Raw genomic sequence first — 60,948 nt, 5'->3', positions numbered from 1 at the left:
CTAGATTATTTAGTAAAGATTAAGGTTGGAAAAAAAAGACTATAATGCCTCTTAATAAATAGAAAATGGATAGAAGTGAGAAGGTATGTGAGGATAAAACGAAAAGAATTTTAAATAGGAAATAATTGATAGGGCAAGTAGTATTATGAATAATATAAAAAATACTTATATCTTGGAATAAAATTCAAAAATCCAGAAATGGGTATATATTTTGGAATAGAGGAAGTATGTTATGTGGTATACTATTCCCTCTATTTCATATTATAAGTCACTTCGAGTTTGTCTTAAGCCAAACTTATTCAAGTCTAAAAGTTTATAGAAAACATAGCAACATTTCTAACAAAAATAAATATACTATAAAAATGCATTCAATGAAGGACATAATTTGGTGTTGTGGATGTTAGTAAATTTCCTATAATTTTGACCAAACTTAAAGAGATCTGATTTAGGCAAATCCAAAATGACTATAATATGAAATGGAGTGAGTGCAACTCAAATTAGATGACAAAATTTTGGCCCAAATTAGGAGTTTCCGGTTATTTAAATCCATTTTACCCCACCCCACACTAATCCAAGTGGTCTGAAGTAAGCTATTGTTACAAGGCGAATGGAACAGGACCGAGAAACAAAGGTAGGCAAAGTTGGAGATGATGATTTAAGATGTGTTCTTTGGTCAGTTGGTGTGGCATGGAAAAATCCTACGAAGGGGCTTTAACCGATGGATCTTCAAACCATGGCTATTTTGTATGTTCCTATGTTACTTGGAGATGACAGATGGTGGATGGCAGGATGGGAGTGAGGAAAAGAGACATGAGAGACATGTGTTGTGGCCATGTGGGCTTGTGGCCAGACACGCCACTGGGAATGAGGATGGGTGTAGGCGGACTAATTCCTTTTGTTCTTAACGTTTCATATTGTTCAGTTCACTTTTGTCAATTGTCATACACAGTCATATATTCATGTTTCATATGGACACTACAACTACTATGTAGTAACCTTTCAGAATATACATTTTCTTATCATTTCATCCGTGCATCTCCCTAATTGTTTCTCCTGCAATGAAAGCTAAGTGAGAATAATGCAAAAAATAAAACAGGGATGACATAGAGGCATGATGGATCTATGGACATAACCAAGTTGCATGATATATTACATTTAGACACACAACTTGTTTCTACAGTTTTTCACATGTAAAGAATACTAAGTTTTTTTACAGATAAAAGAATATAGAACTTTACTACAAATCATGCAAGTGAGGCTTTATGAGCAATGACTTTACCTTTCTATGATGCTCTGGAAGCTCCAATGCTAAGTGTCTCACATGTTGCAGAAATATGTTGTAGACTGTGAACACTACTACTCCAGTGTGAAGTTGTCTAACCATATCAGCACCTCGTTCCTCTTTTTACAAGGAAGAATATAATATACTTTCAGAATAAAAGATTGAATGTAAAACTGAAAATAAAAACTGGATTTTTGGGAAAGGGAGAACGGTGATAAAATATGAAATTCCAACACTAATCATAAAAAAAACCTCATTAGTTGTCTTAGGATTACTACAGTCAAGTATATCCAAAATTCCACATGTCAACTAAAAATAATAAGGGATGGCCCAAAAGGAAACATACCATTATAAAGCTCTGTGTTCTAGGATCATTGTAGCGTGCAAGCAAACAACCATGTTGAGGCTTCAGCCCATCTTTGAGTAATTGGGAGCGCAGCTCCTTCTCTTTCTGGATCACAATTTCCTCTTTTGGTCTACCACTGAATTTTTTCACTGCAGCAATGCCACCTTCTACCTTTCGCAAGTTAACAGCTTCCGTGTTTGGAGCTGGTAAGCTGATTGAACAGGAGTACTACTATTAGTAATAGAAGTAAATACATAAACTAATTTTAATTTAACTTTACACAGATGTCCAAAGTCAGCTTAAAACCACACCACCATCAGTAAATGAAATCATGCATTGTACAAGATAGACCTTTCCATGTCTTTGTTCATCGGCAAAACTATCTGGATGGATACATCTGAGAGTTTGTCATCAGAAGCCTGAGTGAAGACAGGCGTAGTCATTGGAATCTTTTCAGCAGAAGCATTCTTGCCAAAAATATACCTACATTTACCATCGTTTACAGATCAGTATTAGGATATCAGGTTAACGTCCTACTGAAACAGACAAAACAACTCACCCAGTTACATTATTAAAACCTGATGATCCGGTTAGCTTATCTCCTTTTGCTTCAACTATTAAGAACGGTGGGTAGCTCCTAATCTGCATAAAGTATTTATGCTCATAATTTTACCTTAAAAAGAAGTAACAGCCAATAAATTGGATGTTCTGACTGCTGCAGAGAGTGCACAGAAAGAATATACACTGGTGACAATAAATTATTAACTTTGTGGCACATTATAAGATATTTTGACCCTCCTTAGATTTATATGGATGCTAATGAATCTCAACACAAATATAAAACATATACATTGATCCATGAATGAATCTAGATAGGGCCAAAATGTCTTATAATATGACGGAGGGAACAATTGGGGATATTTATCAGTATGGTTAAATCATATGAAGCAGAGATCATGAGAACATGGAAGTGTTGTTACTTCACTACAGATATAACATGAATCACTAAAATTAATACCTCATAGTTTGAAGTCCTTTTCAGAATAAGGTACTTTGGTGTTTCTCTATCAGGGGTCTTGTAAATCCGTAGCTGTGTAGAATCAGAAGCTCCAATTCAAACATTTTGTTCACCCATTAAAAAAAGGGGTAGAGTCATGATAAACTACCTGCTTGAAGACATCCCCCAGTCCTTCAAAAGAAAAATATTCATTGTTCTGTATTGAATCCCAAATATCCTGCATATCAGGAAGTTATAAAATACTATTTAATGATGACTTGGGTAAACTTATGGAGTTAGCTATATGCGCTAAATATCTACAACATTCTGCCAAGAAGCGTAGTATTCTTAATCCTCTGTTTACAAAAAATGTAGACTGAACAGAAAAAAGTAAGAAACAGGAACTCTGTGGCACATCACAGCAACTTCAACTATAAAGAGTATTTGTACAATTTATCAAGTGTGGACTGTGGAAGCGAAGTACAGACCTTTGTCAGCCTATCAATAAATAGTATCACGAGCACCCCAAAAAGCTAAAATTTGTACCAAATTGAATTAGGATGACTATGAAGTACTAAATATTAATAGGAAGTATATACGGTGATGCATCACAACAGTAAACAGTTATTTGACATAGTTAAACATAAGTATGCAACACAAGCTTGTCTGAATGCTTTGTCAGGGAGCTCTCTGATCTCATTTCTAGAAATCTTACTCCCAAATCCCAATGGACTGCTAACTAATTTTCATGATTAAGAAAAAACCTCAGTACTCTTTAATACTTTAACTTCTAAGCTGTGTATGCTTTATATGCTTCGTCTCAAAGGTCTTGAATACCTCAAAAAGGACCACTAAGATTGATCCATTATCGATATGATTCAGTCGATTAAAGAACTACTAATTCATTTCCAACTATAAATTCTCAATGAGCATTACTTTGAAGAAACATGCGCTCCAAGCTGCAGTGTCAAACAAGGATGCTAACCACATGGCTGCAGAATTTGAGATTCTGAGGGTTGACGCCCATGATGGACAGCCCGGTGAAGATCAGTTCTGGCTTCCACGGCAAGAGGACGAACTTCATGACCATTGTCCACCTCGTGGTGATCTCATACGGCCCTGTCTAAAACCACCATCGAATTCAGTTACGAACTCATCAGAACGCGCACGCACGCTTTCTCGCTGCAAAGGAACTGAGCAATGCAGCGCGGGGCGGCTCAACCTGCTTGGCGTGGTGCAGGTAGAAGTCGGGGCGGAAGAGGAGCTTGAGGAAGCGGATGTTGGCGAGGTAGCCGTCGATGTCGTCGTGGCGGGTGATGGGGTCGCGGAAGCGGACGCGGTCGTCGTACGCGGAGCGGTCGATGCCGATGTCGTCGAACAGGTGCGGGAGGTCCTCCCGCAGGAACTCCACCAGCCTCTCCGCCTCGGCCGCCGGCAGCCCGCCCTTCCCCTCCTCCTCCTCCTCCGCCGCCGCCGACTCCGGGGAGGGGGCTACCGCCCGTGCCGCGAGGCGCCGCCTCCGCCCCCTGGCCGACAGGGAGAGCGCTGCTGAGGCCTTCCGTTGCCGGACCGAGATGGCCGCGGCGGCCGGCGCCGTTGGTGGGAGGATGAGGAGGCGGCGGGAGACGAGGTGTGTGGCCGCCATTGGTGCCGTTTGTTTTCTCTCTCTCCCTCCTCCGCGTCGCCCTTTTCCCGTTGGATTTTTCTTTTTTGGGATTTTCTATTGTTTTTGAATTTTCGTAAATTCAGTTTGCGTGTTAAAATTTGAGCCAGGAGATTCGTTTTGTCGTTTAAATACGACTGGGGCTTTGAAAATATCTGGCCATAGGATCGGAAGGCAATGTTTGTTCCAGAAGCAGAGCTATGCCTTGTATAAGAAAGTATTCATACTTCTTTTAAACAGAATAGCGGTGGTTCTTATCTCTAACCATAAGGAGTGATTGTTTAGCTCATTCATTCGGGGAAAATTTCAAACGACATATTTATAAATAAAAATTTTATATATGTGTTCTTATCGTTGTAAAAGCTAAGGCTGAAAAATTATTTTCGATAAACAAACCTCAAAATCTATTCTGAATTTATATATGAAAATTCAAATTTTAGCTTATAAGCGAAGTAAAAGCGAAAAGACGGGAATTCCGTAGAACCACTTTACTGTAGAATAGTACTATAAGTTATAGTCTCGACCTTGGAGCTCTCAAGTATGATCATTCTTGCACGCTAGTAATTATTAGAGTTTTTTCTTTACAGCAGTGAAAATACAGCAAACAAAGATCAAATATACTTCATCTCTGCCATGTGTCACTGTGATTTTTAATTGTCGAATAAATTCCTGTAAATTCATTATAAAAAATTACAACTTCCAAATATGTCTATGTATTTGTCAAGAAACTTGTATTAAGAAATTCGGCCAGTATATTGGCTATGATGGAATTATATAAAAATAGTACAGGGTGTTTTAGGCTTATTATAAGTTAACTTTTTTCAAGTTGGACGAAGTTCATTAAAAATACATATAAACACATAGGGTCCAAATAAGTCTCATTAGATATACTATTGAACGTCGCGTGAAACGCCTCTTCCGTGAAGAAACCAGTAAAAACCAACCCATCGAAAATGTTGGTTGAATCCAGTTCCATTTATCGATATTTCCAACCTGTCCCCAATCATATATGTCTCTAATCTCTAATTACATGGTTTTTTTTATCATGTTTGAAAAGTATATCAAGATACTCAGAATTTTAATAAAAAATTTTAATACCTCAAGATATAATATACCTTAAGTTAACATACTTTTTACATACATTAAAAAGTGGTACGTAGGTACTTTTTAAAAGGACGGTAAAAAACTCGAATGTTGTAATGCAAAATTAACAGATACATATACACGGTTGATCATATTTTAAAAAGTTTAACTTTAAGAGAAACCTAAAACATCTTTTATAATACAAGAGGGTAGAGGAATCTTTACCACTAAAACTTATGGGAAATTCTTCCTCTAAATTTGTATTATGTACTTGTGTCAGAATTTTAAAATTTTGACTGTATCTTGTCCCAAGCGTTAAACACTTACTTTCTCTATTTCAAAATATAAATATTTTTATAATTTAAATTTTATATCACAACATAAATATTTTTTACTAATCTTATAATTTTAATTATTCTAATGATTCCAAAGTGAATCAGATGCTTAGACAGGGCTAATTAATTTAAAATTCGAAAAATAGCCACTAAAGTACTAAAAGATATTTTTTTATATCTTAGTTATTTTTAGAAAAGAGGCATAATGTTTATTTTCTTGGAACGGAGGTATAATGTTTACATTTTTGGAACAGAGGTAGCAGGCTTCACCGAGGGAGTACCACTTTTTGAGTTGGGATATCATGAGCAGCAGCAGCATGTACGCAGGCACAAAGCCAAAAAATACAAGCTGACTCCCAGAATTGGTGCGTCAGACCAAAAGATACACACCCATACACTATGGACAGATAAGAGTACGATGGTACATTGGTTGTTTCGTACTAGTACTACACGAACGGTTAAAGTTAAACATGTTGATTGGCCACTGGCATGTCAAGATGGCAAGCCTGCAGGTAGGCTCATCAAAATTACACCTCATTTCTCCCTTTGGTAAAGATATTCGAAAGTCTCCCAAATTGCTTCACAAAATAACCACTATTATCTATTGTCAACCTGCTGCAGGTCATCGGTGGTCAGTTTCTCTCCAAGACATTTGATTTCCATCAAGGCCTTCCGCAGTACTTCCTTTGCAACTCTGAAGGAACCTGCTGATACAGCTCCTTTCTCTGCACATTTCATAGCATAACTAATGAGATCATTATACCTTGAAGTTGCAGAGTCCGTGTGGCAATTTCCATTTTCAAGATTATGCCCAATCAATTCTGGCCCTGTCTTTGCTCTCTTTGTCCATCGCTTCATGATGCATGGCTCAGGAAGCATGACGATGCCAGCTGAGATGAAAACTCCAAGCACGTGCCTGCACAATATTGCTGAGAAAGCATACCTGCAGCAATCGCACCAAGCCTTCTTATCGGCAACATTATAGAAAACAGTGTGCCTGGTTGGAGGATTATCTCTGTCAACATAGTACTTGGCGTAAGGTCCATCTTGCTGAACCTTAACAGCATAATGCAGCAATGCTTCAATCAACTCCATTTGGAATATTTCAAATGCAGCATTGGTGAAGATGCCCCTTGCTTGTTTTTCTAAAACTATAGTGGTTTTCAGGAGCCGTTCATGATGAAATGAATCAAGATCTTTCTGGGTTTCATTTACATACAAACTGTCTATGTGTTGGTCAAATCTAGTGATAAATGTATCAAGGGGAACTCGTGTACTAAAGTTATTCCTAAAGAACCTACTGACTGTTTCTCCTCGATGGGTCAATGTCAATTCTGCAAAGAAGGAGCTTGTCAGATATGCAGGAACCCATTTGTGTCTTGTGTCAAATATTGATTGCAGCCAACTGTTCTCCCTCAGGTCATATTTGTCAATTATAGTGCCCCAGAACATATCAAAAGCAGCCTCAGTATCACACTCGTTGATGCATCTTCTAAGCTCGTCATGGAGACTGGGAAATCTCATGTAGACATCAGACAACTTCTTCTTGCATCTAGACAAAATTCGCCATCTACAAAGACGATGGAAACACTGAGGAAATACTTTTGCAACTGCTGCTGAAATTGCTTTGCCTTCATCAGTTGTAAAGGAAAATGGCAATCGTTTATCCATTGCTGTCAGCCATGTCTCAAACAGCCATGCATATGAAGATTCTGTCCTATCCAAAACAAGTGCACAACCAAAAAGAATCATATCACCATGGTGATTCACACCCGTGAAAGCTGCAAAGGGCAACATATCCTCATTTTGACTATAAGTAGTGTCAAAATAAACAGCATCCCCAAAGTATGTGTATGACATTCTCGCCCTAGCATCAGCCCAAACTGCATTGGTTACACAGTTCTTACTGTCAACCTGTATGGAGTAGAAGAAACCCGAGTTCTCCGACTGCATTCTCTTCAAGTAGTTGAAAAGGCCTTGTGCATCTGTATCTCCAAACACATTCCTGCGCAGCTCCTGCAATTGATTCTCATGCTCTGCACACTTCCCAGAGGCGCGACGGAGCTGGACCTCGCGCACCCTGTCTGGACTAAGAATCACATGAGTATGCTCAAGGACCAACTTTGTGATGACCCATTTATCTGGACCCCTCCTCACCACTTCCATCATCGCTGGGCAGCCATCCCTTATAGAGAGCCGCTTCCTCTTTTTCTTGTCATTAGATTCAGCATCCTTCTTCTTGTGATGTCCCTCTTTCAGGCACACAAAGCGCTTCATAATAAGTACTTCAATACCCTTCCTCCTCTCACTGCGTGATCGGGCAACGCGAATGCCAAACCCAAGGCACAGTGCATACGCATTGTAGAATTCCCGTGCAGCACCATCAGACTCAAACTCCATGCCTAGGCATGGCTCATCATTATTGCCCAACCCATCAGCAGCCATCAGCTGACCATTGTCAACAGACAGCATGGACCCCTCAGAAGGACCGATGCCATGTATCTCAGAAGGCATCATACCTGTTCCTTGATCAATATTGCTGGTGCCTGTATCGTCCTCAACATCCATGTAACTTTCAACCAGTTCATCGCCTTCACTTGATGAATATTCCATTCAAAAGTTCTAGGACTCAAAACAAAATGATAACTGCAGACTTTGTTTTGCAAAGAACGGCTGGTAATAAAGAGTACACAGCAATGAGCAAACTAAGGTTAACATATAAACTTCTTCGAATTCAGAAGAGCACTGCAGGTGTGAAAAAATATATTTAAAAAGGATACTAATGCGGTGGGAATTTGACATGTTAATCCCTCAACATATGAATTTTAAATAAATTATTAAAAAAACTCAACCTAATTTCCTTATTTTCTAACCGAGGGCATTGCGCACCCATACTGGCAACTTACACCGACCCGACCTATTTGAAGGTTGAAGCATAGAAATCAAGCGGTTAAAACAGAACAACTAAAGTGCAGAAATCAAATTTCTGCAGCTATATTACTCAACCAAACAAATCACTCATAGGTAAATAGCTCACATGTACACAAGGCACATTTTGCCCTAAACACTACCACGCCGTTGTACGGTTACTGCTGCAGACTACTCCTCACTAGCCTCAGGAAGCGAGAGCAGGGGAAGAGTGAACATACCAAGGCGCGGGGGGGAACATGGGGGGACACGGAGCTGGGAGAGGAGCACTCTGGCCGTCGGCCGGGGCCGCGAGGGCCCGCCCCGCCCAACCGGGCGGCGCACCTTGGAACGGAGGGGGGAAAGCTACAGAAACTCGCGGAGGTGTGTGTGGGGGGGGGGGGCAGAGTCAGGACACGACCCCCCTTTCCTCCCGGTGGGGCGACGCGGCGGCGTCGACGAGGGCGAAGAGGCGGAGGCAGGCGGCGCGAGGGAGGGAGGGAAGGTTTCGGCTTGCCGGGGAGTAGAATCGATGATTCGATGTGGAGATGGAGCCGGATGCGGAAGGGAAGACGAGGGGAAGGGCGGGGGAGATCCAACGGTGGATCGAGCGGCCGCGTGGGTGGAAGCCCAGATCGAACGGCTCATGGTGCCGCCAGCGGGATGAGTTCCCAGTGGGTTTCTGCTGCGGGCGGACAGACAGGGAGAGTGACGGACAGCACCGAGAGAGAAGAAATCACGTTCCCGTCGAAAGCGAACAGTTCTATATCACGAAAAAAAAAAGGGAAATGAACGGTTCTTTACACGAAATTTATACATCAAACATCTTACGAAAATTATAAAAAAATAATTTTTAGAAACAGAGATAGTCTCCTAAAACCTCGAGATGATATCCCCTCGTTTATATGTCATAAATGCTTATGAAAAACTTGAGAAATATTGATAATATGGATGAGTATATAACAGTACACCACGGTACAAACATACAATATCAAATTTGATTTGTATAAAATTAAAAAAATATGACTTAAATATACGTATAGAAATAAGAGTTTGATTTAAGCATACACATTTATGGGGTGAAATATCCCAATAACCTATCTTATTAAAAAAAATTATAACTACTTAAATTACATATAAAAACAAAGAGATATTTCCCGAGGAATTAAAATCCATCTCCCAGAACATCGCAGAGAGCTATAACATTTGAAACACATAAATGCCAAAATTTGGTCACCAAAACACGAAGAGAGACAACCATTTATTTAAAAAAAATCACATCAAACAACTATTCCGTGGTTGGCGCGCCGCCAAAATACGGTATGCTGCTCTGCCGCAGCTGCGAGACCTCCTCCTCCTCCTCCGTCACCGTCCTGGCGTCGAACACCTTCTCGTCGCCGTCCACCGCGAGGCCTTGCTTGAGCCGCCCGAGCCTACGCGCGTGCAGCGCCTGCGCCGCCACGACCGGGCGCCGCGCCGCCTCGTACTCGGCCAGCGCGCGCCGCGGCGGGGCGCCCTGCCCCCACCTCGCCAGGCAGCGGCCGAGCACGCGCGCGTCGACGATGGACATGTTGGTGCTCCTGAGCCCGTGCGGGGTGGTCGGGTGCGCCGCGTCGCCGACCAGCGCCACCCGCCCGCCCGCCCACGACAGCCGGGGCAGCGGGTCGGCGTCGTAGATCACGTTCACGAACGGCTCCGCCGTCTCCTCGATCAGCCGCGCCAGCTCGGGGCACCAGACGCGCCCCGCCTCCTCCGTCATCTCCGCCACCATGGCGTCGCTCACCTTCATCGTCACCGAGCTCCCCTACCAAACCAAACCAAACCAAACCAATCGCATTGGAAAAGGAAGAACACAAGTACGCTGATTACCACCTCAAAGTGACAAACGTATATCGATATCGCCATTACCGTGAGCTCAGGCTCCTCGCCATTGATGTACCAGAGCCAGTTGAGCCTGTTCTTGGGGAGCTCGTAGAGCACGGCGTGAGTCTTGTAGGCCAGGTCGAAGTAGAGGCAGCTGCCGAGCTCTGGGTAGGCCTTGCGGATGCCGACCATGGTGGCGCACCCCTCCTTTCCGGTGAAATCAAACACTCCTCGCCATGCACAGTATCCAGAGTATCTACATTGGAAAACAACCATAAGAACGTGGAGAAAACAATCATGATTAACTACTGTACCACCTTCTAAACAAATGAATCGGAAGCAGATAGATTGTGAAAAAAATACCGGTTTATAGCCATGATCCAACAATTTCAGATAGTTTTTTGGTAGGATAAAATTTCGAAAATTCAATGGTTCTTTTTTTGACATTACAGAGAATCATGGGTACTATTACGGATTGAGATCATTTGTTATTATGTCACTGTCACTGCACACTGTTATACTGATCCTATCATTTGTGGGACCATATGTCAATGATTACCATGTCGCTGTCATTGATCTGGATTACTATTGCTTGTTGATTTGAGTGTAGAAACTTGGGTATTATGGCATAGTGTTTCACGGAACCACTTGCTATAATCTTAGCCAGTTTTATCATTTAACACGATATTGTTGAAACAATTAAGAATTAAAAGCGATCACTTTAATCTAACAATGCCCTGTTATTATCACTTTAATCTAATATTGTTTTAATGGGAACGAACTATTCCGTTTCAAGCCATGAGAGCAGTACGTCATCGTCCCGTAGTTTTTACCTTAAAAAAAATCATGCCTCCGACAATCTCACGACACAGTACCAACTACCCAAGGCTCCGAAAATCACGTCAAATATAGTCTAATTATAAAATAAATTATAGATTTCACAAAAAACCGTGAGACGAATCTTTTAATTCTAATTAATCCACCGTTAGTACATATTGGTTACAGTATCACTTATAACTAATCATGTATTAATTAGGATCAAAAGATTCGTTTCATGTTTCTTATATGTTTCTCTATAAGGTCTTGTTCGCTTATTTCAAGAGGGAGTGATTGAAAAAGATTGGGGAATAATTCCACACCATAATAGATGTAGAATAAATTTTTTCCTAATTCCCTTAAATCATCTGTGATTGGGTTTAATCGAATAAAGCCTAACTTGTAATTAGTTTTAATGTTTATTTAAGATATTAAAAATTCGATGGAACTTTTTTTAAAAAAATTGAGTACTAAACTGGCCCCACCAACAATAAACAATGCAGTAGTCCAGAAGCTTTTGCTGACCTCAGCTTCAGTTCAGGGAGGAATTGCCGGCGGATCGCCGACGTGCAGCCATCCGCCGCGACGAGCAAGTCTCCGGCAATCTCCACCGTCTCCCCCGTCCGGAGCACGCGGGCCGTCGCGACGACCCCACGCTCGCCCGCCTCGCCGTCCCCACCCGGCGCCTCGAACGACAGGAACTGGTGGCCCCAGAGCACGGTCACCGCGTCCGCCGGCAGCGCCTCGTGCAGCCGCCGGTGCAGGTCCCCCCAGTGCGCCGCGCGGAAGTTGAACCCCTCGTCCCTCGTCAGCGTCCTCGCCGCCTTCGTCCCGCTGTCCGTCGCCCTGTTCTGCGGATGGTCACAACGTCAAGAGGAAGGAAGGAAGCCGCCGGAATTACGGGGAGGGAAGGAGACGAGCGGAGGAGCTTACCAGGTCGACGGCGAGCGGCAGCGTGGCGGCGTCGAGGCCCCACCCGGGGACCCAGCGGGCGAGCGTCTCCATAGACTGCGCGTCGAGCCCCAGCCCGGCGCCAGTGCCGCCTCCGGTCGCCGGCGCCGCCGCCTTCTCCACCACCACCGCCTCCCATCCCGCCTCCGCCACCGCGTGCGCGCAGGCCAGCCCCGCCACGCTCCCTCCCACCACCACCGCCACTCGCTTACCCATCCCCTCCTTCCTATGACTTTCCCGTCTCCTCTCTGAAGCGCCCACCTCTCCCTATACGGAACCTCAAATTAGAGAAAAGATTCCCCATCTCCACGCGTCCCGCCACGCCGCCACCCACCCACGGCTACCGATGGCGACGGCGAGGAGCCACGGGATGCCGCTCTGGGAGTGCAACCTGCTGATCAGGACGCTGGCCAGGCGGGGGAGCTTCGCCCGCGTCATGGCGGTGTACTACGACCTCCGCGCGCGGGGCCTCGTCGCGGACAGCTTCACCTACCCGTTCGTGCTCAGGGCCGTCGGGGTCCTCAAGCTGTCGGTCGAGGGCCGCAAGGCGCACGCGGCCGCCGTCAAGACCGGGTTCCGGTGGGACGCCTACACCGGGAGCTCGTTGATGGAGATGTACACGATGCTGGGCCGCGTGGACGTCGCGCGGAAGGTGTTCGACGAAATGCCGCGCAGGGCACTGGTGCTGTGGAACATGATGATCAGGTGCTACATCAGGTGCGAGCGATACTCGGCAGCAGTTGCTTTGGCTGAACATATGGAGAGAAGCGGCGTCACACCTGACAGGGCGACATTGGTGACTGCGGTGACGGCGTGCTCTAGAGCAAGTGACCTGAGCTTGGGAAGGAGGATTCATGTCTACATGGATGTCGTCTTTGGGTTCAACCTCCCAGCTGCAAATGCTCTGCTGGACATGTACATGAAGAATGATTGCTTGGAGGAGGCGGTGTCATTGTTTGAGCATATGCCGGTGAGGAACATTGTTTCTTGGACTATACTTGTGTCGGGATATGCCCTTGCTGGGCAGCTGGACAAGGCAAGAGTACTCTTCAACCAGTGCAAAGAGAAGGATCTAATTCTCTGGACTGCAATGATCAATGCGTGTGTGCAGCACGGGTCCTTCGATGAGGCGCTGACATTGTTCCGAGACATGCAGATGCAACGGGTTGAGCCAGACAGGTTTACTGTTGTCACTCTCCTGACATGCTGTGCCAATCTTGGTGCTCTTGATCAAGGTAGATGGATTCACCAGTACGCTGAGGAAAGGAAAATGAAGATTGATGCAGTCCTAGGCACAGCGTTGATTGACATGTATGCTAAGTGTGGGCATGTTGAGAAGTCGCTGGAGGTCTTCTGGCAAATGCAAGGCAGAGACGCCACAGCTTGGACTGCTATTATCTGTGGGCTGGCCACAAATGGTCAGGCAGGTAGAGCTCTTGAACTGTTTGAAGATATGCAGAGAAGTAAAGTTAAGCCTGACAGGATTACATTCATCGGGGTTCTAAGTGCATGTTGCCATGGTGGCTTGGTTGATGAAGGAAGGAAGCAGTTCCATGCCATGAAGGAGGTTTATCAGTTAGAACCGAGACTTGAACATTATAGCTGCCTTGTAAACCTTCTAGGTCGTGCCGGTCTACTTGATGAAGCTGAGAGGTTGATCAGTGACGTTCCAATTGAAAAGGATGCTATGCCACTGTTCGGTGCACTCCTCACTGCTTGCAAGGTTCACGGGAATGTTGAGATGAGTGAGCGGCTGACCAAACGAATTTGTGAGCAAGATTCCCAAATTACTGATGTGAATTTGCTCATGTCTAATGTATATGCAACAGCAAGTAGATGGGAGGATGTGCTAAGAGTAAGGGGCAAGATGGCACACCCTGCTGTCAAGAAGACTCCAGGGTGTAGCTTGATCGAGGTGGGGTACTGAGGAGTGAGGAATTGTTAAAACATCCATTAATTTGATTGGACCAACAGAATAATGATTAGTCACTGGAAGCCATTTCATTACTAGCAATTTTGAAGAACCGAGTCTGGAATCTGGACATACATTCGTGTGATCAAGATTATAAAGTTGTTGATCTTAGGGCTACTGAACTAAGCTAGCCTGTTTCAGGCTTGTACCAGAGCCAGAGTTTTAAGCCCTGCTCCTGCATGGAAATGGAACACGGCTCTACAGATGGGGAAAAAAAATCAAGGTTAGTAGTTTTTTTTTTTCCAATTTGTAGCGTTGATGAATATATCTAACATGCAACCTTAACTTCTTAACAATGGGTGGACGAAACCTTATCATGGCACCATGGCAGCGTGTGATTCTGTCATTTGTCAGCTGGTTAAATGTGCTATACTTGGATTTTTCGCTTTGCGCTTGTTGATGAATTCAGCATTTCAACTCAAAACTCACTGACACACAAAACATCACTTCGACCTGAATGCAATTTATTGATGGCAGAAGATAGTACCACCTCTATCCAAAAATATAAGTTTTTCTAAAGGCTTAGACATAAAAAGAAAAGACTATAATACCCTTTAATAATAAGGAATGAACAGGGTGGGAGGGTATGTGAGTGACAAAATGAGGAGAATCTTGAATAAGAAACGATTGATTTAGAGACAACATGTCTTCGCTTGCATCACATCATTTATATGGATCTTAGTACGTGTTATTTTGATGATAAAAGATTATCTGATTTTGTAATAGCTATTTAATAATATAATTAATAAAATTACTATGAAAAGGTGAGATGAATTTTTCTATTGAAACTTTTTTCTAAAACATAAATTTTAGCAGTTTAAGAAACATGCATATAGAAATTCAAAAATAATCTGTGCTATAGTTGTGCAAATGAACCTAACCTTAGGGTAATCTGCAAGTCGAGTAAAAATACATTATCGCCCGAATGAGAACCAACCAGGGGTTTAAAGGAGAAAATCTAAAAAATGCCATTAGCAAATGTCTAAGTCTAAGAAATGCCATTGATAAATGCCACTAGCAGGTTTCTTCGGAAAACTCTATCTATTCTGGTGTGGAAGTTCTAACAAAATTCTATCGTACAAACGAATTTGTCTGAGAAATACCATCGCCGTTAGGGTTCCATCCGTTTCCACCGTTAAAAACATTGTTTATAATATAGCACTTAACGGAAAAAAGTTGATGGAACCCGAACATCAATGGTATTTTTTAGACAAATTTATTTGTACGATGGCATTTCTTAGAACTCACACTCGTCAATGGCATTTTTTAGAATTAAGTATTTGTCAATGACATTTGTTAGATTTTCTCTTTAAGTAGGGTATTGTGGACCCGCTTCTGGCTACGTTCTTTTTTATAGATTAAGATGAAAAATGAAAAACATTTGATTCTTTGATAGCTATATAATGGTGTAAATAATGAAATTAATTCATACAAAGTTGAAAATCTATTTAGAAATGTAAGATGTAAAACTTCTGAATAAGAACATTTTACAAAACATGTATCGTTTAGCCAAAAAAAAACATTCAAAAGAACACAGCCCCAGTAAGTTTAATAGTAAAGATAACATCTAGCCATAAATTTATATTAGAGTTAATAAGTACTTATAATATATTAACTATAAGATTGGCTTATTCTATTTTTTTTCTATATGTATAAAAGCTCACTCTTACATAAAAAAACACTTTTTATTTTTTATTTTTTTCTCCTCCACATATGCATATGGTTGGTTTATAGCCAATAATATTAGCCTATACCTTTGATAGCACATAGAACTTCGTAAGTGCGTTGTATAAGAGGGAAATGCTGGTGTTATCCTGCCAATGGACTCATGAAGAGGAAATCATCCCAGAACCAATCATGAAGAGGAAATCATCCCAGAACCAGATGAGCAAATACGGAGTGCACTTCTTTTTTTCTCAGACTGATCCAGAAACTATTATACATTGGCTACTTAGTACTTTACAGAGTGGTCAAAAGAGGTCGCTCAGGATGCAAATGCTTGCTCTGCTCCCTTTCCTGAAGGAAGCTAATCTAAATCTCTACCACTAAATTCTACAATGTTAGGTACATCATATGTGAGCAGTTAAAAGTAGTTTCCCAGTCAACAGTAGAACATCACCCTCTTCACCTTCTCCTTCACTGCAGGCAATGGCTTCACCGAGGTTCCATTCGTCCCGGTGGAGCTCTTCGACGTCGTCTGGTTCTCCGACAACTCTGGCTCCATGTAGAACCGTGCTCGAAATGCAGCCAGGTGCGCATAATATGCGGGTGGGACTGTTGGAACAAGGAAACAAAAATGTGAATTCTGCTTCAGGATTTGTGCTCAACTAATAATATCACACCATTTCAGAATAAGAATATGAAAAATGTTCAGATCGTTTAAGACGAACACATACCAACAGAAACAGAACGTGTGCACCGTGCGTAACTGCATCAGCAAATGTATCAGGTCAGACAAATTTTAAAGAAAGATGAGCAGATTGCAAAGGATAAGCTTAACAAGATGGGAGTAATGCCGTACGTGTAGCAAAGGTTGTTTGTTAACGTCTGCATTTCATCTGCTGTGAAATTGTTCTCATCCCAGAGGACATGGTAGTGAGCTGGCCTACTTGTTCCCTGGCAAACTCACACATCAGTCATTTCAGTACAGGGAGGACAAACTTGGGAATTATATTCCAGTGCTACTACAGACAGAATGTTTGCTTATCCAAGTACTATAATTGTACACTCACATGATTAAAAATTTGACCATGGTATAGTAAGTTTGTTTGTTCTAGCATGTGCAGATGTGCCCTTTACTAGGTACAGTAACTACTACTAGCTACTGTGATACTAGCTTGTTGAAAAGACAATATGAAGTCTCTTCAAAATACTTAATCAGAAGGCATGGGGACCAGAGTAACGACAAGTTCAGTATTTGTCAGCCTTACACAAGGACCAGTACAATATTATTACCTGAATTCCAGCATGACTACAGAGGTAGAAATCAAACTCTGTTGGATGGCAGATCTTTGAATCAACAACAGTTCCTGTTTTTTAGCAAATTCATGAGGAATTACAGAAAACAAGTGGATAACAGTAAATACAAAAGCTATATATAAGCCTCAATTGAATTGTTGCTTTGTTGGTATCCTAAAGCTAGTACCCAGTGATTCCTTAATGGTCTCCATCCCATGATAAGTGATCCCTTATATTTCAAATTTGAACTAGAAGGGAACTCTTATTATGGCACAGAAGTAGTAGTTATGCTTTCCGAATGTAATACTACTATATGAATAGGAAAACAACAAGGTATAGAAACAAGAAAACAGTTATACCAACAAATCGCGGATTTTTCTTCAAACAAATAAATTGTTTTGCCATAGGTTGGTTAGTAGTATCATCTCTGGTAGATATCATTAAGCCTTAAGAGGTGATCAATAATTACCAGGCAAAATGTTTCCACTTTTGTCCGTGCTACTTCTGTCTTTGTGATTGTTTGCGAAGAGTCTTGTATGGTGACGCTTTTGAACAACCACAAATGTTACAGGAGGCTGGTAATTTGGTTCTAGAGATGCACATGCCTAAAAGAAGACATTTCATCAGGCAACCTAAGAAAGTGGACAAAATATCTAGCGAAGAGAATACACATGCATCCAACCTTGCGGATAGCATCTAACTCATAAAGGAGAACTTGGTAGAATTGGCCTTCACTGACACCATCCCTAGAATAGAAGCAGTACAGATACTATTAGCTGATATAAAGACTCTGACGGTGGTTCAAAGAAGCCTTAGCAGCAACTTTAGGTTCTCAAAAAGAAAAACAGCAGCTTTAGTATACTTCATACTGCCCCCGTCCTTGAATAACTTTTCTTTCTAAATAAACTAGAAAGAAAATAAGTAATAAATAGCTAACCAAAACAATCAGTTCTGTGCTTAATGAAGATTCATATAGAACTCAATTGGTTCTGCAAATATTCGACTAATATACCTGTAGAAAATTATTCTCAGTGGCTTTTGCCCAGTGGCCTTCCTGAAGGATATTAAGAGCTCCCTGTACAAGAAGACCAGAACCAAAACTAAGTTACTCAGGAGGAGGTAATCCTAAGCTTTTTAATAGGAGGCTTCATCGAAAAAGACCTGATCATGCCTCCTGTTACAGTGCCTCTTTGAGGATCATGCCATGTCTTGTAAAGATCTTGAATGAGCTCTTGCCGATGAGCCTGAGCACACACCAATCCAGCATACTTTGTAACTTCTGGCCAGTCTTGAGATGCAACAACCTGCATTTAGCCTATTAGAGAGGGGAAAAGATTGATTAAAGAAATGATGCCATTTATGGCCATAGAAATGCTCAGCCTTACAGCAGCAATTGATGGACTAGAGTCTTCCCCAGTTTCGGGATGTGTTACATCTGCACCAAATATAATAGTTGGTATGTCACTGACCAAAGGAATCCTCCAACTTATTGCATCCAAGAGTACGGTGTTTCTTCCTCCCATCTGTGTTACAACTCCAAAATGGAAGGCATTAGCAATGGGCTGCAAGTTTGCATTAACTGATTGGTTTAAGCATTTGGTACCTTAACATTGATTTTAAGTGAGACATTTGCCAGGTACTGCTTACTGATCTTGAAAACATGTTTGGTTAAGCAACATTGTGATATCAACCCCAAATCAGTTTCACAGATACGCTTGATATCACCTGCAAATATTAAGTTACATCTTAAGCATCTCACACACTATATGAGGATTCCAGGGGAAAATTGCAATGCAATAACCAAACTGACACTCACCATATAAAGAACCATTGTTGTCAGGGAGAATGGCCAAAAGAAGTTCAAGTTCTTTACCCTTGAGTTTGTTTAATGCTATATTATACACATGCTTAAGTGCCTTTTCTACTTGATCTGGTCTAGCTGAGTATATTGGTATCACAGGCTCACTGTTGAACTCCTGTAAGAACAGCAGAGATAAAACTGAAAAGATGCACCTAACAAATAACTTTATAAAAGCACCACTAAAGCAAAAACATTAGCTAAAATTAGAGTTATATACCATGCCCGAAATCTGACACATTTGTGCTAACTCCTGGCAGAATCCCCGAGCAGTGGTTTCTTGCACACTTCTCGAGAAATTTATACAAGCCCAATGGCTCACCTTGCACCCATTTATCACTTTCTGCCAAAATCATGCTTAATTAGTGGTAAACGAGCAGGATCATCAGTCCATCATCATGGTAACTATAAGTATAATACAGCTGCAGCCTGCAGAAAACAGGGAATCTAACCTTGTTCACCATGTTCCACTGACCAACTTGTGGTAAACACTCCTTTTCTTTCCCAGTGTCATGATATTTCAGCTGAAAGCCACAAAATTCCATACCCAAGTTATTAGCTGAGCTGCCTGAGCAGTTAGCCAACTACTGAGGATCTATAACAAAGATAAACCGTACCCACGGCGCAGGAAGGACCCGAGCTTCAACAGAGGTTAGCTTCTCACTTATGTTGATTCCAAATTCTTTTGCGTAAGGGTCTTGCTCGTATCCATTTTGTTGAACTGTCTGGAGAGAAACTATTTTAGTCTTGAACCATTTAAACAGGGGTGATGATCAAGTGGGGATAAACCCTAGTAGCATTTATTTTGTATGTGTGTGTGTTGGGGGGGGGGGGTAGCTATTGTAAACCGACTGCATGGAATGTTTGGACCACTGGGGTAATGAAAACAAAGACCTCAGAATAGGACAATTAACGTAGGCTTGCATGCATCTCTTCTAAATGCTAATGCAAGGATTTGCTTTTTTATGGCCATCCAGTTTAGTTAGTCCAAATACTTGAAATATTTGCCCCTCACAAACATGTATGTTTCAAAAGATTATAATCTGATTAGGACAAAACACTGGACCTGCAGAATATCCATCTCCTGTTCTCTAGGCCTGCGGCAAGTAACCTTTAGCAGTGAGGTGATCTGCTTTTCATTCAATCTCTTTGTATATCTCTGACCCTCGACAATCTTACAGGCCTGGCAAGAAATATCTCAAAATGATTATGTAGTTTCCTAATGTTGAGCATAACATAATTGACCAGCTAACGAAATTTGTGACTCGATGAGATTAATACGAACCTCCATTGGTAGATAGTTTGCCTTCTTTTGATTTCCCACCTGAAGGCAAGGAAGGTGGGGATGCTGAATGGTGAAGCCATACATTTCCTTGAAATACTCTACCACAGATTTCATGTTCATTTGATCATCAATTGGGAAACTGTTAAAACAAAGTCAGCTCCATAGCTTAAGACAATGCCGAGTAGGTAAGATATATGAAAAAGGATGTTGATAGTTATTTTGGTCTGCCATATTTCAGATTTCGAAGCAAGAGGCGTGCTTAACATTGATGCTTCTACATTGGTGAAAGCTCAGTGCAAGACATTTGACTAGAAACGAGTTACATACATCAGTTCATGAGTTGGTTGTGTTGTCAGCCCTGAAATGCGATACTTCCGCCTTACATTTCCCCGGTGAGTGACTTCAACTTTCACACCCCGCAAAGCTTTCTTGATCTGCATGTCATTGCAAATTCCACAAATAAATCAAGCAAACAAGCAAAGCATCGCAGCCAATCCTGCTAACACTCCATGAACCAAATACAACCAAATAGCAACAGCTGGTACAGCTACAGTAACAGCCCTAGATTCTTTGTTCCCCCACAGCACAATTTACCTTGATCCGGTTTGCATCCGACAATGGCCTTGATATGACATCCTTCCCTAATATTTGGGCCACAAACTCGATCACCGGTAGCGGCTCGATGAACGCGGTAGATGACATATCTGGCATCAACATCAACCATGTAAGCACCAAGCACAGGACAAGCAGGGCAAGAATCAAGAATGCATGCATGAGGGCACCAATTATTCGCGAGAATCTCACCAATGTTAAGCGACAGGCCCATCTGAGTCGGCCGGATGCTCTGGTAGAACCCACACCACGACTGCAGGCCATCGCCGAGCCGCTGCGGCTTCCTTATGTCCGGCGAGTAGAACGACCGCCCTATCGAGACGTACCTAGCGTTGGGGGGAGGGGGGGGGGGGAGGGGGACAAGCAGCGGCATTAGAACAAGCAGCAATGCGTGCGTTGCAGGTGGTGGCAGTGTTGGATTGTTGAATTACCTGCGGTTGGCGAGCTCCCGGAGCACGATGTCGAGGACCTGGAGAGCCTCCTGCGGCGCGTCGGCCTGCCGGCCGGCGATGAACTGCCGGAGGTGGTGGAGGTCGGCGCGCGCGGCGAACTTGATTGCCACCTTGTACTCCCTCTCCCTGCAGAAACGCAGTGACAGTTAAAGAGATCGCCGGGGGTGGGGGGAATGAGACGTGGGAGGAGGAGAGGGGGGGCGAATGCAGGTGCGCACCGTGGGGGGACGCCGGTGCCGTCGTCGTCGTCGGTGAGGCGCACGACGAACTCGCGCGCGTCGAACGGGAGCGTCCCGGCGGTGTAGAGGTTCTTGCGCCCGTCGTAGGCCGGCAGGCGCATTCCGAGGTCGGACTCGCGGTAGAGGCGGACCAGCTCCGCCATGATGGCCCGGTTGACGCTCCGGGAGCTCACCTCCGGCGTGATCTTGACCTGCAACGGCGGCGGGGGGCGCCACGGAAACCAAGAGAAGCTCTCATCTTTTTTTTTCCCATCTCAATCGTCCGCAGCTAGCTGGGCCGCCTCAAGTACACGAAGCGATCGAGAGAATGGCAGAGAGAACTTACGTCGTACTGGGTGAGATCCTTGTCGGGCAGCTCGGCGAGGAAGTGGTTGGCCTTCACGACGCACCGGGCGCCCACCGTCCCGAACCCCGGCCGCCGACAGAAAGATAGCCCCTTGCTCGGCACCGGTGGCCCAATGACGGCGCGCGCCATGGGCGCCGCCCCAGCCACGGCCGGCGCCGGCGCCGGCCGCGGCTCCCCCGCCCTGCCCCCACGCCCGCGCCCGCCACGCCGCCTCCCGCCACCGCCGCACTTCTTCCCTCCCTCCGGCAGCGCAACCGCCGCCGCCGCCGCCCCCGCCGTCTCCGCCTTGGGCTGCGCCATGCTGCTCTGCAACGGCTGCTTCCTCGCCGCCGGCCCACCACCACCACCACCATGGCCATGTCCGTGGCCGTGGCCGCCCCCCTTGCCAGCTGCCGGCTGGTGCCGGGGCGGCGCCATGTCCAGCACCTCGAGCATGTGAGCAGCAACCACCTCGCCGACCTCGTCACCCGACAACCCTTCCCGTCGAACCCCTCAACGCCCTGCGCGACCGCGCCCTTATAATGTCACCACCTTCACCTCCGCGTGATCAATCAAACACCACCAAGAAAACCAAACAAAGCAAACAATCCTACCACAACTCCAAAAATCGTCCAAAGAAAAAGAAAAAAAGGATCTCCTCTTTCCTCTCGCATCCAACCAAGCCAAGAATTAATGCGAGGCGGGACAGAAAGGCATTAGAACCCCTTTCACTGATGCAACTACTGCAGCAGCTTTGACCCTGTTCGGTAGTGTCCACCCGGTAAATAAATGGACCGCCTTTGGCTCCTTGCCGGTAAGATCGGACAGGGAAAACGGCAGGACGGATGAAGAAATATGCCCCGGTTTTTACCAAAGGTGGCAGGCGTCGTAGAAACAGCTACTACTACTACACTCCAGTACTACTCCAAGGCAGCCGCGTGATTTGTGGGTGGGAGACGGTAGGTAAAACGTAGTGGCCCCGTGGATTAATTGGGGCACGAGAGATAATGGTGGGAGCTGAGCTGAGCTTCCAATGGGGGTTAGCGCACCATCGAAGGGAGGGATGGAAGTGGAAGGGAGAATGGATGGGGATTTTTATTGAGAAGCGTACCACATGTTCGTGTGGCTGGCTGCTAGTGCGTGGTGGTATGTTGTTACTCGTACCACCACTGCTAGTTGTAATAGTAGCACCTATGCTATCACTGGGATAGATGATTGTGTATATAATAATGGAACTTTGACATTACAAAAGTAACAAAACATTGTTCTATGCTGACAGCCACATACCCCTAGTACATTAGTCTCGTTCGTCCAAAGTTATTTCAAGGTTAGTTAATTGAAGCGGCGGTATGGCCCAACTAGTAGAGAAAAAACCCCAACGTCCATGGCCGTGAAGGGTGAACTGAACACCACTAGTCCACTACCACTGATGCAGCACCACCAGCAAAACGGAGCCGCCCAGCCCGCCCCTCGGTGGCCGTGCGGTACAACTTTGGAAGCGTGCCCCCGACAAGAAGGCACTCCACTATTGCAGAATAGAAGAGGCCACGCCCTGCGCCTTCCTCCTCTCCTCTCATGGCCGAAACCCTTTTTTTTTATCCCACGCGCGCGCGCGCACGGCAACGCCTCCAAAAGAAACGCCGCCAAGCCACGGCGTTCGGACGGACGGACGGATGGGTTTGTTTGTGTGCGCGGTGTGGCGCGGAGCGGGGAGGGAGGGACAAAGCGGAGCATTCGCGCAGCGCGGTCAGAGCCGGAGCCCGAGCGGAGCGGAGCGGGGGGAGGGGAGCAGCAAGCCGCTGCGCCCGCTGCTGCCGCTGCCCACCCCGCGCGCGCGCGCGGGCCACACGTAACGGGGGACCACCAAAACCGAGAGCAGCAGAAGCACGCGCAACCCCCCAACCCAACCCGGCCCTTTCGCCGCGCGGCGCCGCGTTCTCCGTCATCGCGGGTAAGTATGTGGGCGTCAATGCCCGCACGCCACGCTGCTGCGTGCTACGCCGCGGCACTGTGTGTGCGCGCGCGTGCTTGTTTGTACAAGCTGGTGCTGCATGCGCTGGTGGTGCGGCGGCAGCAGCAGCAGCAGCAGCAGGAGGAGGATGGGCGCAGGCAAGGCAGCAAAGCAGCCAAGCCACTACCTGCCGGGCACGGCGTTGGTAGGTCTAGGGTCTCCTCTTTTGCGTGCTCAAAAGGCGCCATCATGACACCACGGCCTGGGTCCCCCGACCGACCCCGCCTCCTCTTTCGTTCGGATGGATCAGAATCGCCTCATCTCATCCGCCCTTTCGTTCGATTGACCGCATGCTGGCAATGGCAAACATCGCACTAGCCCATTGCACTTAGCAGTACTATTAAGGGCTGATACGGTACGGAATCCTCCTGGTAATTAGGTTATTAGTACTAGACAGTGCTCAGCAATTGTTTACTACTACATCCGGCCCAAAATAAGATCATTTTTCAGTTTTTTCTATAATGTTTTGACTATTTATCTTATTTAAAATTTTTTATGATTAATATTTTTATTCTTACTAGATGATAAAACATAAAAGTATTTTATGACTGACTAATTTTTTTAAGTTTTTTATAACTTTTTTAAATAAGACTAGTCAAACATTGTACAAGAAAAAATAAAAAAAATAAAATTATTACGAGACGAGACAGTGGTTTTTTTTTTCCTCTTCGGTCGCGCCTGAATTTGCGTACAGTTGATCAGGACATCACCTGCAATCGCTGGCTGCAATACATGAGCATTGATGGATGACCACGACCCGGCGTGGAAAAAAGATCCAACTCCGCCATGACGAAAACCCCCCCGTAACAATCCGTTGCTCCGTGGATTCAGGATGGCATTCACCACTCCTCACAACCCTATCTCGATCTCCTTCTAACTACGCCCCACTTCAGATCACACGTGGGCGCAAAGTAATTGTAAGATCAGTTGCAAACACATGAAAAAAAAAGTTATCTACAAACTATCAAATTTTGATTAAGTTTTTCTTTTTGACAAAATGGTTAAGTTCATATTGGCACAAGCAATACCTACAAGTACGTAATTGATACTACTACTACTAGGACCACGTTCGGCTGGTGGAAAGAAGAGAATAAGTTATACGACACGAAAAACGTAGAAATAGATAGGTATAAAATAGATTAATATGACTTATTAAAATAAGCTTTTCTATAGATTTTTTTAAGAAAATAATATTTTACGGTTCGGAAAACCCGTGCTCTGAAAACGAATACTAACACCAAGCGTACAAGAGCTGCAGAGCGGCGCCCTTACTTCGGCCACACACACACCGTGCGCGCGCGCCTGTCTCCCCCGTACAAATGTACGTCCAACGTGCTCGCGCGACGCCAGCCGGCTGCTGCTGCAACGCACCGACGCGCGCAGCGCAGCCGCTTGTCAGTTAAAGCCGCGGCGCCCGGCGGAAAAAAGGCCAAGCCCGGCTCGACGAACTCGCGCATGATTTGCATGGCGACCCGACGCGACGCCGGGGACCACCACGGCGTCGCGCCGAGCGGGCACGGCATCGCATCGCAACGATTCGGCATGGCGCGGCAGCAGCAGCGAAACCGTAATCGAGTGGACTAGTGCGGCGTGCCATGGCTACGTAAGTGTACCCCAAAAAAAAAGGTTTACACGAAAAGAGATCGTTTGGGTGTGCACTCGAAGGAGGAGTTGACCACCGGGTGGGCTTTGTGGGAGATACGAGGCCATTATTGTCGGCGCAGCCCAGAGCAGAGGCGCGCGCATGCGGTGCGGTGCGGTTTCTGCGGCTGCGGCCCGAAGCGCAATCATGGCGGCGTTGAAGCTGGAAAGGACGTAACATGGGTGCTTACCGTACGTGACGCCGCTACCTGAGGAGATGTGCTTGCTGCTCATGGCCGCCTACTCTACTCTACTCTACTCTACTGATCTACTAGTAGTACTCGGAGCAGACAAGACTCGGGCGAAACGCATCGCATCGCGTCGCATGCAAAACCGCGATCTTTTCATCCTCTGTTGAAATGAAATCCGAAATGCGATGCAAATTGCAGAAGCAGGCGTGTCACGAGTCGGAACACACCGAAACGTGAACATGTGCACACAGACACGTCCCGGGCAGCCCAGGCCACACCCTTCCGACTTTAGTTACTAGCCCGGAGTGGCAGCGAGGGACAGCGACGCAACGTGCAAATGGTGCACCGAAAAGGGCACAAAGGGGTCGTCCTAGTCGTCGTCCTCCAAATGAGCACGGGAAAAAGGCAAAAAAACGACCGAACAAGCGGCGTCCCACGGGTGCGCCGCCGGGGGGGCCCGACCGGGCGTTTCCGCGAGCACGCGCGCGCGCCTGCACGGCGGCATTGGTTGCTAGCTAGCTCGGCGCGGGGCGGGGCGTAACCACGCGCACGCCGCGGGGCGAATGGTCCAGCCAGCCACTCTCTTTCTGCCCCTCTTTATGGAGCAAACGCGAGATTACTTTTCTAGCGTTCCACAAATTAGTGTTCTTACTGGGGCGTGCGTATCCTGGCAAGGAGCCAACCAAATTAAAAACCGCCCATTAAGCGGTAGCATCCCACAATCATCGATAAACTTACCAAAGAAATGAAACATTGACAAATTCTATCAAAATGTTACTGCCTCCGTTCCACGTCCCAAAACAAGGTTATTTTTAATCATTATAGTTTGTTCAATTTTGACTAATTGCAGTATTAGAGTTTGTGAATACAACAAATAAACGCCAGTAAGAACATTAATTGTATTATGATTTGATAAAATAAAGGGCATTTTTAACTCTTTAAGCTTTTGTATTAGTGGATGTGGGATGAATGAAAATAAATTTATTTTAGTATAAAGGTAGTATACTTCAGTTATATTTTCCTTCAACGGGATTAAAATCAGAGTGGTCTATGTTATGATCCCGTCCATAAAGTTTTATAAATTTTTTATTTATAAATATGTTATTTAGATTTTTTTTATAATTGTTTAGATATTTTTAATAAAATAAGTCAAACAATCACTCCATACAATATAATATATGAGTTGATGTATTTTGCAAGGAATGGAGTGGTCATCAACATTTTTCTTGTGTTTATGCTTATATGATAAAATTTAAATTTTTAATCTTAAATTTAGATTTAATTTTAAATTTTTTGTCGATATTTATTTTTTAACATTAAATTTTAGATCACTAAAAATAAATATTAATAAATTATTTGTTTACAGATATATATATATATATTTGACTTTTCCTGGGTCACCTCCTCTATCACTCGTCGTCCACGGTGTTAAGGCGAACCCCATCGTGCTAGCGTGACACCGCAGGCGATGGGCCGGATCGATGGATGGACGGGCGACGTGCAGGGTGTGGCAGTGGTAGCCTGGCACGATAGAGCGATACTCCTACTCATAGACCATAGAGACGGCTACCAGTACTAGGTACGGAGTAGGAGTAGCAGCAGCATTCCCTTGCTTTTTACCCTCGTTGCTGGGGGGAAAGAAAAGAAAAAGAAATGCTCTGCAAAAGAGGGGGGCTTTTGGTGCTCCGGACCCATGATGCATTGCAACCAGGGTTTTTCTTTAACCGTTGCGATGGACAAAAGCAAAAAAAAAAAACAAACAAACAAAGAGATCGACCAGTTCCTGCTTTTCTTTTTTCAGAATTCTCCTTTGTTCCCTTTTCATATATAGCTGCCGTGGAATCTTTCGTAGTCTGTTTACTATACCTATAAGCATGGTCATCTTGTATTATCAATACAAAGGGATTGCTAGTTTGCTACTAGTAATAGTACAACAAAACAAAGAAATCAAACTTGTAGTACTACTATTCGAAAATGTGCTGTCCAGGTACCTATAGAAATCCTAGCCAGCAAAGATTCTAGCAATAAATTACTCAGTTTTTTTTCCCTTGGTGATGTTCCATGACAGGGCAAGGAATGGTATGCTAGTGTGTGCTACTACTCCCTACAATGTTCGTCGTCGTGGCCTCGTGGGTGTGACATGGAAAGGACTATGGATCAGTTTTAGGGGACCCTTTTGCGACGGCAAGAAGGCAAGTCCGTCGTCCTATAGAGGGCAGATCGAAGTTGGAGCAACACGACGAGGAGGAAAGCAACAAGCGACGCAATCATGAGCTGTGGCTGAGTTTTAAGAAAACGCCTCGCTTGCATTTAATGCCTTTGCCAGAGCTAGGAGTAGTACTATTAGAGTTTTGGATAGAGAGAGCGGAGAAGGGCAGGTTAGCTGCAGCAGCAGCAGCAGCAGCAGTAGAGGAGACGTGTTCGTACATGGCCGTGATGCGTGACTGGTATCTCGACAGTGCCGAGAGAGAGAGAGAGAGAGAGAGAGAGAGTGTGTTTGTGTGTGAGATGTGAAGCGTTTGGCTGCACGCCATGGCCACGCAGCTTTGGGGCGAAAGAAAGCCGGCCGGCCGGCCCGCCTCTCTCTCGCTCTCAAGAGAGAGGAGCAGCGGAAGAAGAGGAGATCGTCAGCGAGCATCCGCGCAAAGGCAGCAAAATGCGCGGCGAATACGCCGCGCAGCGAGCAGCGCAAGTGCTAGTACGGCACACTAGTTCCATGACATCTCTAACCCCACTGCTCCTCCAGCCAGGGGCTCACGAGAAGACGACGTGCTGCGGCTACAGACTTAACAGACGAGACTTTCAGGCCTGCGTCTGGCCATCTGAGAGCTGAATAAACCGCCCCAAAGGCATGAGCACAACCAACACTTTGACACACGCACACAGCAAGACAGCGTCGAAGAACCGAATAGCAGTAATCTCTATCCACCAAACCAGTACTAGCAGCTAACACTGCATCATCCATATGCATGCATACACAAGAAGCTGCAAGAAAGCGTACCTGACCTGACGAACGAGCGGTGATGGTGGTGCGTGAGGCAACACAAGAGCTAACCGTTGCTCTTTAGCTGAACGAGCTTAAGCTTATTTCCAGGCAGCAGCAGCTCTCGATCCGGACCCCCAAAGTGGGTGGCAGCCGGCCGGCTGATCAGTGCAAAAACTAAACGCGAGTGAGCTCCGCTCCCACACCCAAAGTGGCACACGGCATGCAATGCAAGATGCAGCCGGCTTAATAAAGAAGCCCTTATATAAAGCTGGGAAAGGGAGAAAGGCGAAACTAAGGCACTGTTTAGATCTTTCAAAATAACAAAAGTTTTGTTATTTTGAAGTATTTTTGGCAAAGTGAATCTAAACATTAGGATAAGAAAATAACAACTTTGCATTTGGCATTTGACAGTCTAGAGTAGCAAATTTTATCAAAAAGTGTATAGGGACACGGACCACCTCTCACTTTTGTCAAATAAATGATAACTTTTGCATGCCTCTAAACACCAACTTGCAAAAATACCATGCCAAAATTTTTACCACCAAAACTTTTGCCATTTGTCATTTGCTATTCTAAATGCTTCTAAATATGGTCTAATAAAGCCTTGCTCGCCCGCCGCGCGCACGCACCCGCAGAGATACACACAGTCATACGTACGCACATCGATACTGGCTCTGGCTAGCTAGTCTTTTCACGTACGCAGACGTCCAGTACAACACCCACCCACCCATCCATCCTTTTCTTTTTGATTTGAGCCCCAACTTTAATTTTAGCCTCCCTTTCCTCTGGCCTCGCTGCTACATACTGTATTGTACGTACAAGTACGTACGTATACCGCGGTGAAAAAGTCGAGGAGTTGGAGACGGCGAAGATAAGCTAGCTGTACGCCGGCGGCGTCGGCAAAGAAGCGTGCAAAGCGGCGGCGCGGGCCTGCAAAAGAGGTGGGGGCGGAGTTCGCGCACTTGCGCGGGGCTTTGGGCGTGGTTCCTTTGCCTGGGCGAACGCCCACGCGGCCGGGTCGGCGCCGCGGCACGGTCACCGAGCGCCCGGCTATTTTTTCCCGTTCAACAAATTTTTAATATTTATAAGTTAAACTTTAAAGTTTTGATGGTAAACTTAGAGTTGATTTTAATTTTTATCGTAGCTTATTTTTATTTATAATTATTTTTTTGAAAATTAGTTATTTATCATTTTTTTGCGTGGAAAAGACAAACAATTCCCTTTTGCTGCTATGGGGAGAGCCCACCGGTGTGCAGTGCAGGCGGCTACCGCGTGCCTGTCACTGGCTCTGGCTCGACGTGGGTTCGGGGAATTTGGGTCGAGAGCTACAGCTTTCGTGCGTGTGGCGATGCATGCATCTCAGCGTAGCTATTACGTGAACAACCGTGGTGGACAAGGGTGTCAGGGCCTCCCTCGCTAGGATCGGTTTTTTCTCCTTGGTTGGATTAGGATCATATAATGCTCATGTGCATCATCATTCTGAGTTCTACATGGTCCGGTCAGATCATTTTGCTATTGTATTGTCGGAGTTTATTCGGTTTGGATAAAAATTTAGAGGATTTGGATTTTTAAGAATTAATTTCTATAAAAATTATTTGGCGGATAGGAACCAAGCACGGGAAAACCAAAAAAAAATATTTTTCCTGACAACTTATACAGAGAAAACATAGAAACATTTTCATCCACTCAAACTTTTTAGAAAAAAAATTGATTTATTGACGTGGTCATACATTCGTACTTATCTAATTTTCCCTATTTCTATGTTTTATTTTTTAAAAAAACCATATAGCTTCCATATTCCTTCTAGGTTAAAATTCCTAAAAGCAAGCATGCCATTATCTTCGGATACCTAAACTAGCACTAGTTCTATAAGAAAATACCTAAACTAGCACTAGTTCTATAAGAAAATGGTGCAACCTGTAATCGGCGGTGACTGGTTTTATATGCATCGACCGACTGAAAATAGGTAAAATTTTAGTTGCCTTGGCGCTGAACTCATGAGGGATCCTAGAGCGCTAGCGCTTGGCAAGGTCGTGACACTCGGAGGCGAGGTAGGGCCAGTGCTCCTGAGGCTTCTGCTTCTCCCGGTAGCGACAATGGAGTGGAAGGAAAAGGAGAGATGATATAACTAGGGTTGTGGTTTTATATATGATCATATGGATGTTATAGCAACTAGACTATTGGATCTATTGAATTTAAATATATAATTTTTAGAGGACTAATACACTTTAGGGCCCTGCAAGGATAATTTTTCTAGCATGAGACGGGTCCTCGACTCTTCTAGGGAAATTGTCAACCCTAATTAGAGTTTAAGGCCTCTGCTCTCCAAAAATTAAGCCTTTGAACGACTAACCACTTTACATAAGATGAATCCCAAGAAAACTAACTAGAATAGCCGATCAAATGGCTAGAGAATCAAAAAATCAACGATGTCGGCACTTACAAGAAGGGAGTGTCATAGTCTAACACACATTTATAATGCTCTCGCTTGCTTGTCAATTTGAATGGACACCCTAATCCTTCTTTTTCTAACAAAGGTCATGAGTTATTAAAAAAAGGTTTTGCCTGTGAGAACCCAAATGTGATACTTAAACTAGGAAGGGCTCATTGGTCATTTCACCATTAGATGAGCCCAGAGGTTGCGTAAGCACAGTAAGGCCGCGTTTGGTCTTAATTTAGTTATCTGACACGAAAAATATAGTAATAGATTAATACATAATTAATTAATTATTAATTATAGAAAATGAAAAAATAGATTAATATGATTTTCTAAAAGCTTTCCTATAGAATTTTTTTTTGCGAAAAACACTTTCTCGGAAACGTGCGTCCGAAAAACGAGAAAATCTTAAGAGTGGGACAAGAACTCAGTATAAGAGAGGGAAGAGGTAGGGGTGGTTAATCGCATTAACCATCAATGAATATTGAATTATTGATGCGATATGACCTACCGTGAGAGTACTAAGGTTGAGTTTGAAGGTGGGTGAAGAAGATGATGATGGTGGTCACGTAAAATAAGTCATCACGTGAGTGAATGATAAATTAAGCTATTGCAAACTTAAAAATTAAATTAATATAATTTTTAAAGCAACTTTTAGATAACAAATTAAAACACACCGTTAGTTTAGGGAACATGGTCACACGAAACAAGTGACGTTTTTATAATTAATATATGTCTTCCTCCCGAACTCAGCCTAAGTTGATTAGAAAAAAAGGCACGGAATTTGCAATCAAAGCCCCAAAACTTTGGATCGACACCAACAACACAAAATTCTTGTACTCTGAACACTAGCAATATACTCATGCTAATGATTTGGTATCATAACATTTACATACATCATTTAATTTAATGTTAGTTAAATTACTTTTTTCTAAAATAGCTCTAATTACATTTTAATTTGATTCAAATTATATATTAAATACATGTGCTAATGAATGGCGACATTTGATAATAAAAATCAATTAATTAAAATAAAATTTATGCTTCAGACATTGTATAATTTTATCAATCTTAGTCATATTCAACCAGAAGAATTTCATGGCCGTATGCGTACCATCCACCACGCTATGAATGCATGTGTATACTAAAGATGTGCTAAGTAGAAATTTTGAAGACATGTGTATGATACTTTAATACAATGTAACTGGGACATATCTTCAATTCATGTAAAATGATTTAAAAAATTTGTACAGTCCCATTAAACAACGTTCTTTTATCACAATTTAACAAAATTTCACTGCAAATCACATGCTAGGTAAAATAAAAACTTAATCATAACTTTTTATCATATAAAATTCAGAAATCTAATTATGTGCATAATGATTAATCTTATAAATTTCTAAAACTCAACAAGACACAACTTCATCATTTTTAGTAATTATAGGAACACACACAATGTATAGCATAATTATAGGAGTTATACACATGGAAAATGTATATATTTATATTTTATAGGAAATTTGTAATATATAGAAATATTTTTTCTATACATTTCAGCGGGAGACGTAGAATCAATCTGGATCATTCGATTGATGTAGATAATTTTAGATAATTGGATTTATCCCATATGACTATATGTCACGAGTCACGCCTATAGTAAACTACGAATCTATGATAGACGAACAAATTTAACTTTTTGCCACTCTTACGAGTGGTCAAAACAAATTTGCCACTCGCTGTCTATGACACGTGGACTTTTATGAGTCTATGACACGTGGGTTCATTGACAAATCTGTTAGGAATATTCGTAAGAGTGACAAAAAGTTAAATGACACGATAAGATGCAGATCGGTGAAGCCTGCTTCACAGATGCCCCCTACACGCATGGCCAGGGTGTCGCTGTCCTGTGGCCCCCCGACAGCGTACGAGAAAGGGAGTCCATCTAGAGACACACTAGAGTTGAGAGCGTCGATGATGAGTTAACTGGGGTCTTTTGATGGTGGAATAATTTCATCAAGTAGTGCGGAGTGATTCGCCCCACTGTCTGATCCCTCTCAGCAATCTCGGCACTGCTCTCACTTCACTCCCCCATCCATGCATATGCACGAGGGGAGGGTGAAGAGGTGATTATTTAGGTATTTCGTGCAGAAAAAACCAAACAATATATTTGCATATAAAAAATAATTTATAAATAAAAATTTATATACTTATTCGTAGCGAACCAAAAGCCAAGGCTGAAAATAAATTCGATGGAAAAACCCCAAATCAACTTTATATTTAAAGTCAAAAATTTAAATATTAAATTATAAGTATAAGTATAACTATAAGTGAAAAGATGGACATGGAAAAAAAAACACAGCACCATCTGCATGCATGCTCAGCTAGCAATTATTTAAAGTGGTAAAGGCAAAGCTAACCTAGTTTGCTCATGTCGTTCTCCGTTTTGGAGTTTGCTCCCAGGAAGTTTGGTCCTGAATCAAATCAAGACCGCTGCTTGGGTTGCGCAGAACAAAAAGGAAAAGAGCCAGCCTTTCTAGGATGTCTAGTAGACGATACAGTGAATGTTACAGCGTTCGGTTATGCTAGTTCAGTCGTCACTGAACTTCGCGGTGGCAAATTTGAGATGCTTTTCCTGTGATACATGTCTACGCGTAATCTCTCTAGTCCTGTATGTACTTCAGTTGAATCTCTCGTCCTTCCTAAATAAATTTGCATAGGTTATTTCCTATCTTCGTGAGACAAAATTTCAATCCAGGCCGTTGTAGATGAGCAGAACACGTCACTGGGTATCCTCTCATCTGTAATAGCCGCTAGTTGTGAGCAATTACAAATGAGTTTTAGCTATATTGGCCTCTAGTCAGGGGCAGAACCAGAAAACACTAAAGTCTAGGGCTAAGTTATCGTGACGTTAATCATTTCTAAATTTTATATAATAATTTAACGTAATTTTATTGAGATTTTGACCATAAGCTTAGCACTCAGCCACTCAGGTCCTCACTGCTCCATATTTGCTTTCCGCCCCTGCCTCTAGCCGCTATGGATAATTGGTTAGAGAATCCCCAACAATTCATCTATTCCATTCTCTATCCTAAAAATAGAGAATGAAAGGTAAAGATTGAGCTCCAGTAGAATATCTATTTCATTGTCTATTTTTAGATGTCATCCATATTTAAAGAGAGAAACTCTAGATGTTCTCTCTTCATCCTCTAAAGAAATATTAAGAATGTTATATATAGATGATCTGCTGAAGTATAAAGAGATAGGATAAAACTGTTAGATGGTCATCCAAATAAAGATATATATGACCAAATTTAGATGATCTGTCGAAAATGCTCTTACATTATTGATTAATTCTCTGTAACGGTACTCCCAACCGTTACAAATGAGACTTTGCAGTCAATAGAGATAGGTCGGTATGTGCTAGTGCAGACTTAAGGGTAATTTAAAGTGAAATATAGACAATAAAAGGTGGTCCAATATACTATTTATTTATTTTTTTAATTGGTAGTAGAATACCTTTTCTACTAGTAGTAGGTCATTAAATTAACCATCGTATTTTTACTAATAGTAATATTGGTAATAGAATACTGCCATAGAGTCACTATAAGATTTAGATTAGCACAAATCTTGACCATCAGTGACTTAAAAAATGTAGCATGGCTTATTTGTGCTGGCTAAAACATAGGGCCGTGGTCTATTTCAGTTTTTAGATGGACGATAAAAGATCTGTTTAATGCTGTAAATGATAAAATTATCGACTATAAAGATAGAAATCTATTTTAGAATATTAAGATGATGAACTTTTATATATAATTTTTTTAAAAAAATACCGTTCGTAGTTCGGCAAGTGAGTACAAAAGCTGAGAAAAAAATCTAAGAAAAAATCAGATTAAGGAACGTAATCAGGTCTGACATCCTAGCGTTAGCCAGATTTAGTATGGAATTACAATATAAATGCAAACTTATGAGACATCTTCGGTCTCGGTCAACATTTTCGGAGCAACGCGCTTACGCGCGAGACAAGAAGCAACCCACCAACAACAATTGTTTGATTTAAGAAAATAAGAAAAAAAATCCACCAATATCTGATTAATCATGCTCACACGATGTACGTGCAGCTGAATAGATCAAGCACTAGCTATAGTACAACCACAACAAGATCTAGTTAAATTTGATTGATTATTGATGCTACTTCCTAGCACTAATTATTACCGGTAAGGGGTGATGGTACGCTAAACGATATATTCGTAAATGAAAAATAATTTATAAATAATTTTTTAGCGATATAAAAGATAAGATTGAAAAATAAACTTTGATAAAAACTCTTTACAATCAACTCTAAATTTAAAGTTAAAAATTAAAATTTTCGCTTATAAACCTAAGCAGAAACGAAAAGACCGAGGGTGAAGATCTGTAACCAGAAGTTATTGTATCTTAGCTAGGGAGTAAATCTCTTTCGATTCATGGTCAGAACTAAAACAGGTTATTTACTCAAAAGCTCAAAACTTTCCAGTGCATTCATGGAGATGGTGTCCTTTGCACGGCCGATCTGGCCCCACCAGATAGATCAACCATGCATGCAAATCATAGCAAAGCTTCAATGCCATGGCAGTGGGAATTTATGATTATTCTCCCATGATCCAAATCCTGCTCCCCCTCATCATTGCAATCACAGGCTAAAGTACAGCAATTAGGTTGATGGAGTTTTCATGGTAGTAATTATTAAGAGGCTATTTAGTTCCTAAAAATTTTCGACTAAAAACATTACATCGAATCTTTAGACACCTAAATAAAGTATTAAACATAGATAAAATGAAAAACTAGTTGTACAGTTTCATGAGAAATCGTGAGACAAATCTTTTGAGCCTAATTAGTACATGATTTGCCATAAGTGCTACAGTAACCTACATGCGCTAATGATAAATTAATTAGGCTAAAAAAATTCGTATCATGGTTTACAGGCCAGCCGTGAAATTTGTTTTTTCATTCGTTTCCAAAAACTTCTTTCAACATCCAGTCAAACGTCTGATATAACATATAAAAAATTTTTATTTCACCAACTAAACACCACCAGGTTCAGACCGCCCCAGATATATATTCATGGTGTTGTATACGTATAGGTTGAGTAGAGGACAGTATCATTGCCTCGCCTGTCAATACATGGGAGTACGTACTATTGCAGTACTGACGCTGTCGGCATGCGTATATACTACACTGTCAAAAAAAACTTTATTTTTTCTATGTCAAACATTGGATCATCCGTCGTATTCGAAAAATTTATAATTTTTTAAAATAATTAGTCATCAAATAATAATGAAAACATCAATAAAAATTTAAATAACATAAAGAGTCAAACATTATATCTAAAGATTGAAAATTAAACTTATTTTTGGGATGGATGAAGTATTTAAATTTAAGGCTCCCGCCTTGGATATACCACTCTTCTTTTATATGGGGATTATTTTCTATACAAAACATTTGTTTATAGATCTAGGGCAACGATATTTGAGGGGTCTAAATAAGTTAGATAAAACTTATTCTATGAAAATGCATTTGTAGAGTAATGGTTTTCCACCAATCACCTTATATTTAAATTTCTATCGATGGTACCTCATACATATCTCTTATTTCATACGGAGCATTTAAAAGTCATGTTTTGTTGTAACTAATTGCCTCTACAATATTAGAAATATACTTATATTAGGATAGATGGAGCAAATGATTTGATATACCACTCTTCTTTTATACGGGGACACCATTCATTATTTTCTATACAAAGCATTTGTTTATACGGTTCAATTAGTGACGGATCTAGTTAACGATATTTGAGGGTCTAAATAAATCAATAAAACTTTAGCCGATATTTACGTACATTGATGTTTGACATATTCTTTTAGAAGGGTCTTAGTGGAGATTCCTATACCTTTAACAGAGTAATGAGGGCTCAAGCCCTCTACCGCCCCGATCAAATGATATATTAGTATCTCGTATATCCGCCGTTCTAATATCTAATACCCGGCACAATCTAATGGCATAGTTTCTTATTTCTAAATTTTCGATTAATATATGGGAATATAATCTGTCCGAAGACAGAACTAACGGATGGCTCATTTTCAATCCCCTCCACCCTCAAAAAAGAAGGAAACGCATTCCGGAGTACGGTTTATTGGCAAACACCATTTTAAAAATATTAATTGTCTGTACATACCACTATAACACAACGAACTGTTATTATTGCTCCAGGACTTATTATATATGTTAAATAATCACTTCACGGTGAATAGATAGCCAATAAGCATCCAGGGATAAAACCAAATAATCTCTGAAATTGTCTACTCACGGAGTCACGATGCCTTCCATGAACATAAGAAACATAATGTAAAAAAAAACCTTATAAATCCTAATGAACCAAATCACAATATTTGTTGACGTAGTTCGTCCAAATTCTACCTCCGGATTAGACACCAACTATATGCGCTTCTTTGCTTCTCCCTAAACATAGCTCACAATTGATCAAGTAAAGTAAGCCACTAACCAAGTTTAGATTGTCCCACTTCTTGTTTGTACCACAACTGTAGGGATGGCCATGGTTGACCCACGGATATTTTAGAATCAACTCTAATTCAACTAAATAAACTAAATTTTATTTTTGGAGCTTTTTTAACATTATTGAAAAAGTACCTCAAGGTGCTATACTTTTCAAGGTGCTATATTTTTTAGTGTAAAAAGTATAGTACCTTGAGGTACCAAAATTTTATACTAAAATTCTTGGTACCTTGAGATACTTTTTAAAAATGATAAAAAAAATTTATTTTAGAATAAAACTTGGTTCATTTTGTTGAACTAGAGCTGGCCCTAAATTACTCGTGGGTCGACTCATGCACATCCTTACAACTGCACCCATTTATATCTCCACGCCATATATGTTGTTTCTCTAATAGTCACATCATGTGGCGTCCCTCGCAGGATTAAATAGAGTTTGGCACAAATTCTATGTATCTGTACCCTAAATATATGTTCAAGTTCCCTCCTAATCTAATAATAGTACCTATATATTCGACATGTACTGTTCTAAAACATCTGCACTAAGTTGAATTAACTAAGGCTCAAATGCCCTCTCTTTTTAACTGTGTGAGATAGAATTTAGGGTTGAGACCATAAGACATCCATAAATTTTTAATTGTGTGAGATAGAATTTAGAGTTGGAGACCATAAGACATCCACCTATATAATACTGTGGGTAGCCATGGTACCTATGGAGACATGGACGCATGGACCAAAGGAGGCCCTCCATTGAGGTCTCCTCCATCACCTTCACTGCCGCGTCGCATGCCCCCCTCTGAACTCTGAACAACACTAAAGCAGGATTGCTTTTGAGCTTTTTGATCAAACAAACTGCTACTAGACGCATGCAGCTCCACTCGCCACTCTTGCCTGATGGTTAAATCATGGAAAGAAAGAGTTTTTCTTTATATAGGGTCCGTCTAGTGATCAAATGTTTAAAAATTTTAATTCCACTAATCAAATCCGGTCACTGCCGTTGGATGATAATTTGAAGCCGTTGGATGATAATTTGAAGGCGTGCACGTAAGTCAAAAAGTCCATACACGTCCTCCTCCAGCCTCCTATGCATTATGCGCGTGTTTGATAAAAGAAAAAAATCAAATATTTGATCAGTAGCAAAAGTGGTCTTTATATATATATATGTAGTATGTATATAGACTACACCAAGTGTTTGGGCACTTTGACCGAAGATTTAGCAATAGAATTGATAATGCTTTACTCCAGTGATCCTCGTATTTGCTTGATGGATTTTTAGCTTTATGTATAGGCCAAATTTATACGTGTTAGGGAACTGTAAACTTTATAATAAGTGATTGTAACTTCATTGAAGTCAAGGCTAGATTCTTTTATCCATTATCTTAAAAAAATATAGACTACACGCCTGTAACCTGAACCTGAACCTGAAACCTGATGTTTCCACTAAGGAAAGCAACACCATCGCTGCTGATTCTGATAAGATACTGCTCCAGTCCAGGGCGCAATTGCGAAGCTCAGAAGTGCTCAACCAACTAGCAGCAGTACGACACCTATACATATAGTTTATTACCAGCACTGCATTTGTTTTTCTCTCTGAATTCTTGACACTGATTTGCGCAGCACATTGTTGGCGAAGATCCTGTGGTGGTAGCAGCAGCAGCCATCTGAGACTGCTTCCAAGATGGGGCTTTTTGCTGGGCCACCACCACCACTATGGTCGTCAATGGCGGGCACGGCAGGGTTGCCTGCCTGCCCACTGCCCAGGTCGAGTCCTTTTCGTCGTCGTCGTCGTTGCCGTCGACGAAACCATCAGTGCTTGCTTGCTCCGTTAGCTGCCATAGCGTAGTTTACTGAAGCTGCAATGCATTATGCATGCATGCAGCCATGCATCATATAGCTTAATTACCGCGCCACTGTGAAAATTTCAGGCGACAAAACTAACTAAAGGTCCATGATCTAATCATATCGCTGCTAGTAGTACCAGGCTGCTTCAGATTGACAGATCGAGCGTGAATTGATTTGGTCCTTCATGGAGTAGACGCAAGCATCCAATGAGAGACAGAGACAGAGAGAGAGAGAGATGCAGGTTAACGGCCAGCGATGTGATGGCCATGGCTGGCTGATGGAGAAATTTCTTGGGCCGTGATGCGTGGTGCCATTGCATGCAGATCGACGCAGGCAGGATAGTGGTGGAGAATGGATGCATGGGTCCCTGGAGTAGAGAGTGACTGGAGTGTCCCACTATAGTCGACAATGGAAAATGTCAATGCTTGATGTTCTGCTCCTCCAGCTTGTGTGGTGTGGTGTCTAGCCCTAGCGTTAGATCAATGATTGAGAAGAGGGAGATCATTTCGCCGTTTCAGGTTTGGCGAACACACATAATATTTTGATTATAACTTCAAATTCTTATTTTATTCACTTTTGCTATTGATCAAATGTTTGATTTTTTTTGTCAAACATGCAATGCATGGAAGAGTAGGGAAGGGCGTGTATGGGATTTTTTAAACTTGCGTGTATGCTTTTAGATTATCATGATTGATAGTAAACGAATTTGATCGATAGAATTAAAGTTTTCAAATATTTGATCACTAGGCGGACCCTATTTTATTTGCATAAATTTTGTTGAATAAGACAGATAATAAACATATGGCAAAAAGTGAAGGATGCCATCTACTTAAAGTACGGAGAGATTACCACGTTTCATACAGGACCTCGTAGGCTTAGATATGGGGAGGATGATCTGAATTTGGCTAATTCACTTAGGCCTCATTCGGTTCAGCTTGTCAGCTGATTAGTCGATAAATTAATACTGATAATTGAAACCCAAATTCTATGCTAAGCAATGCTAACGCAGGAAAGTTTCTAGACTAATCAAACTTTTCGAATTATACTACCTCCATTAGCTAAAACATAATGAGGCCTGCCAACCGGCAGTACCATTTTTTTCACCTATAAATCTCGAAGCACATTTGAGGTGCTTGATGTTCTTTAGGGAAGTCCTAAACAAGCTATAAATGTTAGCTTACCTAGCTAAGCTACAGGCCAAAGCGAAATGTCAAATGTCCCAACACATGAACTAGATATGGATGTTGGAGTGTCAGTGACCCACACCAAACACCATAATAAATCTACAAAGGTGAAAGGGAGAACATGCCATGGAAACTGTAGCCGAAGTAGATGAGTGAGTAGATGATAGGCCCTGAGACTGAGACATGGGCCCCAGCTGCCATGGGCCTGCAATGCATCGATCTCTTTACGATTATGGGCCAGCAAAAAGCTGCAAACTTCTCACGAAAAAGAAGAGGACTGATGAGATGAGGGGAGTGGGTAGAGTAGAGAGCCTTTGATTGATCCTACGATTGCCACTAATCTCTCCGGGGAGCAGTAGAACGCAGTAACCGATCTGGATTGCATCCCAAAAACTTTTTTTCAAAAACATCACATCGAATTTTTAAACATCTAAATAAAGCATTAAATATATGTGAATATTAAAACTAATTATGCAGTTATGGGAAAATCATGAGACGATTTTTTTAAGCTTAATTAGTACCTAATTAGCCATAAGTGTTACAGTAACCAACATGTGCGGATTAATTAGTCTCAAAGGATTCGTCTTGTGGTTTCTAGACGGAATCTAAAATTTATTTTATAATTAAACTACGTTTAATTAAATATGTGACCGTATATGTCGACGTGACATCTCTCAAAAAAAATTTCAAACTTAAACACGGCATGAATGAATGTATGATTGATTGATTGTTCTCCAGCTTAGCCTTTCTCACGTCTTTGCTTTCCTTTCTTCTTCTACACCAGCTCTCCTCGGTTCAGAGGCAGTGAAATCATATCAGGATCAGATTGCTGCAGGAGAAAATGAGCAGCCATGGCTACTGGCAGCTCAGATAAGATGGCCACACCCAGAGAGAGTTCATAATTGCAAGAGCAAGCTGTTTTGTATTCGGACTCCAACCATGGCTGGTGGTAGATGAATTCACGCCTTGGACGTCATCTCCTACCTTGTTGCTTGTCTCTCCAGATTTCAGAAGCAGGACTTGCAGAGGGCACATGCAGAGCTTCAGCTTCTACTGTGCCTGATGTCATGGGAGAACATAAAAAAACATGCTGCTGAAACCATCTGTCACATAGGTGACTGTAGTGTGCACTGTGGAGCTGGGTTTCTTCTGGCAGGAGTCACTGTGTAGCTGGTATGCCCAAGTGCAATACTGGCCTACAAGTTACAGAGCACTGTGCTCCAATCCCAGTAAAATAAACATCGCTTTGTTATCATAGCATGTCAAAATTTGCAAGCATAGTCATACATACTAGAGAACTCCACTCACCATTTCAGAGATCTTAGAAATGTTCTCTGATCATTCCAGACTTTTAAGACAACATATCCCTGAACCAATAAATACTTAACTGCAGATAGAATTAGCCGCAGCATATATTACAACACCGGATCACTCAACAGCTGCTATCTCGGGGAAATTATGAGATAGCTGGAACTAAGCCTTGGAATAGCCGCACTAAACCTAAATTCCATGCTAAGCAATGGACGTACACTAAGGAAAGTATGTCAGGCTTCTATCAAGGAAGTAGCCTCATGTCAATCAGCCAAGCTATCAAGGAAGCTTTGCAACTCCCTCAGGCCTTCCGCAGATATACTCCTCTGTACACGGGGCCTTGGAGCTGTTAGGACAGGAGGCGGCCTAGAGTTGAAGCAGATGACAACTACAGAAAGGTTGTCGCCACTCTTCCTCTTGATGGCCTCATCAACTAGTTCTTTACAGCAGGTAACAGGATCATTGTGCTCTTGGAGCTTCCGGCGGGCAAAATCTACCGCATTTTGGCTGCGGAATACGTCCCAGATCCCATCACAACCGATGATGAGGAATTCATCTTCCTCAGTGAGATTCCTGATCATCACCTCAGGCTCAGCGCTAAGAGGTCCAAGACCATCGCATGCCTTCATTCCTTCCATGTGCCAGTCCCCAATTGCCCGCGCAACATTAAGCTGCCCATTCAGGTAGCCATCATAAACATAACCACCAGACGCTTCAATGCGCACCTTCTCTCTGTTGCAAGATGGCTTGTGATCCCTGGACATTTCAATTGCCTTTCCACGACAACAAAGTACTGCTCTACAATCACCGGCATTTGCTACCAGGAGTGACCTATGAAACACTGAAAAATGATTAGAAGAAAGTTTGTCGTCTAAAGTACATAAACAGCAATATAGTTGAGACTGAAATAGAAAGAAAGAGCTACAGAATGGATTTAAAAGGGAACACAGTCCCATTTTTATGTACCAAAATCTATACTGCAATTGCTTTCATGAAAGGGAATAATGTAGCAAGTATAGTAGGCTACCATAGTTGCATGCTAACATTAACCATGGCCAACAAGATCATCGAAACAGAAGGAGAGAGAATTGTTCAGAAAGCAAAAAGGTTATATTTATCCATATAGTATAAAAAGGTGATATTTATACCATAAGAATACCAATGAAATTCGTACGATTTCAAAGAACAGAAACATGCAGTTAATCAAAGATAAAGAAATAACATATCTATTCACGAGAGATAAGTTTTGAAGCCCCTGGTTTTCATATGCATGCGCAAATAAGTGCATTGAATAATTAATTGCACATGGACGCAAGCAATGAAACATGAACTGTATTGCCATAACAGGAGAAATTTTGGCTCCTACTTTTGATAAGTAACCACCAACATCAAATGGTAGTTAAAAAGAGTGATGCAAGGAACTCAGAATAGCGCCTCTGTAGTTTCAAAAGTTAGACCAATACCTCCCAACCACGAGAGCAGCAAGAGCAGTTGTGCCAGATGCAAGAGAGGAGTTCATAGAGCAAGCATCTGCAAAAGCAGCATCTGTCTGTAAGAATGCTGAGGACAGAGCTTTCTCTATTTCCCTTGGAAAATCTTCATCCTCAATGATAAACCTTGCCAAATTGCTGCACACAAAGTCAGCAGCGTGCTTTCCACCATGCCCATCAAAAACCTAAAACATTAAAATCATATGAAGGGTATACATAGATAAAATACATGTCAAGCTCATGAAGGTACTCTCACAGGAGAGATTTTACTATGTCCAGTTATCACATGGCTAAAATTGGCTAACATATATATGATATATCACAAACATCGCGATCAAGATTGAGCCCTGAACACGATAGTAAAAAAAAACATACCCCATAAAATGCGCTGGGCCCATCTTCAAAACTCTCAAGTCCAAAATCTTGAATGAAGTTATCAGAACAAATAAAGACATCCTCCATTGTGCGCCTCAACCCAATATCAGCCCAACCTCCTGACCTTACAACAGGCACATATGCAGCAGCATCTATGCTTTCAAAAGTTTTCTCAGTTCCAGATTTGGTGCTGTTTGCAGGACTCCTCGCCTGCAAAACAAATGCCAAGCAACAAATAATTAACCATGATGCAGTGAGATTATAAATCTGTACTGTATACTCTTTCATTATGCTATCATGACCCAAGAAAGGTTTTTTTTTCATATTATTACTAGTTAAATACCCGTTCTATGCTATGGATTTTATGATGTGTTATCAAATTTTCTTATATGAAATAGTCACCTTAATTTGAATTTATATGTAGATATCAATCTATATTTAATTGGTTTTTAATATCAAGAAATTTGAGGGCTAAATTGTAAAACTGTAGTGAGGGTAGGTGGACCACCACTACTCCTTTTTATAGAAGTATAGATATCATACATACACTAACAATGTTGATCCAACAAAAGGTAAAATCAAACCAACCACCATTCCATATCATAAAAAGTCATATGCGTTCAGTATTTTTGACTATGAATATCAATCATTCGGCAGAAGGGGAGAGAACTGAGTAGAAGAAAGGGGGGGGGGGGGGGGGGAGAAGATAGCACGGAATAGAGGACAGACAAGGAGCAAGGGGAAGGGGTTGCAAGTCAAGATCCTGGCATCAACCCAGATGATGAACCATAACCCTCAAATTGGGACACTGAATCAGAGTGGAGGGTCGCAGCATTGACTGCCAAAAGGCTGTGCATATTGCTTGCAACTTACTACCATAAAAGAAGAGTAAGGTACATGACCGATCCTTAAACTTGTGGCGCGGTACCACTTAGGTCCGTAAACTTAAAAAATACACGTTTAGGTCCATGAACTTGTTTTAATGTACCATCCAGGTCCATGAACTTATTTTAATGTAGCATCCATGTCCATAAACTCGTTTTAACGTACCATCAAGGTCCATAATTTTAGACGTTAAAACAAGTTCATGGATCTAAATGTGCATTTTCTAAGTTTATAGACCTAAATGGTACCGCGCCACAAATTTAAGGACCGGCCATGTACTTTACTCATAAAAGAAATATTCCTGTCCTCAACCATGTGAGTTAAATGTGACAATATAATTTTTTCCACTCATTGTTCAAATAATGTGAGCTAGTGGAAATTCCAAAGCAACATGCAGGCATCAGGCACGTACGAATGGAAAAGTCAGTGCACATATTTTATTTTAGCTACTTTTTTACTGTAATGAGAATTGGGGCAAAAGAAACAGGCATGATATTTGTATCACCATGTCTAGCATCCACTGAAAAAAATAGGGTTTATGGTAGATCTAAAGGATTCACTGTTAATATCTAAAGAATACCACAGGTCCACAAGTATAGATTGATGAGCTTGAAATCAACATTTGTGGCAAAATTATGATATCAAGCCAATCATTGTTTTTAAACACCCTAGAAAATATAATTTAGAACAGCTTTTGCTGTTTTCAACCGTGCGAGGACGTAGATGGGCAATTACTATTCAGCAGAGACATCAAAGTACCTTTCCATTTATTTCATTTCAATAATGTTATGGGGCCATGTAGTCAGAACAGGGGGCGAAAGTACCAAAAGAGTTATGATACTTTCATGGCACATACAGTACCACATTACCAGTCTGATCCCCTCTTTACCCCTCACTTTTACAGTGCCCACGATTCATGCCCGGAGTTTTCTTCACTTGAATCTTTAGGCAACAATTTTTAAGGAAGAAATGCCCAATGAGACCAAAGTTATACCATAATATTCCCTATCTAATTCCGCAAAAAAATTTAGACCACGGAAACACACTGATAGTACAGGGCACTAACACAGTTTGTGAAAACATTCTAGGACACTTTCACCCCTTGCTCAATTTTTTTTCTGTGACACTCCGTGTTCAGTTATTTGATAAAATCAACCATTTCATAGAACCCAAGGCAGTCTTTAGCCAAAAAAAAAAAAAGTGGATCACAAGCATCTAAAACGGCTTGCTAGACTCCCAATACCCTGCTTCCACATAAACCGCACAGATCCAAACATCTTGCCCCCAGGTTGCAGCGGTACTGCTCAAGTACAAGGATGTACCAGCAATTTTCAGAGCCCGAGATTCCTTGTGCGCTCTTCCAATCCACAAATTAGACCCCCTCCATCGCCCATCACATCACGCCCACATTATCCCCAAATTCTCGACAGAAGAAAGCACCACCGCTCCTCGCCGTCGCAGCGAAGAAGGAATCGGGGACGCAACACACCCAACCAAGCACACCGAAAAGAGAGAGATTTGGGCGAGGGGCACTCACAAACGAGGCATGCCGCGCCAGCCCCGGCTTCCTCCCCGCCGCCGCCGCCGCCGGGATCGGCGGCCTCCCACCTCCTCCACCTCCGGCAAGCCTATGCTCCTCCTCCATCGCCGCGGAGAGCCTCAGAACCAGCGGGAGCACGGATCGAACTCGGGACGCGGGCTAGGGTTAGGGTTCCGATTTGGAGCTGCGTGCGTCGCCGCGAGCATACTGTGGAGTGTGAACAGTACGCGCGATAAGAGAGAAGGCTAAAATAAAAATAAAATAAAATTGATTAAAAAAATCAGGTGAGGGGTATTTCCGTAAATTTTGGGTGGTTTACACTAATCACGCCACGCTAATCTGGATTAAGGAGTTTGGTTTAATTTTGTGGGCGGAGTGATCCGGTGTGCGGGTCTCACGCTGTTTTGCCGGGCCGGTGTAAGCAGTGGACGGGCGGGCGACACGTGCCGTGGGACACGTGTCCATCCGGGAGAGCTGGGAGGGATCGTGGGGTGCACGTGACGATTGTTCCGGTCGTGTCATTGGTGTGTCAGCGTGTGGGATTGAGATATTTGAGATACCGTGGAGTCATTCGCCAGAGCTAGAGCAAATTACTCGTTAATACATCCGTCCTACAGTGTCTGTATTTTTAAAATTTCTGTATCCAATGTTGATCATTTATTTTATTTGAAAATTTTATAAAAAAACTTAAAAAACAGACATGAATAAAGTATTATTCATGTTTTATCTTCTAGTAACAATAAATATATTAATTGTAAAAATAATTCAAATAAGATGAAGAGTCATAACGTTATATCCAAAAATTAAAAAATAAACTTATTTTAGGACGGAGGTAGTATAAGTTTATAATTAAACTGGCATATATAATAAATTAGTTATAAGGTTAATTTAATATTTTTTAACCTAGGTATTATATAGAACTAGTTATCGTATAAGAGCCAATATTTTTTATTTTTTATTTTCTCTTTATTCTACACAAACTTATATTTTGGCTTGTGCCCTGTTTTTGTACTTTTTTTTTGCGTTCTTTTTTCCCAGTGAATTGGTAAGATCAGATGCGTAGCAGTATAAGTTATTTAATGTGTAAATGGTAGCATGTAGAGATGACAACGGGGAATTCACCGTCGGGATCACCACCGCGTACTCTTTTTTTGCATTCTTTTTTTTCAGTGAACTGGTAAGATCAGATGTGTAGCAGTATAAGTTATTTAATGTGTAAATGGTAGCATGTAGAGATGACAACGAAAAATTCACCGTCGGGATCACCACCGCGTCCCCGCCCCCACGGTGATAAAATTTTTCCGTCCACGTCCCCGTCAAGTGTGATGGGGGTTATATTTAACCCATCCCTATCACCGCGGAAAAAAAAATTCCCCGTGGTTTTCCCGTCCCCGTGCCATCGGGTCCGGCAAGTGTAGAGAACGACGTGCGTCAGCTTCAGCGAGCGGAGGCTGAAAGGGAGGGGCGGAGAGGGTGTTGTGTGTCGGCGAGGGCAGAAAGGCCGACGAGCGTCAGCGGGCGGCGGAGAGGGCAACACCGACGCGCGGAGGATAACAGAGAGGAGCAGTGCGCGTCGGCGGGAGCGAAGAGGCCAACGAGCGTCAGTGGGCAGCAGAGAGGGCGGCACCGACACGCGGAGGCTGGTGGAGAGGGGCGGCAGGCGGTGTCCGGTGGAGAGATGGAGAGGATAGGGATTTTGACATGGGCTTTGCTTTATATACCATAGTTATTGTGCTTTATTTTTTTGGCCAAATCATATATAAAGTCTATATTTGGTCCTTCCACAGTGTAAACGGGTCATCGCGGGGAACAGGGACAGGGAGTGGTGCACCATCCCAGCTCCCGCCATCCCCGATGTGGATAAGTTCTGTACCATTTTAGTTCACCATGGATGATAGATATTAACCATCCTCGTCGCCTAATGTGTGAATTCACCGTGAGAAATCCGGGATCGGGTCCCCATTGACTAGCATGTAAAATTTGGATATTTAGATTTGCATACAATAATGTTGTAGTCAAAGAAAGTTCACGTTCGGCGGTTGGCTTAGTAACATACACCGAAAACATAATAGTAGATTAACATATAATTAATTAATTATTATCTATAAAAAAATTAAAAAATAGATTGATATAAACTTCTAAAATAACTTTTAAGAATTTTTTGAAAAATAATACCGTTTATTGTTTTGAAAACATGCATGTAGAAAATAAGAGAATATAGGTTCACAGAAAGGTAATGTGCGGTGCCTACACTGGATCCAATTCCTTCCATGTGGCAGCTATTGATATTTTAACGAGGAAAGACGAGTGAATAGAAAGAAACGCAAATTAACTTACAAATTTCGTTGCAAGATCGGAGTATAAGGATTAATCAAAACAGGAGCAAATATGCTAGGAAAGAAAACAAAAAATATACATGATGAATGGTAAGCAAGTTTCGCAACAGACACCAACAAGTGTGTATCGTTTGCACCACTCATACTTGGGAAGTTTAGCCAGTCGGAGATGTTGTAACTCGGTGAGTATTGAAATCTCCTGCTCGAACAACCGTAATAACACATAAAGGAGGATTTTGTTTTCAAAATCAAATTCATTGAGTTTATTTGGGAAGGGGCTTTTGAAAATATATTTTAGGGTCACAAGGAGATAAAGAACTAAGATCTTTCGCATTATATATATCTAGATAAGCAACTCTCTAGTGCATTTTCTTTATAGAATTATACTACTAGTAGAAAAAAGATATTTTTTACTTTGTTAATTACTTGATTAGCATTATTTTGTAATTTTATTTTTTTTCAATAAAGATCACAATAAAAAGAACGATATTACCCCTTCAAATTTCTACTACACCTAATATTGTTGGTAGTATAATTTAATTATATCCGTCCGATAAAAATAGATTAACGGTATAGATTAATTCTACTAACAGTAAAATGCATAAGAGTCAACCCCTATCCCTATATAGATACACACAATCATCTCAGCAGTGGTTCAGCCATCCAAGGACAATTTTACCTCCACATATATACTCCATCCCCATTCGCATGTTTGATTTATTCACATGCAGAAAAACCCTGGTTTGATGATGGCCTGATGTGCTGTGACTCTGTGAGGATGTTACTACTGAATGTAATTGTGCAGTAGTACATTGGACCAGCTAAATTAGAGCAGTATTCTTTGAAGCGATATGGAGCTAGCAGCAAAGATGTATCATGTGTGAATCAGAATTGGTGGACAGAATGATCGGGCCAGAGACAACAGAATTTTATTTGCATCAGCAGGTCACAGCACAGAAATACTAGCTGGTACAGAATACAAATGTATTTCAGAGTAGTGATCCAGTAAACTCCTGCACAGTCATGACAAAATTCCGGTTCTGATTTCTTAACTGCAGCTGCAAGCAGCTCGGTCAGTTCCTGGGTTGGCCGGGTTAAGATTTCTGCACTGCAACTGCAAGCTCGATCATCAGTTCATGGATTGGTCCAGCTGAACCTTCTATTCTCTTTTTATGGTTCAGTTTCTGCACAGCTTTTTCTTCAGTGGATGAATTGTCCATGCAAAATTAATATGGATCATTCCCACTGCCGGCCACTGATTTCCACAGCCGCAATCACCATCTACCAAACCAAGCTCCCAATTTTGACAGCTAAAAGAACAACATTCAGCACCACTAAATGGAAAGGATGCGCAAAAGGAGACAGCAAAAGCCCAACAGAAATGACATAACGTGCTTGTATATTTGACCTTACAATGCATATCAATGGACAAACAAAGTCAACAACAGCAACAGCGACAACAACATCATCAACAACAACTACTGTAGCATGTATCATTGTATACACCCTTGCAAATTTGACACACAGCAAGGCGCTGGCAGTGACTGAAACCGAATCATGAAACGAAACTACAAACAGTAGCTGACAAAGCACACCGCCGGGGGTGCACGGCGCCTCCTCCCTTGGATCCTCGCCGTCGTCGTCCAAAAACCAAACCGGCGGGCCGTGATCCGGCAGGGAGCACCTGACCGAAAGAGAAAGCAAGTTCCTTTGTGGCCTGTACAGTACACACACCAATCTGGCTGATCGCTGATCCTACTACGGTATAGGTACATGCATGGAGGACCTGAACAGCCAAGCCTCTTCCACTGCACACACGTTCTGACAAACTAATTCAGACAGGCATAATAGTTGCACCGTTCTTGCTTGCACGCATGGGAGTGTCGATCTCGATCATCTCGATGATCGTCTTGGCGCTGTATCAAACAGGGCAGAATCGAAATGTCATTCACTGATTGATCGTTGCAGTTGCTAGCAGGCAATGTTCTTGGAATTGGGATCATCGTGGATTGAATATTCTTACATAAGTTGACGGCCTCGGAGCTCTTCATGAGACGGATCCGCTTGCAAGACTCGACGAACATCCTGCGTTTGTGTGGATGGATCAATCAGATTTGCGTTAATTTTGTTTTGGGTGAATTGATCGGCAAGAAGGCAAGAACTGATTGATTAATCAGGAGCGGTACGTATATGTCGCTTACTTCCATGGGACGTCTCCGACGAGCATCCAGTCGCCGTCCCTGTCCTCGTAGGTGGGCACGTACTCGGCGCCGGTGATGGAGTCGACGAGCTTGGTCGTGCCCTCGCCGTCGCCGCGGATGGCGAGGCAGGACGCGAACATGCCGTGGAGCGCGCGGAGGAGGGGCGCGTAGCCGCCGTGCGCCGCGAGGTCCACCTTGCGCAGGTACGGCGCGCCATCCACGGCCACCTTGACGAGCCTCGCGTCCTCGCGCAGCGCGTTTCGCCGGTACGCCCGCACCGGCGGCCACCCCACCGCCCTCGCCCTGGGGACACATACGCATAGATCGACGCGAGCCAGGTCAGAACCCCGGCCGGAATGCATCCACCATGTGTACAGCGATCGACCGAGAGAGAGGGATCAGGGAAGTGGAACTAATAGAAGGCTACGTACTTTGGAGACGGCGGCTTGTCGTGGTCGGCATGGGCGGCGCCGGCGCGCTTGCGTTCGGCGGCCGCGGGGTCGGCGGCGGCGGCGGAGGAGGAGGAGGAGCCGGGGAGGGCGAGGGTGAGCGCGGTGTCGTCGTAGTCGAGGCCCGACACGGGCGGGGACGAGTCGGCGGAGCTCGTCGACATCGGGTCCGTCCGGCCGGCTGCTGCTTCGCGGCGAACGGTGCGGCTGGCCGGATGGAATGGATCGGCTGCGCGGTCGCTGTCGGGGCGGGGGCGGGGGCGGAGGCGAGTGGTGGCGCGTCGAGCTGAGCTGCGGTGGTGGTGGTGGTGGGCGCGCGGATGCTTGCCTATAAAGATGCGCGCGGTCGGGGTGTGGGGCCCACCGCGCGCTCGGTTTGGCGCGTGTTGGCCGTTATCGTTTAGGGTCCTCGTAGAAGCGGAGAATTCTGCATCTCTGCGATAAAATGCTGTCCTCCTTCCTTGTTTTACTCCCTATTTTAGTCTATGATACGAACATGTTTAATTATATATTTTATTTTAAAATTGTGATGCCAATATAAAAATATAAGTAATAATTAAAATATATTTAGAAAAATCTAATCACAATAAAATAATGATAATTATGTGGTGGTTTCTAATAAGACAAGTAGTCAAATATGTATATGAAAACGTTATTTATTAAAATATGGAGAGATTAAAATGGTCTAATAACTAGCAGACCATCACCTCCATCGTTTTGTTTTTTTATAAAAATACCCAAACGGTATATTTACAAATAAAAAATAATATATGAATAAAACTTTTATATATATATGTTATTAACGATCGAAAAGTGAAGTTTGAAGAATAACTACAATAAAAAACCCTAAAATCAACACTATATTTAAAGTTAAAAACCTATGTTTTAGTTTACAAGTATAAGCAGTATAAGCAGAAGCGAAACCATGAGCTTCCATGCTTGGCATAAAAGAAATAGACCATATAACCAAACATTATAATATTAAGTCATTCTATAAATACTACATTATGTATTACGTAAAAGTAAACCGATATATTTCTCACATAATATTTGCTTGTGATTAGAGGCAGTCAAATTGATCGAGTAATTAAAAGTAACTGAGGTAGAGTAGTAATTACATAAGCCATTTTTCTTAATCATTTGAGCTGGATCGTTCATTGGAATAATGCATTACTTTAAGCTTCGTGTCTGTTGGATTGTTCATGGCACGAAGTTGTCGTATGTATGAAAAGGTGTAAGTGCACCTCAATCCAAGTATTGGACAACCCAACTTCTTCCATAACATAACATAACCAATAGCCAGCTAGCTAGCAACTGGCAAAGGGTGCTAGAATTCCTTGCACCCAGTCACCCAGAAGAGTTAAAAATACATAAGGAACAAAAACCGTCTCATCCACGATGGAGTATATATTTAGACACCCCTTTGTTTTAGGTTAGACTTTTCGGTTTAAGTTTATACGCAATTTTTGATTTTTAAGATTTAAGTTTAATGGCAGAACACTACTGCTACTCCAAAAAGCCAAAAAGCAGCTGGAAATTATTTCTTAACAGTGTAAAATGACTTATAATTTTTTTTTAAAAAAAGCTTAAAAGCTGCTTGTTGTTTAGGATTATATCTTTTGTCTAAAAAATCGGTTTACAAACCCAACAAAAGATGACCTCAAAAACACAAAAACAGAAACTCTTGAGGGGTGCAACGGAAAAAACCCCAGGGAAAAAACAAGGCTGTAGTACAAGAAAAGACAAACGGCAGTGATCGACGACGAGATCGATCCCCCCAGCCGACCGTGCCACACCACCTTACCCCTTCCCACTGACATGTGGGCCCACACATACGTCGGTCCCACATGTCGGTCCCTCCAGGAAGAGACCCCACGTCGATCGTAGCGTACGTGGAGCAGCGCGGGCGGACGGACGGGGGGTGGGTTGCCGGGGCGGTTGGCATGTCGGCGCGCTGTCCCCCTTGCTCGCCTTTTGACGACAACAACCCAAACCCGATGCCTCTCGATCCCTTTCCATCGATCCTTCTCCTTCCCCGGCGACCGGCGAGTGGCCACCGGAGAACGTACGTATGCCGCCGTCGCTGACGAACCCCGGCCCATGCCATGCTGGTTACTCTCTCCTCCTCACACCTATCCATTTCACTGCCCATGCATTTGCTGTAGCCTACAGTACATAAGATTGTGGGGCTAGCTAGAGGTTAGAACTCATCGATCAGCATGGACATGGATTTGATCACACTTGATTGACATACTATCATTATCACTGTAGTCTCGAAAATGCACCGTACGTGTGAGATTAATTGGGGGGGAGGAGCTCTCAGCTCTTAATTGCATTGCACGTGAGTAATAGTGAATGATGGAGCTGGCATATGCTTCTGATGTGTGTGATACTATATTACTATGCAGTTGATCTGCAGTAATGCACGCTTCTGCAGGAGGATCATGCTAGGTCACACGACGCAAAAGGCGTCATTAATTCCTGAAGAGAAAACAAAAACAAAACATCCATGCATGATGCACCTTTCTGTTGGAATCTTCCCATGAAATCAAACCCTAACCCCCTCATAGACCTCGCCATTTTTCCAACCTTTGAAGCTTCCAATATATCCAATCCAATCAACGCCATTTCGGCATAGGCTAGCTAGCCAAGTACGTAGAAGCTACCAGTGTAGAGATAGTGGGCACGAGGAAATGTTCCATGCTTCTCTCCAAAACCCTAATAAAGAAATCAAAGATGAACAGAACACCATAAGGGAAGAGAGATTAAACTAATCTAGCCGCAGCGGCTGCGTGTGGGCAGGACGATAACACAAGGAGATCGAGGAGGGGTTTAGGGGGATCATGGGAGATTTGACTGGCGCTAAACTAAGGCCAAAGCGCAGCGTTTTTGGCCGAAAGCGTAGCTAAGCATCATTTGGAGATCGAGGGAGGGCCGTCATTACTTTAGCAGATTACGCAGATGCTCAAACGATATGCTTGTCGGGTAAAACCGCGACGGCGTCGACCGTGACATTCTGATTAAGGAAATAAAGAGAGGAAAGAGAAGAACAGTGGACTACAGATTTATAGCCAGCCGTAAGAAAGAGAAGACACAACGTGTGCATGATAGGTGGGACATAGTAATATAGATTTTGTAGATAGCTGTTGTGTATGAATTAGTTATTAGATTGACTACAGATGAATTGGAGTTAGTAGTTGGCTATAGTATTGAATTTGCTCTTATAGATTCTAATTAACGTCGTTTATATGCATCATATTTAGCTAGTTAATTATAAGTAAGTAGCTGTATTAATTAAGTTCTTAGGGTAAGAGGTCATCTTTTGGCTTTTTGAAGAAAAAACCAAACGACATATTTGTAAACGGAAAATAATTTACGAATAAAACTTTTATATACGTGTTCAAAACATTCCAAAAGCCAACGATGAAAAATAAACTATGATACAAAAGCTTAAAATTAACTTCAAATTTAAGATCAAAAATTCAGATTTTCGCATATAAACATAAGGAAAAGCTAAAAGATGAAACGTAAGAAACATGATATATCGTTTCCTTGAAGCTATATTGTTTCTTCTCTCTACACTTCTGCCTCCGTGGCTTCATCCAAAACACTTGTCTTTATAGCATTCAAAATTTCTACTATACTTGTAACTATCCACTCACTTCAGACCATACGATATTTAATAAGAGTATTATAATCTTTTTTTCAAACCTTAATATATGATAAACAACCTAAAAATACAAGTACTGGATGGAGGAATGGAGTATTATGGGATATATGGAGGAAGGTTTCTGGTGTGTGAGATGGAGTCATCCAAACATATATTGCTAGCTAACGCTTTACATGCTTGAAAACAAGTTATTTTGTTTATACAGGAAAATTTCATTATGGTTAACAAATTACCTAGATGTTCTAAATTTTTATACCTCGAGATGCCTAGTATATATTTAAATGTACCAAGTTTTTATATGTATGAGGATGATAAAAGGTAGTTGCTACTTGCTAGGATGCAACACTACATGGAACTGTTTTGTCTATTAGCGGTATCTCACGACCTCCTTAATCATCCTGATGGGAGCTGACGATGATAGCATTCCATTATTCCATATAACACCATAAATAATGATAAACACTATAGCGACATGCGAATCTGCATAGGCATTAATTAGTGCGTGACCATACATATAATTCTTTTTGCTGTGATCAATAATACGTAGTGTTGCGAGATTAATAGAGAGCTCTTCTCCTTAACAACCTTCAATTAACAACAGGGAGGCTACCGGTTGTCGTTATAACTGTACCCTGTCAATCGATATATCATGTGAGCTAGGCCTCAACTTCCGGTGGCAAGAATAATCATATTCGGGAGTATCATGCATGCAGGTAGTGATATTATGCGATGTGCACTACACAATGATCAGTTATTCAGTAGGGGTATCTCTCTAGCTAGGTATAACTAATCAAACAGGGCTACAGGATTATAAGGTGGTGTTTGTTTATAGGGACTTATTTTTAGTCCCTAGTTACATCGAATGTTTGATACCAATTTGAAGTATTAAACATAGGCTAATAAAAAAACTAATTTCATAAATGAGGGCTAATCCATGAGACGAATTTTTTAAGCCTAATTAATCCATAATTAGCAAATGTTTACTGTAGCATCACATAGCCTAATCATGGATTAATTAGGCTTATTAGATTCGTCTCACAAATTAGTCCAAGATTATGGATGGGTTTTATTAATAGTCTATGTTTAATACTTCAAATTAGTGTCCAAACATCCGATATGACATGGGGCTAAAAAGTTTAGCCCCATCTAAACAACCCCTAAGATTATGTCTGCAAGCCAAAGACGACCTAATTAATCACCAAGCAAAGATACTTAACTTTTTTAATATTGAATTAGATGCAACATTATTAATTATGCCTATTTTTTCTCCTTCTCCGAGAGGCCATGATTTGGTAGGTCATTTCCGGCGTGAGTTCCATTTTATTAAGGAAAATTTTGCTATAGGACATAAAAAACGCGTAATTAGCCGGTGGACACCGTAAGATCATGAATTTGCTGTAGGGCACCACAAAAGTGTGGTAATTAGTTATAGGGCACTCCGGCCAATTTTTTATTATTTTCGAAGTCAAAAATTCTAAAAATGACGAGATTGCCCTTGGTGGCCAACCCGTTATGCGCCGTCATCGCCGCTGGGTCGCCACCGTCGCCGCCTGCTCACTCGCCCTGTAGGTTAGGGTTCGGGTGTGGTGCGGCGTCAAGACCAACGTGTTGGCCGCTGAGGGCAATCTCGTCATTTTTAGAATATTTGACTCCAAAAATAATAAAAGAATTGGCCGGAGTGCCCTATAGCTAATTACCACATATTTGTGGTGCCCTGCAGCAAATTCGTGATTTTACGGTATCCACCGGCTAATTACCCTTTTTTCGATGTCTTATAGCAAATTTTGCCTTTTATTAAATATAATGTTATGTTAGCACTTTAATTTTATGATTTGACAAAGAGTTAATAAAGAAAGATATTTACACTGTTTCTAAAAGAATAGCTTATCTCTTACATATATTGCCTGTGAAACAACAAAATGAAATAATGCATTGTATAAACTATTTCAATCATCGATTAAATGTCTCATTACTTATGTGCCATTTTTGGAAACATAAAAAAGAAACAGTCCACTATGGTCATGGAATGACCCTAGTTGGTTCTCATTACAAATTAATACTGTACAGAAACTGATGAGCGGAAGAAATATTATTTTTTTCAGCCAACAATTAACTTCGAACATACCTGGAAGAGATGCTCTCCATATGCATTTGTATGCAAAGTTTAATTTGTTAGCACCCAAGAAACGGTTATTGGCTGATTCTGCATTACAGAAAGTATCCTTGTGTTTTATCAACTACTAATCATCTCTTGTCTCACATGCACAACAGACAATGGAACATGGGGTTAAATTTATTATAATTAAGCATCAATCTGCCTTCCGATCTAAAGTATATCACACGCACATACATATATATAATCGGTATCCCCATACTAAAATAGAGTAGTACCAGCCGTTATTAGATTCTTTTACACAAGCTCCGTGGTCCAAGCTAGTATATATCCAAGCAAAGATGCTGCGAGAAAAATAATTAGGGTAAGGACTAAGGAGATCTAGCAACCATACTATTATTGCATCACAACCAATGCAATACTAATTCAGTTTGGCGTTGGTGAAGTTTTTCGTCAATGAGCAATGCAATACCTTAAGCTCTCTAATTTTCCTTTTGTTTCCATAAATAATTTTCCTTTTGATATATATATCATCTTTTGGAGGTTGTGGGTAAATATTATTGCTTTCTGCGCTCCTGGTATAAGTTGTTTGGTTTATTTAGTCTCATGCCCGTTTCTAGGACTCGTTCGGCATAACCCTGATTTAAATCTTACAGCAACAGTTGAAATCTTCATTCCCCTCGTTTAAATGTTTGCGCTGCAGATATCTTTAAATATAGCCATTGGCGTTGTATTTGATTATCTTTATGGAGCATTTCCGCCCCCAATCTATATTTTGGAGGCATGTCCACCCGGGCAACCTATTCAGTTAGTTGCACGGAAGTGGATCCTCTCGCTTAACTGCATGTGAAACTGAGTCACTTACATGTGGACATCACTTTACAATTAATGACCCACAGGCCAGTGAAAGAACTGCACATGCAGTTATGTCATAGAAGCCTCACCTGAGCTGCACATTGCGAATGCCGAACCAAACTCCATTTCAAAACCAGAGCGACAACAAAGAAAACTACTACTGTAGGTGTAGGTGGCTAGAAGGCACGTGGCACGACGATCCGACCCAGGCACGACACGACAACTCTAACCCTAAGTGTCTCTCGTGACAGACCTGACCATTACGGCTCCACACCTCCACCAACTAATCTGCCTCCACTGGCCACCGGCCGCCTGGCCCATCATAGGCCACATCACGACACGACGGTTCGACCAAGGCACAACACACCTGACCGTCTCTCACAACCCTAACGCTAACTGTCTCCCGTGGTAGACCTAACCTTTACGGCTCCATGCCTCCGTCGACTAATCTGCTTCCAATGGCCGCTGGCCGCCTAGCCCATCATAGGCCACACCATCCGTCTTCGTGTCTCGTGGCCATGTTGTCGCGTCTTCGTCTACAACGGTCGCGCTACCTTTGCCATTCTTGTCTTCATCTCCAATGGTTGTGTCATCATGCCTCTCTCCACACTCTACTGGTCGTGTTGGTGTCATCGTTCCTGTCTTCGTCTCTTTGTGAGTCTTTGTTTTTGTTTATTTTGCCGTCGCGGTGGTTGTCAAATCTGTTCATTCTCTACCTCTCTTTCTTTTCTTCTTCTGACTGTTGCCTCGCTGGCCAGCGGATACATTCGTGCCCTCGTTGGCCCCTGGATTTGGTCACGCCTCGGTGGTCACGGCCTCGACTGCTCTGGTCGTCGCCTCGCTAGTTGCCAGTTCTGGTCACGCCTCGCTGGTTACCAGTTCTGGTTAGTTGGTGGGCACCGTGCCAGTTGTTGGACCAGGTCGGGTCGTGTCATCCTGTCCCTATCTGGCTCTCTATGTTCTTCTTTCTGTTCATTTTTTCTGCAACCACTTTTAATTTTATCCTCTATCGTCACTCATCAACGGTGTTGACAACTCAGGGCTCCAGTTGCATTGGTAAAATTTAATTCCTTATTTCCCCAACTCCCTAAGTCTTGTTGTGCTAACTTGTGGCTTTATTTTGCAGGTTGCAAGCAAGATCTTGCTGTGTGGCAGCCACCGTTGAGGAACCAGGTCTAGCCAGTCTGCCCACTTACAATTGAAGATGATCCAACATCCTGCAACTATGAGTTGAGGACGATGGGGATGCGAGGTAACGACGAAGATGACCTGGAGGATGAGAGCGTGGTTGTGGAGGTTTACGACAACACTACCTATAGCTTGATTGTGAGGGCTCGATCCTGGACTGAATCCAAGCGTCCCTCGATTCACGTAACCGCCCAGGAAGTTCAGTTACGCACAGAATGATACAGAAACAATACTTCGATTAATTATACAAACCGACAAGGTTTTAATACAACTTCAGCTAAACTAAAACACACGCAACGGGCTACAGCCTTACACTACAAACAAAAGACGCAACTCTGCACCACAGGAACAGCCTGAGCGTAGAGTCGACCTAAAAATCGAAGCCTTCATCTTCGTCCCACTCCTGTGGGTTCTCTAGCTCTTCGACTCCACCTGCAACTTCACCCTGACCAACTGGAGCCAAGAGTATGCAAGACTGAGTACATAAGTACTCCACAAGCCAAGCAGGGAAGGTAGTAAAATAGTAATGCATAGTTAACAAAGGAAGGAAACTGGTTCAACTCTCTAACCTTAATAGTAGTTTACAAATAAACCCAAAAATAACCCAGTATAATAATTGAGTATAACCATCATTTTATGTTATTCACCTACCATGTTATACAATAACTCCAAATCTACTTTGTTTGCCAACACACTGGATTCACCCATAGACATATCTCCATTTAACTGGGAGCACGGCGTATTCGAATACCAAACGACTCTGCAGCATCTACTCAGCTTTACCCACACGATACCCATAGCTAGCTAGGCTATGAATAACACAACACAATATTGCCTCAAGCTTATCTAAGATCCACCTAGCGGGTTGAAGGATATGTTGCGTCTATTGGCCCTGTCCCGAATGCGGAGGGGGTGTGTTCCAACCCCGCCACAACTTCCACCCACTATTGAGCGTCTCAGAGGCACACCAGCTCCTCCTGACCTCTTTTGGGCATACACAATGCCCTGGGTACACGCAGCACCCTCACTCATACAATTCTCACAACAATCAATGGCCAGTACACACCTAAGGCCGATATTGCCATATACACAGATAGGCTGCAGATCATCAATTCACTGGAGCAGTATATGCTATGGCCGAATATCTCGATCGTGTGGATGGGTGTAAACTATGTCACATATACTGGCATAAGGTGGTTAAGTCCTTATAACTTTTCAAATAAACTTGATAATATCTATGCTTTCACATAAAATAATGATAGCCATATAATAATCATCTATTCTAAACCATGGTTATCAAGGCGTAACAAGCACAATATCAAGGTATGGCAATATTTAAAGCAATATAATAAATGGGTAACTGCTAATTAAGGTGATAATTTAATTAATTAACACATGCAAGCTAAATATGTACTTCAAGGTAAGTACAACTACCCAAAATATGACCTAGCTCCAGATTAGGTTCAAATATGATCAAAGGATGCTTGACTTGCCTTCAGGGTCGACGTACTCGTCCCAGGCTTCACTCCCTGCAACTGCGGTGTCGTACGTGTCGGCGACGAACTCCGATCCGGCTCCTTCTGGATCAACGGCGTCGCCGTCTATCGATACACAAATAAAATAAAATAGATAAGCGATTAACTCCAAATAAACACCAGAACTTTAGAAAGTGCATAAAAAGGTGGAAAGAATGCTAGGAATGAATTTTGGAATTTTTGGAATTTTTAACAGTCGCAAACCCCAGAAGCCAAAATTA

General features: G+C 42.5%; 7 protein-coding genes across 8 annotated transcripts; 1 reads left to right on the top strand and 6 right to left on the bottom strand.

Moving 5' to 3' along the window:
• Positions 1-683: 683 nt before the first annotated feature.
• On the bottom strand, positions 684-4,348 carry LOC102710506. The gene is made up of 9 exons (XM_040525093.1): positions 3,848-4,348; positions 3,611-3,748; positions 2,795-2,863; positions 2,647-2,718; positions 2,188-2,270; positions 1,980-2,111; positions 1,629-1,839; positions 1,280-1,401; positions 684-1,053 (listed from the first exon to the last, which is right to left on the bottom strand). The coding sequence occupies exons 1-8, from the start codon at positions 4,268-4,270 to the stop codon at positions 1,357-1,359; spliced, it is 1,173 nt and encodes a 390-aa protein (XP_040381027.1). The 5' UTR covers positions 4,271-4,348; the 3' UTR covers positions 684-1,053; positions 1,280-1,356.
• A 1,563-nt stretch (positions 4,349-5,911) lies between these two features.
• Positions 5,912-9,137, bottom strand: LOC102709747 (protein FAR1-RELATED SEQUENCE 5-like). The gene is made up of 2 exons (XM_006656141.3): positions 8,856-9,137; positions 5,912-8,379 (listed from the first exon to the last, which is right to left on the bottom strand). The coding sequence occupies exon 2, from the start codon at positions 8,317-8,319 to the stop codon at positions 6,304-6,306; it is 2,016 nt and encodes a 671-aa protein (XP_006656204.1). The 5' UTR covers positions 8,320-8,379; positions 8,856-9,137; the 3' UTR covers positions 5,912-6,303.
• A 561-nt stretch (positions 9,138-9,698) lies between these two features.
• LOC102710217 (aurachin C monooxygenase/isomerase) lies at positions 9,699-12,859 on the bottom strand. The gene is made up of 4 exons (XM_040525471.1): positions 12,226-12,859; positions 11,818-12,143; positions 10,522-10,732; positions 9,699-10,417 (listed from the first exon to the last, which is right to left on the bottom strand). The coding sequence occupies exons 1-4, from the start codon at positions 12,457-12,459 to the stop codon at positions 9,902-9,904; spliced, it is 1,287 nt and encodes a 428-aa protein (XP_040381405.1). The 5' UTR covers positions 12,460-12,859; the 3' UTR covers positions 9,699-9,901.
• LOC102709469 (pentatricopeptide repeat-containing protein At1g31430-like) lies at positions 12,676-16,065 on the top strand. The gene is made up of 2 exons (XM_015838621.2): positions 12,676-14,438; positions 15,979-16,065. Exon 1 carries the CDS (start codon positions 12,680-12,682, stop codon positions 14,168-14,170), a length of 1,491 nt encoding a protein of 496 aa, XP_015694107.2. The 5' UTR covers positions 12,676-12,679; the 3' UTR covers positions 14,171-14,438; positions 15,979-16,065.
• Positions 16,066-16,113: 48 nt separating this feature from the next.
• LOC102709940 (protein argonaute PNH1) lies at positions 16,114-28,949 on the bottom strand. 2 transcript variants are annotated; one of them, XM_040525470.1, is made up of 23 exons: positions 28,789-28,949; positions 21,945-22,465; positions 21,599-21,810; positions 21,360-21,506; positions 21,121-21,254; positions 20,911-21,020; positions 20,644-20,750; positions 20,317-20,455; positions 20,098-20,214; positions 19,649-19,756; positions 19,484-19,555; positions 19,252-19,374; positions 18,990-19,149; positions 18,777-18,898; positions 18,559-18,696; positions 18,335-18,477; positions 18,186-18,248; positions 17,856-17,919; positions 17,643-17,778; positions 17,171-17,244; positions 16,737-16,831; positions 16,612-16,643; positions 16,114-16,489 (listed from the first exon to the last, which is right to left on the bottom strand). In XM_040525470.1, the coding sequence occupies exons 2-23, from the start codon at positions 22,398-22,400 to the stop codon at positions 16,317-16,319; spliced, it is 2,925 nt and encodes a 974-aa protein (XP_040381404.1). In that variant the 5' UTR covers positions 22,401-22,465; positions 28,789-28,949; the 3' UTR covers positions 16,114-16,316. The 2 variants fall into 2 exon arrangements, with proteins under 2 accessions (XP_040381404.1, XP_006657105.3); XM_006657042.3 differs by lacking the exon at positions 28,789-28,949 and having other exon boundaries at positions 21,945-23,025.
• A 13,060-nt stretch (positions 28,950-42,009) lies between these two features.
• Positions 42,010-46,599, bottom strand: LOC102709658 (probable protein phosphatase 2C 57). The gene is made up of 4 exons (XM_006657041.3): positions 46,378-46,599; positions 43,956-44,165; positions 43,554-43,765; positions 42,010-42,921 (listed from the first exon to the last, which is right to left on the bottom strand). Exons 1-4 carry the CDS (start codon positions 46,483-46,485, stop codon positions 42,354-42,356), a joined length of 1,098 nt encoding a protein of 365 aa, XP_006657104.1. The 5' UTR covers positions 46,486-46,599; the 3' UTR covers positions 42,010-42,353.
• Positions 46,600-50,048: 3,449 nt separating this feature from the next.
• LOC102709379 (auxin-responsive protein IAA23-like) lies at positions 50,049-51,649 on the bottom strand. Its single transcript, XM_040525304.1, has 4 exons — positions 51,349-51,649; positions 50,918-51,220; positions 50,740-50,801; positions 50,049-50,632 (listed from the first exon to the last, which is right to left on the bottom strand). Exons 1-4 carry the CDS (start codon positions 51,528-51,530, stop codon positions 50,610-50,612), a joined length of 570 nt encoding a protein of 189 aa, XP_040381238.1. The 5' UTR covers positions 51,531-51,649; the 3' UTR covers positions 50,049-50,609.
• Positions 51,650-60,948: the final 9,299 nt, after the last annotated feature.

This window comes from Oryza brachyantha, chromosome 6 (assembly GCF_000231095.2).
Source record: "Oryza brachyantha chromosome 6, ObraRS2, whole genome shotgun sequence".
Lineage (NCBI taxonomy): Eukaryota > Viridiplantae > Streptophyta > Magnoliopsida > Poales > Poaceae > Oryza > Oryza brachyantha.
Note: the sequence above shows the minus strand (reverse complement) of the source record. Positions and strands in the feature narration are given on the sequence as shown.

Excerpts from the sequence above, each read along its gene's own strand:
- LOC102710506 (XM_040525093.1), bottom strand. The coding sequence starts at position 4,270 with ATGGCGGCCACACACCTCGTCTCCCGCCGCCTCCTCATCCTCCCACCA. Across the intron at positions 2,112-2,187 it reads GGTTTTAATAATGTAACTGG|GTATATTTTTGGCAAGAATG; the intron begins GTGAGTTGTTTT and ends TGGTAAATGTAG. Across the intron at positions 1,402-1,628 it reads GAACACAGAGCTTTATAATG|AGGAACGAGGTGCTGATATG; the intron begins GTATGTTTCCTT and ends CCTTGTAAAAAG.
- LOC102709747 (XM_006656141.3), bottom strand. The coding sequence starts at position 8,319 with ATGGAATATTCATCAAGTGAAGGCGATGAACTGGTTGAAAGTTACATG.
- LOC102710217 (XM_040525471.1), bottom strand. The coding sequence starts at position 12,459 with ATGGGTAAGCGAGTGGCGGTGGTGGTGGGAGGGAGCGTGGCGGGGCTG. Across the intron at positions 12,144-12,225 it reads TGCCGCTCGCCGTCGACCTG|AACAGGGCGACGGACAGCGG; the intron begins GTAAGCTCCTCC and ends GACCATCCGCAG. Across the intron at positions 10,418-10,521 it reads GCGAGGAGCCTGAGCTCACG|GGGAGCTCGGTGACGATGAA; the intron begins GTAATGGCGATA and ends TTGGTTTGGTAG.
- LOC102709469 (XM_015838621.2), top strand. The coding sequence starts at position 12,680 with ATGGCGGTGTACTACGACCTCCGCGCGCGGGGCCTCGTCGCGGACAGC.
- LOC102709940 (XM_040525470.1), bottom strand. The coding sequence starts at position 22,400 with ATGCTCGAGGTGCTGGACATGGCGCCGCCCCGGCACCAGCCGGCAGCT. Across the intron at positions 20,751-20,910 it reads CGGATGCAAACCGGATCAAG|ATCAAGAAAGCTTTGCGGGG; the intron begins GTAAATTGTGCT and ends AATGACATGCAG. Across the intron at positions 17,245-17,642 it reads AAGTGGAAACATTTTGCCTG|GAACTGTTGTTGATTCAAAG; the intron begins GTAATTATTGAT and ends GCTAAAAAACAG.
- LOC102709658 (XM_006657041.3), bottom strand. The coding sequence starts at position 46,485 with ATGGAGGAGGAGCATAGGCTTGCCGGAGGTGGAGGAGGTGGGAGGCCG. Across the intron at positions 44,166-46,377 it reads TGGCGCGGCATGCCTCGTTT|GCGAGGAGTCCTGCAAACAG; the intron begins GTGAGTGCCCCT and ends TTTGTTTTGCAG. Across the intron at positions 42,922-43,553 it reads GCTGCTCTCGTGGTTGGGAG|GTCACTCCTGGTAGCAAATG; the intron begins GTATTGGTCTAA and ends AGTGTTTCATAG.
- LOC102709379 (XM_040525304.1), bottom strand. The coding sequence starts at position 51,530 with ATGTCGACGAGCTCCGCCGACTCGTCCCCGCCCGTGTCGGGCCTCGAC. Across the intron at positions 51,221-51,348 it reads GACAAGCCGCCGTCTCCAAA|GGCGAGGGCGGTGGGGTGGC; the intron begins GTACGTAGCCTT and ends ATGTGTCCCCAG. Across the intron at positions 50,633-50,739 it reads CTCCGAGGCCGTCAACTTAT|CGCCAAGACGATCATCGAGA; the intron begins GTAAGAATATTC and ends TGTTTGATACAG.